General features: G+C 33.5%; 6 protein-coding genes across 6 annotated transcripts; 5 read left to right on the top strand and 1 right to left on the bottom strand.

Annotated features, from left to right (window-relative positions):
* The first annotated feature begins 5,578 nt into the window (after positions 1–5,578).
* On the top strand, positions 5,579–7,061 carry LOC134275167 (NAD-dependent protein deacylase-like). The gene has a single exon (XM_062757421.1). It carries the CDS (start codon positions 5,683–5,685, stop codon positions 6,619–6,621), a length of 939 nt encoding a protein of 312 aa, XP_062613405.1. The 5' UTR covers positions 5,579–5,682; the 3' UTR covers positions 6,622–7,061.
* Positions 7,062–11,693: 4,632 nt separating this feature from the next.
* Positions 11,694–12,830, bottom strand: LOC134274809 (neuronal acetylcholine receptor subunit beta-2-like). The gene has a single exon (XM_062757048.1). It carries the CDS (start codon positions 12,828–12,830, stop codon positions 11,694–11,696), a length of 1,137 nt encoding a protein of 378 aa, XP_062613032.1.
* A 3,193-nt stretch (positions 12,831–16,023) lies between these two features.
* Positions 16,024–17,220, top strand: LOC134274801 (acetylcholine receptor subunit beta-like). Its single transcript, XM_062757036.1, has one exon. The coding sequence runs from the start codon at positions 16,024–16,026 to the stop codon at positions 17,218–17,220; it is 1,197 nt and encodes a 398-aa protein (XP_062613020.1).
* A 7,210-nt stretch (positions 17,221–24,430) lies between these two features.
* LOC134274959 (elastase-like) lies at positions 24,431–26,849 on the top strand. The gene is made up of 2 exons (XM_062757202.1): positions 24,431–24,488; positions 24,810–26,849. The coding sequence occupies exons 1-2, from the start codon at positions 24,452–24,454 to the stop codon at positions 26,636–26,638; spliced, it is 1,866 nt and encodes a 621-aa protein (XP_062613186.1). The 5' UTR covers positions 24,431–24,451; the 3' UTR covers positions 26,639–26,849.
* Positions 26,850–27,997: 1,148 nt separating this feature from the next.
* LOC134274950 (uncharacterized) lies at positions 27,998–34,893 on the top strand. The gene is made up of 5 exons (XM_062757192.1): positions 27,998–28,765; positions 29,057–29,192; positions 32,767–32,968; positions 33,237–33,464; positions 34,567–34,893. The coding sequence occupies exons 1-5, from the start codon at positions 28,019–28,021 to the stop codon at positions 34,706–34,708; spliced, it is 1,455 nt and encodes a 484-aa protein (XP_062613176.1). The 5' UTR covers positions 27,998–28,018; the 3' UTR covers positions 34,709–34,893.
* A 10,160-nt stretch (positions 34,894–45,053) lies between these two features.
* Positions 45,054–52,245, top strand: LOC134275163 (putative amine oxidase [copper-containing]). The gene is made up of 3 exons (XM_062757407.1): positions 45,054–45,166; positions 47,744–49,809; positions 51,812–52,245. Exons 1-3 carry the CDS (start codon positions 45,163–45,165, stop codon positions 52,100–52,102), a joined length of 2,361 nt encoding a protein of 786 aa, XP_062613391.1. The 5' UTR covers positions 45,054–45,162; the 3' UTR covers positions 52,103–52,245.
* Positions 52,246–58,101: the final 5,856 nt, after the last annotated feature.

Genomic DNA, 58,101 nt, shown 5'->3' with positions numbered 1-58,101 from the left:
AATCTTTTGATGTTTACCTCCAAATCTCTCCGCCATGCAGGTGTTCTTTGCATAGCCTGCCTCTAGCTCTTACGTTTGCCTTGAGGATTCCTGGAAAGGCTTGCCTTGTGATGTTATTGTGGGCCTTGCGTAGAGTATGCCCTATCCACTTCCATCTTTGCATTATTTCTTCTTCTTTAGGGTCTCGGTTTGTTTTTTGCCACAATTTCTCCCCACTCCAACCAGGAGTAGGGGGTCTAATAGGCATAGGTATAGGGCAGGTAAAAGTAAAGGGAAAAGTTTCCCTTTAGTTTTTTCCCTAACCTATGTCTCCCTCTCCTAGCATATTTTCTCTCGCACCACTCACTCCCTCTTCCTTACCCTCTCTTTCCTTTTTTTTTTTTTTTTTTTTTTCATTTTTCTGCTAAACATTTCACAACGTATTTGTCGTAGAAAACCTTATATACAGGAATATTATTAAAAAGTAATAGTGTTTTAAGCCTAGCATTACTATCATAGCTAAAATTTACGGTAGTGGTTAGTTAGATTCAAACTTAATCACCACCAATAATTTTTAATTATGATTTTAAACATTATTGAAATCGATGTTGCTGATTTTGTCGGTCCATCTAATCTGGAGTATGCGTCTCAGACACGAGTTGATGAATGTCTGGATCCTGTTTGTTGTTGTGACAGTCATCCTCCATGTCTCCAACAGAACCACAGAAGAACACAACCTTACCGTTGCTATTAAAAAGCCTAACTTCGGTGCATGTTGTAATTCCCTTGGTCTTCCATATGTTTCTAAGTTGCAGGAATGCTACTCTCGCCTTTCCTATTTTTGCTTTTATGTCCGCTTCTGTTCCTCCTTGTTGGTCCATTATACTACCAAAGCAGGTGAAATGTTCTCCTTCCTTTCCTTCTATATAATAACCAATGATTTGTTTGTGATGGTGTGTTTGCTCTTAGGATCTTTTTGCAATATTGATGTTGAGTCCTATCTGTGCTTATGTTTCGAACACCTTTGTCATTTTCTCCTACATTTGTGCCTGAATGTGTGATAGGAGTGTCAGGTCATCCGCGAAGTCTAGATCATCTAACTATATGTGACTGTGGTGTCAAATAAATGAAATAAATATACTTTAGTATACAAGTAAAATTGATGCAAAGCATCAAATCGGCCGCTAACAAAATCTAGCATTTCAAAAAGTACTTTCACAATTTTATAAAAGTATCGATCCATGCAATGAAAGCACTGTCAAGATATTCAAAGCTGAGATAGCACCAGCACTTGATCATTTTTATTTCAGTCTGTCTTCAAAGCAATACAAATAAATAAATAAAAAAAAAATGAAAATTTTATTGCATTTGCTCATCAATTGGATTCATCGAGAAAAATGAACCACGTGCTGATACCAAGGATCTTTGTCACGTGATAATGCTTATATAGTTATGGTTTCTGCAGAGTAGATGTCAAATTTGATAAATACAACACAGATGCTGAAACATCAAAATAAAAGTAAAATACACAAAATCACTCCTTGACAAAACATTACATGCACCTGCATATAAAAGAATTTAAGCGTATATTTAGAAATCATTAATATTTATTATAAATGGCGTTAAAATTGAGTTTGGAGACTTTGAATGAAAATCATATAAAATTGGTATTTCTAGTGGCCAACAGCAATTACGTAAAGGAGAAAGTCCGAAAACTGTCCATTCTGTGAGAGAAAGAACTGTTCGATAGTTTTTTTCTCTCATAGATTGGACAGTTTGAGGACTTTATCCTACTTAAAACATTTTCTTTATTGTTAACTTAATAAACTGTCCCAGGTGATGGTGATGTATTTGCAATGATTACGGCATACACTTGATAGTCCATAGATAAGAGGGGTGAAAACAATATAGCTGTATTGTTTAACTTAATGGACAGTGCCAGGTAAATTTAGATTTAAATGATAGCTCACTTGATTTCTGACTACTTCCTATGTAAAGCTTCATGAAAGACGATGTCCTCATCGGATGGAGAAAGTAATGCATACTTCTCCAAAATACAGGAAAAGGTTAGTAAATACTCGAAAGTAGGTACATGTAGACACAAGCAAAGGCCTGTAGGTATGTAGAATCTGAAGTTAGTGTTCAAGTTTTGACAAAAAATATCGCAATGTTTGTGAACAATCAGGATTTAAGGGACACTATACGAAACATATTCTTTGAGAACAACACCGGCGACCCGCTTGTATGAAGCCGAGATTGAGGAGCAGCTAATAAAAGAGAAAACGGGCCACAAATCTATTACAGTTTTATCCTACATTTGAACCAACAATGAATAGTAGCAGAGAGTAAATGAAATAATCCATGGGAATATGGGGATTCAGAGAATGGCAAGTGTATGAAAAAGATGAAAATTTGTGATCCCTGTCCCAAAAATGATTCCTCCTGCAGTGCATCTAGTGAGGTTATCATTTCATCAGGAAACATGCCTTAATTCTCTTTTTAAAATTTAAATTGTTGTTGAATATATTTTTAAACATTCATGGAATGGATCTACTACGTCCAGCATTCATTTACAACTGTTGTGAAGAGGATGAGACGTTTGTTTATTATTAAAAAAAACTTCTGGATGTGGATGTTCTAAAATCATTATCCATCAGGATATCACTTTTTGCATTGGATTTGTCATTTCCAAAGAGAATATACTGTTGAAGATTTCTTATACAAATGTTTGATATTTATGCGTAATTGTGTATTGCATTAAAAATATTATTTTCCTGTTTTCATTACTAAATTAAGTTCAGAAAATGTTTTGCATTTTATGTATTGTTTTCAACATTTAAAACCTGTACATTAAGTTACCTGTAACCGTACATTAAGTTGACAAAAAGCTGTATAGATTAAGTTAAGAATTGAGAGTTTTGCCAACTTAATGTACAGTTACAGGTGACTTAATGTACAGGTTTTAAATATCCCAATATATTATGCTGTATAATGTACTAAAACACAAAGGATTACATAACAAAAATGTTTTAATACTGAATATGATTCAGCCATAAATTGTTATTTGAAATTTGTTATATATATATATATATATCAAGGATTTTTTGAGAAACTGTATATTTTGGATGAGCATACTCATATAGGGTGACTCAAAATCGCAGAGAAAATAGGATATGGGCCAGTGTGCATCTTTTACTTAGCCAGTCCAGTCCAATACGAAAAATCGTAATGTTACGAAATATCGTAATATTATTCTTATATTACTATTTTTCGTAATATAGTTAAATTACGGAAACTCGTAATACAGCAAGTTGAGAGAGAATATATTACGAATTTTCGTAATGCAAGACAAAATTAAGCATTGAAAGAAACTGAATGATGTTTAGGGAAGTATGACGTCAGAAATACATTATGCCCCAATGGTACTAGTATCACGTGGTCATCTTGGTCAGTGACGTCTATCGAAAAGTATGGAAATGCAAGAAGAAAGTAACAATGGTAATGGGTGAGTGAACATTTTGTTTTATGATTCTTATATAAGAATTTTCCCAAGAATGCGAACAATTTTCCATAAAATTTCAATGTATCTTCAAACTTGTCACAATGGTCTATAATACCCGAATTCCCTATATTTTTCCCGAAGTCTACCCTGCAGACCCTCATCTCAAATAACAAGATTTACGAGAGATATTGTAAGACTCTCACTAGGCTCTGAATCTTTGCACTTGGATCAAATGCACCAAAACAAAGAAAATCCACTAATCGTACATATCCATGATATCATAATGATGAAACCATAGACATATAATCTCTGATGGAACATAACAAAGAGATTGTATCAGAAAAAAGGGAAGTAACTCTTAGAAGAGTTAGAAATTGCTTATATTACGAATTTTAGTAATATTACGATTTTTCGTATTGGACTGGACTGCTTAGCTACGGTACAATTAAGTTAATCTTTTTGTACTTAAATTTTAACTCTTATTTAAATCACACTTTCACCTTTATCATAGTATACCAGAATTGCATGTACCAATGGCAATAATTATACTCTTATTTTACCTGAAATAGTTTTAATAATATTTATCATCGAACAAATATTGCAAATTAATATTCGTAAATTATTGTATGAACTTTTTGCACTAAAAAGTTACATATTATTTGGGGTATTGAAAATCTAAACAGATAGTTTTCGATAGGCCTGAATTTAGCGAAAGTTACCTCCCGTTGGTCGCCATATTGGAGGTCGACTCAGTGATTTCCCTCTTTGTCTTACCAAGTTTAAGAGGTTGTAGCAGAAATATTTGGTGGAAAATCTTTAATAAATAATTTTTTTTAGATAAAGGAGGCTTCCAAAAATTTATATACTTCAGAAAAATAATGATTTCTAATTCAAAATAGCAAATATAAAAAAATTAATTTGGTTGAACAATGAAGGAATATTATGAGCATTTGGACTTCCAGTATGGCGGCCAACGGGAAGTAACTCCATCTTCGCTAGCCAAGGGTTTCTGATATGCTCCTCTCCTCATAAACCCTTGGCCTACGGTGTTCATGGAAATCGGGATTTTTTTCCAGAGTTCTGATTGGATTTCAGTACACCCAGGTCGACCAATCAGCAATTGTTTTTTGTAAATGACGATATTTGCGTTCGGGATACATCTTCAGTAATTCTTCACTCTTTAATCTCGGAAATGAAAAACGCAAGAAAACAACGATCCGTAAGATAACATTCAATTCTATGAATAGCCATGGTGTCATCCAATATCTTCTTAATCAAAATTTAGATACGTCATAAAATTTAATTATAATAAATAGTAGGGCTGGGTATTGGCCCGAGATTTCGTATTGCGATATATTGCGATATTTTTAACTGTATTGCGATATGTATTGCAATATTTTTAATGTAATAAAAATGGCATTTTCTTACTAAATTTACATGAAATTACATGCAGAATGTACATAACTGTGATAAGTAACCAACACAGAAAAAAATCTTGTTGATTTCATTTAAGTAATGCTCTAAAATTTTCCCACCAAACAACTTATGACTTACTGTTTGGCTTAATAACAAACTTTCATCAGTCCATTTTGATATTTAATGACAAAATTCCTTAATCTAAGCATATTGCCAATATATCGATATTACAAAATCGTATTGCGATACGATATATTTTGTCATTGTATTGCAATATATTGAAATATCGATATTATTGCCCAGCCCTAATAAATAGTTTAGAATTAATATGTTCTGCTGAAATTTTCTTTTAAAAAACCCGAAGAATGACATATACCTTTAAATAGAAAAAAAAGATTGACACAAAGTAATGTCAAATCAAAATGTCCATTAGAGCGAAACACTCTGCATTGAATTAATTTTAAACCACTTTTATCATGTTTATAATATAGACAGGTGACTATGAATACACTTGTAAACAAGTTTAACTTGTTTTCGGTGGCGGTGTAATATGGCACGGTGCATCGATCTAGTGAATTATATTATCATCATATCGATGCTTCATATTTATCGCACCATCCCCATCATCAGGAACCATGGTAATAAATGTAAAAAATAAAACAAGATATGAGAAAAGACCAGAGAAAATCCTAACTGATTTATTGAATGTCACCAGGGTTACGGCATGAATGGACCGCCGTACCTTACTTTGCATATTATGAAAATAGGAATGCCTATTAATAATAATGATTTGTTCGTCTGGATTGCGGAAGTTTGTTCCACGGACAACACGGGTAGGACTGTTCAATAATCCAAGTTTTCTTTCCAATACGACACCGTTATTAACACAGACTATGGCGAGTTCGGACTTTAATGGTTTTCGTGAGGAGTTTGGTAAGGCTAAAAACATCGTAGTACTCACTGGTGCCGGAGTAAGCGCGGAGAGCGGAGTGCCCACATTTCGGGGTGCTGGTGGCTTATGGAGGAAATTTGCAGCCCAGGATTTGGCAGACCCTAGCGCATTTCGCATGAATCCTTCACTTGTTTGGGAATTTTATCATTACCGACGCGAAGTTATGGCTTCCAAAGATCCCAACCCGGCTCATATTGCTATTGCTGAATGCGAAAAAAGACTAAAACCTCAAGGGCGTGATGTTACCGTTATTACGCAGAATATTGATGAGTTACACCAACGTGCTGGATCTACGAATGTCATAGAGCTGCACGGAAACCTTTTCAAAACGAGGTGCACAAAATGCCAGGACGTCCAGTTTAATCGCAATAGCCCCATCTGCGAAGCGTTGGCGGGAAAAGGAGAACCAGATCCAAACGCTGACGATGCCCGAATCCCTGAAGAGCAACTTCCACGGTGTACAAAAGAAAATTGTGGTGGACTGCTTCGCCCGGGTGTTGTTTGGTTTAACGAATGTTTGAATGACTCTGTTCTGAAGGCAGCACACGACAAACTGGATGAATGTGACTTGTGTCTTGTGGTTGGAACGTCATCTGTTGTGTATCCCGCGTGCTTGTTTGCCCCCGAGGTGGCCTCTAGGGGGGTTCCTGTGGCCGAGTTTAACGTAGAGGCTACAGGTGTCACCGACAGTCTTGGATTCCATTTCCGAGGCCCCGCTGGGGAATGGCTTCCTAAAGCTTTGGCTCCCCACCCTAATGAGAAGACGAATTAGTGCAACCTGGCACACAATATGTACTTGACAGTTCCACTTATAGACTTTTCAGCGTTAAGTATATTACATTCATTGTAAAAGAAAGTGAATACTGAATTATAGATTTTTGCTGGGAGTGATAAAGATATCTGATTTTTTGATGTACGAATTTTTATTTATTATTAAGTTTTTTGCTTTGCGGTTCTTCTGCTTCTTTTAAAAAGATGTTACTGTTTTTTTTTTGACTGCATTCATGCATGAAATGTTTTATGATGAAGAAGATCAGATCGATTATGCTCTTGAAAACGCTTAACTTCAAGTGAGCAGCAATCACATATCACAACATCTAACCGCACTTTTGTTACAGAAATATTCATGATATTCATTATATTGCTGGCAGTTTTTACATCTTACAATTTGTTTAGTTTGGGATCAATAAAATGTCTTTCAGTGTTTTGCTATTTACTAGCCATCTTTAGGAAATCGGTCAGTCACCTAAAATTAGTTACTCAGTAATCTTTCAATCACATTTACTTAGATATTCAGTTATCTTTCAGTCATCAATTCAGTTTTAATAATAAATGGCTGCGTTGCATCCTGTTAATCATTATGAATCTGCAGATAGGTTCTTTGAAGTTAATTTAAGACGATAAAGTTCTACGCAGTGTTTGACTCCAAACTGTTAGAATTTATATTCAAGGGCACTATATTTTTTTTTAATTTTTGCAGGCATGCAGACCTTTTAATATTACTTTGACTTTCAATTCGGCATTCAGATTCAATCATGCATATGACAAACTTAATTCAGAACAAAGTGGGTTGTACTATGTTATTTCAATAAGTATATAAGTTATGTGATAATAATTTAAAACAGCTATATAAAAATAAATTCATTTTAAAATGGTCCCATTTTTTACACGTCTATATCCCGTTGATTTTCCATAGTAGGCCTTAACAGTGCTGCGTATCGATCTTAAAGTCAATTTTATAAAGAAACATGTACGAGAAAATGTTGATGCTGTCAGTCTTTTACATAGGCGTATCTATGCTGCAGATCGATTTTACGTAACTCATTTAGACCTTCCTTGCATGCATTTGAAATTTACGGAAACAGGTAACCGTCTTGTTGAACGTATCACTCGACCGTGCCATGATGAACAGATAGCCCGCGTGGCGCAGTGGTTAAAGCGTTCCAAGTTACCATGAATCCTAAGGATTCCTGATCCTTACGTCGCGGGTTGAATCCAGGCTGTGTGTGGATGCTAAATCTGTAAAAGACCGTTTAAAGCGTGGCCCTGTATCGCAGTTAAAGTTTTTGAAAAAGTTTCATTTCCAAATGGCCCTAAGTGCCGAGTACAGAACACAATTTGTAGCTCATCCTCGGCAAGTGGCTGCGTCTCAATATGAGTGAAACATTCTCGAGAGGGACGTTAAACAACATACAACCAATCACAATGAACATTTTTTTCTAACTAGGAGAAAAAATTAACGATGCTTGCTCGCTGATACAGTGTCTTTAGACGAATAAGAAAGAGGAGACGAAACATATGTATTTGTCACATACTAAGTACATTGTAATGTTGACATATGATTAACAATCTTGCATGTAAAATTAAACAACAAAACATAGACTACACCTTCTATCCAATTGTAAAATTCCAGGTTTTTGCCTCTAAAAGTTATGGGTGCATGGAAAGGAGGTGTTACCAAGAAACTGACTTATATAAACAGATTTTAAACTGATACAGACTATTAACAAACAACTTGACACGATATGGAATTTAACAGTTAGTCTTTTTGAGAGAACCACTTTGAAAATTTTTATATAGTCTTATAGTGATGGATCAAATCAAAATTGCATTAATTTTGCATTTTTTGGATGTACACTTTCTGTTGGTTAGAATGTATATATCCTACAAATCAAAATAACATTTCACATTGATCCCGATGCAAATTACGTATGTTTCCTTTACCACAGCCTTTTAAAATTCCTTTGACTTTCAATTCGGCATTCAGATTCAAACACACACGATTGCATTTAAATTTGTTCTCCCTTTTTTGCGATTCTTAATTTCAATTCAACATTTAGATACATGAACGTTTTTTTTTTAATTTCAATAATAATTTTAATTCGTACCCGGCATAATTGTCGACTCCATAAGTCCCAGTGAAATCTGAATGAAATACACCAAAGAGTCTAGTGGTTTTTTTTGCAAATTCCCTCTTCCAAAGTCAATTTTACAAAGAAACATGCATATAAGAGAAAATGTTGATGAAGTTAGTCTTTTACATGGGCGTATCTATGCTGCAAATCGATTTTACATAACTCGTTGAAGGAAATCACTGATATAAAACATAATAAAACTTGTTGAACGGATCAATATTCAGTATATAATGAACATGTTTTTTAAAGGAGCAAAAATTAACGACACTTGCTGATATCAGACCTTTACGTGAATCAGATGATTGATTGTATGCTGTTCAACGTCCCTCCTACCTATATAGAGCGAACTTAACGGTGTAGAGTTTACAAATTTTATCCCAATAACCTGGCACAACGTAGGCTGACCAGTGGGGAAACTTTTACAACTTTTATCGTCCAGCACACACCGCGACACGGGACTTCGGTTCCTCCCATCCTATTTCAACACACAAATCAAATGGTGTAGCCAAACCCGCGCAACGTAAGGTAGGCACAACGGCAACCTGTAACTCCTGCGATACATGTACGGGCTATTAGGTGAATGTTAAGATAAGCAAGATCAAATTGTGTCACATATGATTATATATGATACCACAATGAACAAACTTGCATGAAGATTAAACAACGAAAGACACCTTTATCAATTTAAAATTTCCTTTTGTACTGTCATATTGTGATTTTGCCTCTAAACCAAATCGAATGAAAGAAACGTATTCAGAGAACAAACATATTTTAAATTGATGCAGACTATTAACAAAGAACTTGACATAATATGGATTTCAATGGTCTTTATGAAAGACACACTTTGACACACAATATATGTGTCAGTTATAAAAATGAACAAGAGATTTGGAGCATATATCCTCTCTTCGTAATATATCTGGACTCAAAACTTCACTCACAATCGGTTTCATAAGGCCACAAGGAGTTCCCCTGAAATATTACATACAATCAGATTGACCATATTTGCACCAGCAACACACACGAGAAATGGAATGATGTATTTTGTGCGAGGAAATCATTTCATTAGACCTGCAAGACGTGTAATGCTGGATGGTAACTTCCTAAGGGTGTGTCCAATCTTGTCCCACTTCTTCCCTTCAGGATTTTAATGAGATTCATATAATAATGTACTCTTCTGGCTTCTCTCTTCAATAAAGTTTTCAAAATGTGGTTCTTTTTGATCAAGGCTATGATTCACTTATAAAACAAAATAAAACTGTTATTTGAAGTTAATTTAAGAAAGAAAACTACGCAGTCAATTGACACCTTGCAATTGTTTGAATGATTATATTCAAGGGCAACAATTTTTATCAAAAAAAACTAAGTTACAGAAGACCTTTAATATTCCTTTGACTTTCAATTCGATATTTAGATACTAGTAATTAATGTATATGGATGACATTCTTATAGTTTGTAATCTGAGCTCCACTTTGCATTCCTACAACATTCAATTCAATGGCTCTATTTGTATGTTAAAGATGAAAAACAGCACAAGGTTAATTTTGTATTTCTCCATGTATGTCTCTGTCCTTTACAATAAGACAGAATTTTTATCTGAGCTGAGCATCGGTTTGGTAGCAAAGTAAAGGATTTTTGAGACCCAGATATTCTAAATCATTGTAACACAGCTTTTGCCATGCCAGTTGTGTAACCTGATGTCACGGATAATGTTCAGTCATAGTTAAGATAAGCAAGATCACACTCCCCAAATAGATGAAGGACTTAACTTCTCTTATGGGGTCACTACTAATTGCAAATTTTGGGCAATTGTGTTGATTTTCATATTATGATTCCTTCAAGTTTATCTTGAGTCCTGTTCCTGCTGATGGTGCTGCAAGGCGTGTTTGTTTTGAAATGCAGTTAACTGTTTGTGCGAAAAGAGAGATAGGTCATTAACAAAGTCTTGATCGTCAAGATGGGTCAGATGGAAGTATCCACTGTATACTACGGTATTGTTCCTGCATGTTAATTGTATTCCTCATGATCCAGTCAATTACTAAGAGGAAGAGGAATGGTGACAGCAAATATCCTTGTTGACCTCAAAATGTACCAAGTGGACACATTAGGATATATTCTGCTTTTATAACTTGTATTTAATGTTTGATTTAGGTTGTTTTTATGTATTCACTATGAAAGACAAAAATTGGAATTAATGAGCACTCTTTTTTAAAAAAAAAGTCGTCAACAGTATGGTGGAAAACCGAACGTCGAGATATCTTTTGGAGACAATACATGAACATTAAACTTTCTCTAAATACTGGTGATTTACATTTAAACTTTTTTATGCTTTAGAGGATTATCAAAACAACAAAGAATAAAAAATTCATAAATAAAAGAATCAAAATACATTTTGTTTACATGTCTTCAATTTAATTTCTGTCAATGAGAATTAGAATTTTAGAAAAATAACATCAATTATACTTAATAGGTACAGTAAGTGAATAGCAGATTTTGTGCTAAAATGGGAGAATACAAAAAAGTAACTACATGTATACGTACAGTTTTTCTTTATGATGTCCTCTTCAGGTCAAAATATAACAATTTCGCCTACATGTATGTACTGAAACTGTTTAACAAGATGTAAGGAGGTAAGCGTAGTAAGATACATCGGTCTTACAATAACCAAACATTAACTATGTATCCTAAATTCAATCATTCCACTTATAACAAATGGGCGAGTTCAATGCTAACAAATATTCTGACAACGTTAAAAAAAATGTAACATTCTTTCTCACAAGAGTCCAGTCATTCAATTCGATCAAGTTGTTTGAACCTTTTTCATTCACAATATATAGTATAATAATTTATATCATCGGGATTGGAGACAATTTCCAAAATCTTAAGTGATCTTTTTGAAAGCAACTTGTTTATCTTTGAAAAGTCAAAACTAAAGAATGTCTATACTTAAAACATAAACTGAAGCAATATTTACGCAAATGATGCACGCCATGAAGACTTTTTCTACTCTCATAGCTGTGTCTTTACTGCAGGAAGTGGTAGGTTTCAGACGTCCTCCTGGACTAGTTAATGTTTTATGGCTTTCCATCACCTTGTAGACAGTCTTACAATGAAGTTGTTGTACATTTTCTTTTTTCTCGGGATCGGGATCTCCATGATAGATACGAAGAACAATGGTTTCCAGAATCACAACCATAGCACTCAGAATAACCTGTGTAGTAACATAAATGCTGAACCACGAGATGTTCTCTGAGGATGAAGGCATTGTGTCGCTTAGAATGCTGGCAAACACAGCAAAGGTTAGAAATAAAGCCATAGACATGCCAATTTTCTCCCCGGCTTCTATTGGCAAAACAAAGCAGAATATGTTCATGGTTGAAAGCACCACTATCGGTATCACAAATGTTAAAATGGCCATGGTTGGACGTCGTTGTATCTTCACGACAAAATCGAGTCTAATATCTATGGAATCATTTCCTCTTCCGTACATTATTTTTTTAATTTCCTTTTCTATAGAAATTAGGTTCCACTCTCCATTAGCTGTTAGGGTTGATAAGTCAATTGAACATATTTTGTCATCAATTTTTATTTCATGAATATTTGATAATAAAGACTGGAATGCATAAGTGCATTTCTGTTCGTCAAACGGATATTTCTCCATATTAATTTCACATTGAATCGTGCTCTTCACCGTATCGTATAAAATTACTGCCCCATAAGGTAAAATAAAAACTTCATTGTTTTTTACGGAATTAAAACTGATACATTTCTTGTCAATTTCTAGTTCATTCAAATTACAAACGGCTGGAATCCAGACTTTTTGGGCAGGAATCCTTAGACCTTTGACATCATATTCTGAGATATTCCAGCGGAGATATTCATCTCTCCAATTATAAGCCAACCAGACAATTGATGAAAACGTTTGTGACTTCTCGTTAACATGTTCTATACTATGAAGCGAAATGGACACACCAAATGGAACATAGTGAGTTCTGTTTAAGACAGGCTTACGAAAGCGATTGTATCCATCAAAGAGCGCATTTTGGAGAGATGTTTCGGGGTCCATTTCCCCAAGGGCTTGACCAAGAGAAAAAAACAACGCAAGGAAAAATACAACACACTTGGACATATTGCGAAACATGTTCAGTGACAATTTAATAGAGGAGGTTACAACATGGACATTGCAAAAGCATGATTTATACTTTTATTTTTATCAGTCAATAATTATGCTTTTTATTAACAAAGCAGAACCTCGTATGAATAGTTTTAATTTTTATTGACTTAACGAGAACTGTAATGTTTCACGCCATTATCATGTTGGAAACCATTTATATAATTATTGATATTGATATGGAACAATTAAACTGAATTAGTGAAGATCAATATTTTAATCTTGTATATATTTATTAGTTACAATGTCTTAGCTATGTCCCAAACATTATTTGCATTGATGAATGAGCTATACAAAGAACAATTCTGAATTTCGGACAAAGACTGATTTCAGGAAGCACAGTCTGATAGAAGGTTGTCTTTCTCGTTTTTTTGGATGTTCTGCTTAACTATAGCTATAATCTGAAAAAAAACGATACATATATATTATTATAACAGTAACTTGATCAGAAGGGTCGTATCACGTCGAGTTGACAGGCGCTGATCATCAGATCAAACGAGACGCGAAGCGTCGAGTTTGATCTGATGATCCGCGCCTTTCAACGGACCTCCTTAACGGACCGAATAAATGCTGCCTGCAGGAAAGGTAAAAACTCCTTTTATACTCTCACAGACATTGGATATCCCTACCTTAATCCACTAACCTTAGTCCATCTGTACAAATCGGTCATCCTGCCTTCTGTATTGTACGGCTGCGAACTGTGGAATAACTTGTCAGCAACAGATTCTCAACGCCTTCATGACATTCTATATGCAAGTCCTCACAGAACCTTCCACGCCAAACTACATCCGATATCTGTGAAACCCTCTTTCACGTCCTTCCAATAAGTGTTGAGATAGACTAAGGAAACTCGTGTTCTTTGGACGTCTGTGTCGTATGAACTGCAATATTTTACCAAAGAAAATATTTTTAGTCCTTCTGTTTTCCTTCTTTGCTAACCTGAGCAACTGTCAACAAGGATTTGTTCCAGATGCCATTAACCTACTGTGTGCATATGATCTTCTTCAATTCTTATACGAATGGGTAGCTGACGGCGTCTTCCCTTCCAAATTAAGTTGGAGAAACATTGTAAGATCTACAACCAGCAGAAAACAGAAGGATTTAAGACAATGTCGTATGGCGAACAACACTGATTTCTCTAGGTTTCATGCAGTCTTCTGTGATAACGACCCATCTTCCTTCTGGCGAACACCAAAGAATTGCTATGAAATTCGCTTATACAAATTCATATGCAAACTCCTTTCTGACCCGCCGCGTGACTCAGTGGATATCTGTCGCTTCTGTGGGACTGCATTCCGTGATCTGTTTGTCCATGTTAGTTGTTCATGCCTTATCACTTCGAACATCCGGAACAACTGGTGCAGTGACATCACAAACACCTTCTGTATTGAACTTTCAGCTGAGGTATGTGCACTCACCGATGAAGAACTGTATGTCATACTCCTTGGTCGCGCTCTAAACACCAGGATAGCAGAACAGAACGTTGTAGATTTCCAAGTAAAGAACTTCCGACTTATACGGGATGCATCAGCACATTACTACAGGGTGATGTATCAACATATGCCAGTGGGGGACAGTTAACAAATTCCCTCTTGTATGAAGTGATACGTTGTATATATCCATTAACTATTTTCACTTTCGTTTTCTTCTGTTTGATTATTTTCTTTTCCTAACTTTGTACAATGAATAGTTGATTTTGTTCTGATTGTGTTAAATAATCTCATATTATGAGGAAATAAAGAATGAATGAATTATAACTGGCTAAATATGTTAAAATAAACCTTTAGAGATAAATTGGATAATATTAATCCATTAAACAAAGCATAATAACAAGGGACTTTTTAACGCGCAAGAAAAATAACGTCATATTTCTGCGTACTACGTCATCAGTTTCAGAGAGTGGTGATATGGATTCAAAAAACAACATGTTGGTGATCCGGAAAATCGGATCACGACGTCATGTGGTAGCGTAAATTCAACAGTAAAATTGGATGATACACATTAGGTATATAATAAAAGATAATACTGATGGCTCATTAGTTCAGTAACTGTCCATGATTGAATCATTATTCGTTGAATATCAGTTTGAATATTCCTCAAAAAGGGTCAATTAGGTCTGCAGGATAGAACACCGTCATTTCGTAACTCAAAAGTGATTGGAAGATTACTGATAGTTTAATAAAAGGTTACTTAATTACAAACCTATATATGCTACTTAGGGACCTTTAAAGCTTTCTATATCACTGAGGTGACTGAAATGTGCAGATTCGTTATTTGAATATTTGTGCATTACAATGTTGTATCAATCCACAAAGTCTGGTACCTACATAATTATTATCAATATCTTTATATATACTTAAAACGACTTTAAAAAACGTGCACAGGGTGTGAATAGCCAGGGCTAATATCAGTTGAACTATTCTTAACTAAAAATATTATATATGTGTTTTTTTTCGGGGAGGGAGGGGGGTTAAATTTAAATTTCGATCCTATGACAGGGTGCCTTAAAATATTTTGAATTATTCCTTACATCACATCCTACTCAAATATCTCAATGTTATTTAGGGGCAAGCCTGCCCTGAGGACTTCTATGCCAAAATCCATGCACAAATTGAAGCACATAATGCTGTTTTGGCCAACTTTGAAGGATTTTTGTAAGTTGTAAATCAATTTTTCTTTCAGATTGCGCTCTCTAAAAACAGACTTTGTCTGAAATCTAGTCTAAAAATAGATCTGTACAATGAAATCATCAATGCTAATTCTTCTTATGTTGAGAAGGAAATGTGATTTTCATTTGAGACCCAGTCATTAACTAACAAAATACACGCATTAAAATATTGATTTTCACTAATTCAGATTAATTGTTCTCTATCAAATTCAATAACTCTGCAAATGGGTTTCCAACATGACAGTCGTGAAACATTAAAACTGCTGTTATTTCAACAGAATTGAAAAGACTCTTTTCTCATACTTGATATTACTATGTAAATAAATCGCATTGATTGGTAAATATAAACGTATACATTTGACTTTGGTAATGTCTATCTTGTAGCATATTCCTTTAATGTCACTGAACATGTTTCGTATTATGTCCAAGTGTGTTCCATTTTTCTTTGCGTCCCTTTTTTCTCTTGGTCAAGCCCTCGGGGAAATGGACCCAGAAACATCTCTCCAAAATGCACTCTTTGATGGATACAATCGATTTCGTAAACCTGTCCTTAACAGAACTAACTATGTTAAATTTGGTGTGTCCATTGCGCTTCATAGTATAGAACATGTTAACGAGAAGTCACAAACGTTTTCATCAATTGTCTGGTTGGCTTATTCGTGGATAGATGAATATCTCCGCTGGAATATCTCAGAATATAATGTTAAAAGTTTGAGGATTCCTGCCGAAAAAGTCTGGATTCCAGCCGTTTGTAATATGAATGAACTAGAAATTGACAAGAAATGTATCAGTTTTAATTCCGTTAAATACAATGAAGTTTTTATTTTACCTTATGGGAGTGTTACTTTATACGATACGGTGAAGAGCACGATTCAGTGTGAAATTAATGTGGAGAGATACCCGTTTGACGAACAGAAATGCACTTATGCCTTTCAGCCTATATTATCAAACACTCATAAATTAGAAATTGAGAAGAAAATTTCCTTAATTGACACATCAAGCCTAACAACAAATGGAGAGTGGAACTTAATTTCTTTAGAAAGGGAAATTAAAAAAATAATGTACGGAAGAAATAATCCCATTGACACTAGACTCGATTTCGTCTTGAAGATACAACGACGTCCAGCCATGGCCATTTTAACCTCGGTGATACCAATAATGGTTCTCTCACTAATGAACATCTTCTGCTTTATTCTGCCAGTGGAAGCCGGGGAGAAAATTGGCATGTCTATGGCTTTATTTCTAACCTTTGCCGTGTTTGCCAGCATTCTAAGCGACACAATGCCTTCATCCTCAGAGAACATCTCGTGGTTCAGCATTTATGTTACTACACAGGTAATTCTGAGCGCGATGGTTGTGATTCTGGAAACCATTGTTCTCCGTATTTATCATGGAGATCCCGATCCCGAGAAAAAAGATAATGTACAACAGCTTCACTGTAATACTGTCTACAAGGTGATGGAAAGCGATAAAACATTAACTAGTCCAGAAGGACTTTTGAAACCTTCCACTTCCCGCAGTAAAGAAAAAGCCATGAGAGTAGAAAACATCTTTATGGTGTGCATCGTCAGCTTAAATATTGCTTCATTTTGTGTTTTATGCATTGAAATTCTTTAGTTTAGACCTTTAAAACAGAATCAATTTACTTTTTGCAAAAGATAGGCTATAATCTATTTAGAAATGTCTTTTAGATATATTTTGAACTCACGTGGATTCGTGTTGCGAATTGACGTTTAGAGATGAAAATAATTTTTGTCATTTGACAAAACGTCAGCAAAATATTGAATACAACAGTCAGAGTTTTTTTTTTAAAGGAGAATGTTTTATTTTGTAATTTTGAGTAGAATAAGAATCATTATGAATTTAAAAAAAATTGTTTTGTAGGTGAATATGATGTACTTTTGTATATCGAAGAAGTCATAGAATTTTACTTTTAAAAAAAGATGTGTTTTAAAATTGTCTAAAAGGTTTTTACGAGTTCTCATTCGATTTTGAACACTTTTAATGCAATTTCTGAAGAGTTGAGACAGGGTTTTCCAAGATTATTTGAAAGACCCTACAATGCATATTTTTAAAGTTGTTAATAATATTTTGGAATTAATCGTATAGGAGGAGAAATCCAGATTGAATTTGTTTGTATTAAGAAATTCTAATACAAAAAGTATGTACAATTAATTGGCATTTGGGTTTGAAGAATCTCTATCCTTGAAAGGAAATCAAGAGCATACTCTAGATATCAACAAGTTGCAGATTTGAATCCAAGTTCTAAAAAGCATTTTAATCGTTATTGTGTTCATATTTGTTTTGTCAACTAGAACTAGTAAATTTGGTTACTTTCTTTCTTATGGAAGAAAGAGAAATGGTTGGCAGTTTGCTATTAACCCTTTCTTTTTTCAGAATTACAATTTCTGTCTAAGAATCAATTCTACAAAAGTATCGTTGTCTTCTCATTTATCAATGATTCGTCTTGTGGTATCATTTTCGACAGAATTCATAATATATATTAGGATATTTTTGCAGATTGATAGATTGAAGTTCCCTGAACTCCAAACCTTCTAAATCAATGTCTTAAGTTCCTCATCGATATAACTACTCTTCCATGATCGTTAGTGACATGTCTACTAGAGTAGGACTACGGATGAAAAGGGAAGAATAAATTTTTGCTTTAGATGGTTTATTTCTATGCAATGTGAATATTTTATTTTTAATTCATACGTTTTAAAGCAATATCGAAAGGACATTTATAAGTAAGAAAAACAGAATGTGGACTGTGGAGAAAGAATGTTACAAATTATTACGGCGTCAAAAATTTTGTTAGGAAGTTTAAGTTTCAGGAACCACAGGGATTTTTCTCATTCATAACACGTTGTGGTTTACAAAGCTTGTCATGGGCAACGTACATAATTACAAATCCCATTCTGGATTCTGTTTTAGAAAAATTTAACTATCGATTTTCTCCGGGATTTTTATACGAGTATATAAATAAAGGCTGTATGACGGACAAAGGAACGAAGTAAAGTTTGGTGTGGAAGATAGATGCATTACCTAAGTGGAAATTAAATCAATCAAATGAGCCATCTTTAAAAAAAATAGCTAAAGTTGACCCGACTCATTTTTTTAACATTCCAGGACACTGATTTTTTTTTATTCCTTTTATCCCGTCACAAAGAAAAGATTTTCACACCTACTTACCCACCCGATACTTTTAAATTGAATCAGAAGAGGACACACAGATATTATTTTAAAGAGGGTCTGAGACCTCGTTAATATTTGGTTATTGTAAGACTGATATACCCGGATATTCTAACTTTGCTTTGTTTTTAAACCGTCTCACCACACAGGGACGTAGCAACCGGGGGGGGGGGGGGGGGGGGGGGGGCTGCCCCCCCCCCCACTTTTTTTGCCAACACTACTTTTACTATTGAAAATGCTCATTGAAAGGCTGGTTGGCCCCCACACTTTATACTAAAGTAAAGAAATATGAAGGAAATATAGTATTGTAAGCTTAAAAAAAATGGATATCGAAAGGAATTGGTAGTGAAGAAAGTTTGCCTCAACCCCCCCCCCCCCCTCCCCCCCACGAAATAGGATTTTCGACTTTGGGCAATTTTTTTTTTCTTGTCAACTTTTTCAGGTAAGTAAAAAAAAATTTCAGTGGCTGCCCCCCCCCCCCCCCCCACTTTCAAAACCGATGCTACGGTCCTGCCACATTCACATTATTACACTGTGACCTTTCTTTTGACGTTGTCATCGCAACCATTAAGAAAACTATACATTTATATGTTCATGTAGTTAAATTACATTTAATTGTTCTGTTTTCTGTTTAGCACTGTTTAACAGCTATTTGAAGCATTGTAATCAAATATTTTTTTCTAAAATTCTAATTCTCATTGGCTCATAGGTACCTTTTCTTTCAATCCGTCGATGACGCAATCTCTGATTTGATATCACGTGACTTTACGATCAGGACTTTTGACAGCACCATAGGCCGAGGGTTTGTGAGGAGATTAGTGGATCAGAAACCCTTGGCTAGCAAAGATGGCTTTGTACTGATTGATTAACAACGATGGTTTTCATATTAAGTACTTAAGATAATATTCAGGCGAAGTGAATTTATGGGAATGAATAGTGCAGCTGTTGCAGGAAAAATGCATAACCAAACGAAATTTTTCTACAATAACTGCAACCTTATTTAATTCCCAAACTATAACAATTAAAGAAATACATTTTACTGTTTATATTTATATCTTCGCGATTGATATATATATGATCATCGTATGTTTCATTGAATGAAGAGTTACTGTTCAAGAATTAATCTGCACATTAAATGGTTGTCAAGTTGTGTTTACTGACTGATAAATGATAATTATAAAAATAAAGAAATAAAGGAGAAAATAATCACTATTTGTAAACTTGTCCGATTAAATCGAAACATTGATTGATTGTATGTTGTTTAACGTCCCTCTTAAGAATTTTTCATTCACATCTACGTTCAGAATTTTTTTTAATGTTGATGTAAAAAGATTTCATTTTATTTCATAAATGTGCTTGATGAGATGTGAGATAAAACTAAATATTTACATTTCCAATGTCTTTGTCTGAGATAAAATTACCAAATGTAAATGTAATTGATTTCCTCATGAATGTCCTTTGGCGCGGTTCCAAAAAAACCACGTGCAGGGCCAACACCTAGAGAGAAGCAGGCTTGGAGCCATAATTTGTTTGGATTGGCAGAATCAAAGCATGTAAATCATAATATAATAATATAATTTTTCAAACATTCATGAAGATTGCACATCTATATCTTGAAATATAAAGAATTCAGAATTTTTTTAATATTGGTGTAAAAAGAATTTTATTTCATGTGCTTGATATGATGTGAGATAAAACTAATTTAATACGATTTTTAGTACTACATGCTGAATGATTTTCGTGTATAGAAATTATTTTTAAAATGAACAATTGAGGGTTACGAGGGTTGATCCAAAAGTTCGTGGAATTTCTTCATATTTTATTCATTTTTATGTGAAATTGGTTCAAAATTACAAATAAGAATATAGACACTTGTTGAATATTTTAAATTTAAAAAAAAAACATTTTAAATATTTATGATTGTATAATAGTAATAGATGTTGCCTAGGAAACGGTTGCTTGGAATTGCAGGGGAGACATTAACGCGTTTATTATCATTTTAATTCTTAATACGTGAAATAAGAATAAAACCACCCTACGTGGTATATAAAACAAAAATTATGTTATTATTACGATTGCTTGATCTTTTATAAACCTTTGTGTGAGAGTTATACTGATTTTACTTAATATTTAGTTAATTAGTTGGTGATTTATTGTTCATCTTTTTAAAAGTTGTTAGACAACGTTAAATTTCGGTCAAGTCATAAATTTTGTAAAAATCCCGGGATCACTCTATCTTTAACACGTATGTTATATTGACATAGGCTGGGGGGAAATGCATTTAGTTATTGGTTTTTCAGTGGTATAAGAAATTTAAGAAAAATAGAACTTCCATGCATGGACGCTGATTAAAGCTAGTGTGGCCGCCTTTTGGGGGCTCTGTTTCAAGTGTTTATCCCCCTAGACAAATTAAAATCGTTAATGGACCTTACCGGTGTAACGTTGATATTTGATCCGGGTTGAAAATTGACCCGGGGGTCATTTTTCAACATTGAATACTGAGACCAAGGTGTTGAATTTAGACCCAGGGTAGTCCTTTGAAAACTGAGCCGGGTCGTGGAATTTTGATCATGAAACCGGTTCTAAATTCAACAGCATAAAAACACATATGTATGACTTGGTTTTCACAGCTGTAATTTAATTTATAGGCGTTGGGTACGGGGGCGGGGAGCTAGGGATGCGTAGCCCCCCCCCCTCCACTTTAGAAAATTTTAAATCACAATTTTTTCAAAAGTCAGTAACATCAAAACGTACAACTTTTGTACACTCTAAACAAGCATTCCTCGCGACAAATTCTAAACTATATACATTTGTACATCATAGACAACTGCTTTCTCAATAAAAATGGAACTCGGAAATTTTCGTATCTTGTGATAGGTCATCAACAAAAATCACTTTGTTTAAAATCACCGTGATTCTATCAGTATTGTGAAGTTGATATTGAAATTTTTTGCAGTCTTCGGAGACCGGTTCTTACCTCAAAACTTAGAATTTCGATAGGCACCAATTGTGCTCCTTTATTGGCCGACCTGTTTTAATATTTCTATGAAGCAAAATCAGAATATATTTTTACAAACATTTACATGACAATAAGAATACACTTGCTGTGGAGTTCAACTCAACATTTAATTCAAGTAACAATAGTTACTATTAGTTACTTTAGTTCATATGTCGACTCGATATATCCCGGTGAACTTTAAATTAAAGTCACCACTGAATGTCCCACAACTGTTTCATGTTTTGAAGTTTTACTCACTATATGGAAGATGAAGGCCAACTTACTGTATAAGAAAAGAAATGATTTCTTCTTCATCTTTTCCAAAGTGAACATTCCGTATTTGTGAAGTAATATTCTGCTATCACCTGTTTATGGTATGGCGGGTAAAACGTTTCATTATTATACTTTTTTATTCTTATTAAAAAATTTGGGGTTTTTTCCTAAATCATGTCATACCTGTTTGATAAAATATGATTCCTATTTTAATTGTTATTCTTGTGCGAAAAAAAAAATCGATATTTCTGTTCGAGAATTCATCGCCTTTAAGTTGTTATTCTATTCGAAAATATGTGATTCCTATTCGATAATTTTGTCATTTCTATTCGATAATAAAATGATTTATATTCGATAATCATGTTAAACATGTTATTCCTATTTAACTGAGTTTACAACCAGTTCTAGTTTTGTCATATTTCCCAGAATGCAAGTACTGAAAAAAAATAAGAAAAACATCACATAGGAGAGATGAAATTATGCAACAAGATAAGAAGTTTATCAAATTGGAATTGTATTTTTTTCGAATAGAAATGGATGCTAGTTTGTTTTTGAACAAATTTATTGCATGTAAACCAAATCATTATCGAATAAGAAAGATAAAATATCGAATAGGAATGACAAAATTAGCGAATAGGAATCGCATGTTTTCAAATATGAATGACATCGAATAGGAAACGCGTTTTTTCGAAAAGAATGATATAAGTATTATGATATAGGAATCATATTGTCATATTTCCTCCAATGGGAATAGCAATTTATCGAATACAAATTATAAATTATCGAATAGGAATAACAACAAATCGAATACAAATCACATTGTATCGAATAAGAATGATTTGTTTTAGAATTAGAAAAATCTCATTCTCAAGGTTATGCTCCGAAAACGATACAATTTTTAAGCCGAGGCAGGCTAGCTATTGACAGATAAGTTTGTTAAAGGGATTTCACAAACCTTGTTTAAAGTCAACATTAACTTGCATGCTATGGTCGCCATATTGATCTTTTTCACAAATATAACCTATCATTGGATTCATTTTGGCCGATGTGTTTCATTCTAATTTTTAGGCTTTAAATTTTATTTTGTATTTTTATGTTCTGCCCACCTGAATTATCTCACTTTCTAGATACAAGATTTCCAGGATTTTTGTTTTATGCTCGTTTCATAGTTTTGTAGTTATTTATGGATGCTATGGATCTTAGAAAGTATTAACAAAAAATAAATAAGTTGTCATGCTTGAAGATAACTTAAATCGTGTAATTATAAAAATGTACATACATTTATATACGGGTTGATAGGTTTAATTCTATTATTCTTGAAAAGGGAAAAAATTGAAACCGAAATATAAATATAGATAATAATGATACTGATAAATCTCGTAACACAACTTCCAAGTTCAAAAAATATTCTAACTCTGTGGTGGGGTCAATATTCAACAGAGTCAATTTTCAACTTGCTAAGGTCATAAATCTGTTGAAAAATGTCCCCGGGTATAAATTCAACGATTTTAGTCTCAATTTCTAACGGATAAAAAACACCCCCGGTTCAGTATTCAACGTTGAAAAATGAATCCCGGGTCAATTTTCAACTCGGGTCAATACGCATATTCAACGTTACACCGGCTGACGTACTGTTCCTGACATTGCTTTGGAACATTTGGAGCTAGTTAAATTGACTTTAAGTTCATTTTCATTGGTCAATATTACCGGTATGATACATTAATTAATACAGTGCGGTATACTTCCACAACAACTAAAGTCATCGTGCTCGATGTAAATTTATACTATAAAAATATGGAAAGATGGGGAGTATTTTGAAATATGAGTGAAATAATGAAGATAAGTTCGTGCGAAAGGATACACAGGCTTTTCTTGAGAAAAAATGGAGAAAAGGGCAGCATTTTGTAGAATTACGTATTCGAATTGGACATTAGAGTGACATGCTTCTATAGCGTATCAAACTTGACGTAGCGTCGAAGTCGGGTTTCCCAACAATTCATTTTCAGAAAGCTCGTGTGACGTTATTGGTAATTGGAAAGTGGTGAAATTTTCAAATATTGTTGTATTATGATTCTATATTATAAATATGCCTGTTGTTTTCTTTCATTAAATGACGGTAAAATTTTTAAAAGAAATTCCACGAACTTTTGGATCAATCCTCGTATTTATTGATCTCATATTGTCCTTGTTTGAGCATTGCAATTATATATCACAATGAGTATGCAATCAGCATTATTTACAATTATTAAAGTAATAGCTGAATTACCGCCCTTGAAAGGTCAATAATGTAATATCACATCAAATTCAACTTTGGTATTTTACAACAAGTTAATATTTTCCGGAAATGCACTAAATTCTCATTGCAAAGCAATTGCTCTTGCTGTCATGGAGTCATTAAAGTTACTCACATTCCTAGGCATAAGTAAGTTTATGGTTCCATGGTATTATATTGTATTAAATTTTTTATTTTTTTATTAATTTATTTTTAAATTTCAAACTTTAAGGAATCAATTTTCTATCTTAATAACTAACAAAATGTTATAATTATTTTTTTGAGAGAAAGTACTAAATTTATTTTGCATATTAACAAAACATTATGAAATTTCACATTTGAAAATCATTTCTCTAAATGGCGTTCATGGTGTAACACAGATACATGTTGAGCGATGACATCTTGGATATTATCAAAGTTATTCATCTAATTACATGTATTATCACATTAAACTTTCACTCTCTTTTTCAGTTTATATTGTACAGATCTCAGGGCATCGCAGACTGGATGTACGCTTAAAGATAAATAAAATTCTGAACGAGAGAAGAAGAGACATCAGAAACAGCGAACAGCCGACAAACCGTATAGAGGAGCTGTTGATAGATAAATATAATGGCCTAAAAGCTGTGGACAAAGGAAAATCTATCGAGAGTACAAACATTGTCCGACTCCAGGAAACGTACAAAGGCGTTCCCATTTACAATGCTTACATCACGGAGGAAGTTGATTCCGACACGGGTCATTGGACAGGTCAAGTTTCCGGTTCATGGTACGACGATCTGGAGGAGGATATAAAAGAAGTTGTTCCACGTTTGAGTGAGGATCAAGCGTTATCGGTTGCTTTGCTCAATGAGGGATTAAATAATACGTCAATGATATATAAGAGTGAGACTCTCTTGATGATAATGCCAACTGATGACAGAGCAGTTCTGTGTTATGACGTCACAATGACAATTATTGCACCAGGAATAATGAAACGACCAGGATATGTCATTGATGCAAATTCTGGACAAATGCTTTACAGAACACAACGATTACAGAATTCTGGTATTAATGCTGTAGGTGGTAACAAGAAAACACAGAAAATTATTTACGGTGAAGATTTCCCGCCTCTAAAAGTCAAAATTGATCAAGCAAGGAAAAGATGTCAACTTAAATCCAAATACGTACGAGTGTTCGATTTACAAACTGCAACAACACCTTCATCAAAATCTAAGCCATATAAATTTCCTTGCAGCAAAGGCATAAAAGACAATGTAAACGGAGGATTTTCTCCAATGGCCGATGCTTTTTATATGTCAGAGAAAGTCTTCAAAATGTTTGAAGAATGGGCACACGCGCCTCTTGTATCCAAGCCTCCAGTTGATGTATGGGTACATTATGGAAAGTTACAATTTGAGGCTTCATACAATGGAGTAAGTTTAGTGTTTGGTGATGGTGGTAAGTATTATTATCCATTAGTTACGTACGATGTAGTTGGCCACGAGTTTGCTCACATTTTCACCGAGGGTCACTCACATCTCGTGTATGCCAATCAGTCTGGTGGTGTTAATGAGGCATATTCCGATTTAGCTGGCGAAGCCTTAGAATTTTACATCACTGGGACGTTTGATCTTCATATTGGTGCTAAGTCGGATAAAAATGATAATGAAGGGATCCGTGATATATGCAATCAAAATAAGGATGGAAGCTCTATAGTCCATGTGCAAGATTACCAGGATGGAATGGAAGTTCATGATTCCAGCGGAATATTCAACAAAGTGTCATGTACATTGATCAACGAACCCAGTTTGGGACTTAAGATAGTTTTTCAGATCTTTACTCATGCTAACCGGTTCTATTGGGCTCCTCATTCCAATTTTTCGGATGCAGCTTGTGGGGTCCTAAAGGCCACTTATGATCTAGGTCACGATTTAGAAATTATTCGAAAAGCATTCAAGGTAGTGGGAATCGATGTATGCAAAATAGAGTCATACATCCGAAAAATTTACGGGAAAACACACATCAAGAGTTTGACCGCAAAAGGAAAAGAAAATATTGTCTTTGGCTTTGATGGACATACATCTTCTGGTCGGTTTATTCGGATTTTTACAGAGGGTGGATCTGGTGACGTTGATTTATATGTAAATAATGATTTAGATCTGGACAAAACTTTGACAACATACAAATCTTCTTACGTAGGCAACACGGAGGTATTACAAATTCCATTTGAGCAATGTCTGGTGAAAATATGTTATATTCATCTTATTCCTAGAGCTGAAGGCTTTGAAGGAGTTTCTTTTCAGATTGATATTATTTGAGAAAGGAAAGATTTTTTTTACAAATCGAAATATAAAGAATCCATAGTCATCTAAAGACTGTATAGTTCATCTCATATATACATCTGTTAATTAAACATGGATAATGTTATATTGCTGTAGGAAAAGAATGTTGTAAAATTAATATTTATTTATTTTTAAGTTAATTACTTTTCATATTATTATCAGGCATGCTCATGTGACATTTTTTTCTAAAAATACATGTAAGCTATAGTTAGATAAAAATTATTCATGCATATGGTACTTGCGTTTACTTTGTACAGTATGTTCAGTACATGTATTAAATACTTTACATTACATCCATGTAAATTACGTTTTACTACATGGAAAACCCAATAGAAAATTTTTGGTTTGTGCTATCATCATTATATCAATACTGCATGTAGCATGCAGCCAAGGTTGACAATGGTTTTCGAGTGATGACAATTTTCAATGTTTCACTCAACTACAAGCAATATTTATTATATTTCACTAAATGTTTTATAGAAATACATATAACAGTGAACCGTGGGCGCATAAATTCTGCGCAGTCGCTATTTTTTGGAATATCACTGGCCGTACGTCAAGCAATGTTGACTGTTGCTACGCTGGAGGGCGTGGCTTCATTATTCAACGGGTAATAGTGTTTTTTAACAAAATGTTTCTCGAACAATCGGATTCAACTAATTTACCTGAAAGTATATTAATATTTAATAACAGATATAGAGACCATCTAATGAAATATTAATTTAAGGTTCATCGATACTCTGATAAGAGAGATAACTGTAAATGATGACAAATGTCTTTCATTCCTTTGTGGATTTGCCAAGTTTTCAAAGTGTTTTTTTTGTCCAATTTTGCCCCGCAAGCTATGCTATAATTGTTTGTTTTTTACTTATCAAATACATTTCTTTTGGAAAGTCATTAAGTTTCAAGCAACATTTTAGATGAGTTAGCAGAGCGTTTATGAATCTTAATATTCTAATCTCATGTACAAGTAAGAAAATATAATTATACTTGTAAATACAGTAAGTTCGATATAACCAAGGTTTCTACATATTGGAGGTAAATTACTTAATAATAAATAAAATTCATTTTGGTCGGGATTTTCAGATCACTTCTACTTATCCACGGTATTCGACATATCAGTTTTCGGGATGCAAAAGTTGAACAGTTACAGTACTATATTTCATGTTACCCCCGTCTCTATATTTTTAGTTCTAAAAAATTCTGAAAAAGACAATAAAAATATAATTTATTAATACCAATTTTATTAAAAAAACAAACAAACGCTGAACCCTGTGTTGTTTTCGACGATAATGTTATTATCTAGTACTGCTTGAAAAAAAAATGGAGCGAATTGTATGGTAACCGTCTATTTTAATGGGGTCATTGAAAATTGCGCGAATTATTGGATTTTGTTCCAGATACTGGCACCAGCAGAGTTACTTCTACAAAGCAGTTTTACGTATGTCTAACTGGACAAACGGGCGATTTACCATCGTGTTACCAGGACAAACAATTTCTTTAACAAGTATTTCTATAAAAGTAGATCCGCCTCCCCAAAGCCTCGACAGTGACCAAGAAAGTGGATTTCTGCTCGGTTTTGGATTTAAACAACTTAAACATGAGGGAGAAAAGGTAGATAGTTACTTAAACTCGGCCATCGCAACTTATGATGTAACCAGAGATCTAAATCTTGCAAACATTGATGGTTTGAACGTAGCTTACGTACTGTTTGGGGAAAGTGAAAGTAGGCCTAGATTTCCTGTCATTCGAGGTGTGGCCCTGTATTCGGGAAACTGGCCTAGTGCAGATATACCAAAATGGCAATTTAATCTGGATAAAGAAAAGACACCAGTGATAAAGGAAATATTTCAGAAATATGGAATAGATACATTATTTCGAATAAGTTGTTTTCCCAAAGAAAACGGAACAGATTGTAGGAATGAAAACAACATTGAAGTGCTGCGATATGACGGCGATCTGTCTCAATCAAGTACAGCTGTACAAAATGCAGAGTTTCAACGATGCGATTCAAATCCAGTCTCAACCTCCCCGGTGTTTGACAGGGAATTATATTGCCCCGTTTTCCACAGTCTAACGCGGACACGGTCCATTTTGGAAAAGGTACGTACATGTTTACAATATACAATGTAAATGATTAATAAACATAATTAGTCTTGTAAATTTATCATGATGGAGGGGGCGGGGGCACAATAGAGATTTTAGAAAATCTTGCAGGTAAAAAAAAATGCTCATTAGTAGTCAAATTGAATTGAAATTATTAGCTGCAGCAAAATGTATTCTTTGCTGCATATCATATTGACTCTGGGATTTTGTCTAAAACCTTAATATTCTACCATCAGGCCTAGAGATCTAGCATAATTAGGTATTCCATTAATTAAAAAATAATTTCAGTCCACAGTATGCATCAGAGAGGCAGAGGAACTCCTTCGAATTTATGATGCCACTGTCCCAACAGACTTTAGCCTCAAAGATCTGAAGAAAATGATGAAATTTCCATTTGTTGTGGTGGAGGGACTTGATGCTACTGGTAAGTTCAATACTGACTAAACCAAACATGATAATGATTTGCTTTTAGAAAAAAGTTATTAAGAGGTATATATAAGTATATGACAAGGGGATTTTTTTCAGATCTGATTATTTATGACTTTTATGGAAAAATTTTAATTCCTCTCTGTTATGGAGAACATCAGAGGCTCATACTTTATCACAAAAATTGCATGTGATGGGGGCGGGTGGGGGTGGGGGAGGGGGGTATTGATATTGACTACGGTCATTACAGCAAGTTCAAGGTGACTGGCAGAAAAAGTGTATTTGTTTCTAACTTTTATTAGGTCACCTGAGTAAACTCAGGTGACCTATTGCTATCCGTTTTCGTCGTCGGTCCGTCGTTCGTCGTCCGTCGTGTGTTAACATTTGAACATTTTCAGCTTCTTCTCTGCAACCACTGAACCAATTTCAACCAAATTTGGCACAAAGCATCTATGGGTGAAGGGGAACAAAAATTGTGAATTTCATGATCCCTGGCCCCCCTGGGGCCTGAGGGGTGGGGCCAAAACCACTAAAATTAATGCAATCTTTAAAAATCTTCTTCTTTACTCCTGGACATCAAGCAGTCAAACTGTTTGCATGATTGTAATCAGCATTGAGTCCTTTACCAAAATTGTGAAATTCATGGCCCTGGGGTCAGGGGTTCTAGTGCTAGGGCGGGGCTAAATAAGTATATAGTGAAAATGCATTATTTCTTTGGAAATCTTTTTCTCTACTCCTGGGTATTAAATAAACCAACTAAGTACATAGTTATGATGAGCAAGAGTGCCTCTACCAAAATTGTGAATTTTATGGCCCCAGGGTCAGGGGTTCTGGTGCTAGGGCGGGGCTCTATTGATTATATAGTGAAAATACATGATTTCTTTGAAAATCTTCTTCTCTGCCCCTGGGTATTAAATAAACTAACTAAGTGCATAGTTATGATGAGCATGAGTGCCTCTACCAAAATTGTGAATTTTATGGCCCCAGGGTCAGGGGTTCTGGTGCTAGGGCGGGGCTCTATTGATTATACGAGGGTTGTCCCATAAAATCGTGGACAAAACGTTTTTCTCGAAAAGTAATGGGCGCACTAAGTTGAAATTTTCAGTAAATGTTTATTTATCATATTCGAGTGCATGATAATTTTTTTGATAAAATATAGGCAAAAATAAAGATTTTATTATGCTTGAATGAGCACGGGGTATTGTCCTACGGCGCACGGTCAAAAATCCAAGGTTTTATTAAAGAATACACAAGTTTGAATTCAAAATAAAAGTTTTAAATACATGTGATTTGGATTAAAATTATCCTAATTACATTCCACAATCAATTTTGTAGTCTTTGTAAAAATTTCAAAACATTTGGTTAATTTTTGGCAGTTTCTCGAGCATTCGAAATGGGAAAGTGGTAAACACAACACACGAAAAATGGCGACGTTTTATGACGTTACGGCGCACCGGAGAGCAGTTGAGTTTTATTTCGATGACACCTTAAGAGACTTGAAATGACCATAAAAGAAAAAAGATTATAAAAATATCCCCGTTTCTTAAGTATACAAATGAAATGGGAGTTTTCTTAGTAAAGTCTTGTCTTTTTTTGATCAAGTCCCTGGGGAGTACAAAACATACGGACAAACTCCTATTGTTATAGCAAAAGACGCTGTCACAGTACGTGGACCGCCGATATGAGATTTTCTATTAGTTGAATGATGGTGAGAATATTGTCCGTAACTTACTAATAAATCTTCAGAAGATGGAATGATGGTGCCAATATTGGTTCTTCGACTGTTTATGGAGACTAAAGAATGAGTATCAATGAATTCCTAAATTTAAGTCGGACTCATCCAACTTCATTTTCAACAAAGATAAAACGTGACGCTGTTTTAGACACTCTGACGTTATAATCCATGCGCCGTAAAGTGATACAATACCTGACATAAAATCTCATAATTTCTTTATTTATGCATATATTTATCTGAAATTTGCTGTGTATATTACTAAAAAATGTACTAAATAATAGTGAAAACTTCAGAGCGCAGTGATGTTTATTTTTCACACTAGACAACTTGTCCACGATTTTACGGGACAACCCTCGTATATAGTGAAAATACATGATTTCTTTGAAAATCTTCTTCTCTGCCCCTGGGTATTAAATAAACTAACTAAGTGCATAGTTATGATGAGCATGATTGCCTCTACCAAAATTGTGAATTTTATGGCCCCAGGGTCAGGGGTTCTATCATTAGGGTGGGGCTCTATTGATTATATAGTGAAAATACATGATTTCTTTGAAAATCTTCTTCTCTGCCCCTGGGTATTAAATATACTAACTAAGTGCATAGTTATGATGAGCATAAGTGCCTCTACCAAAATTGTGAATTTTATGGCCCCAGAGTCAAGGGTTCTGGTGTTAGAGGGGGGGGGCTCTATTGATTATATAGTGAAAATACATGAATTCTTTGAAAATCTTCTACTCTGCTCCTAGGTATTAAATAAACCAACTAAGTGCATAGTTATGATGAGTAAGAGTGCCTCAACCAAAATTGTGAATTTTATGGCTCAAGGGTTCTGGTGTTAGGGCGGGGCTCTATAGATTATATATAGTAAAAATACATGAATTCTTTGAAAATCTTCTTCTCTGCTCCTAGGTATTAAATAAACTAACTAAGTGCATAGTTATGATGAGCATGAGTGCCTCTACCAAAATTGTGAATTTTATGGTCCCAGGGTCAGGGGTTCTGGTGTTACTGGGCAGGGCTCTATTGATTATATATTGAAAATACATGAATTCTTTGAAAATCTTCTTCTCTGCTCCTAGGAATTAAATAAACTAAGTACATAGTTATGATGAGCAAGAATGCCTCTTTTAAAATTGTGAATTTTATGGCTTTAGGGTCAGGGGTTCTGGTGTTAGGGGGGCGGGGCTCAATTGATTATATAATGAAAATACATTAAATCTTTGAAATTTTTTTCTTTGTCTCTGGGTATAAAGCAGATGAACTACCTTTATAGTTATGATGAGCAAGGGCCCTAATCTTGCAGAATTGTGAATTTCAAAGCCCCAGGGTCAGGGGTGGGGTGGGGGCTCTACTTATATACTGAAAATGAATTTTTTGTTTGAAATCTGCTCTTTTGTATTTATAAAACATTTATTTTTTTATATTAAGGGTGCCTTTTTGAAATTTGTGCAATGTGTGGACCTAGGGTCAGGGGTTTATGTCACAGTGTTAGGGGCACTACTGGTTAGTTGGAATGCATTTTTGTTCCCCTACCCTGCATATGGGTATTCAGTAACCAAGCTAAGCAACTGCTAAGTGTATTGTTATGATGATCAATGGTGCCTCTTTCAAAATTGTGAATGTCATATAGCATCTGGCTTAAAACATGAATCAAATTCAATAACTGGAAAATTGTTGCATAATGCTCAGGTGACCTATAAGGCCCGTGGGCCTCTTGTTTATCAAATAGAGACTAACTGGAAGTTGATTCTTGACAAACAATAAATTTGGCAATTACAAATCTTATTTTTTTTTATAAACCACAGTTGATGTAACTGAAAAAAATTGTTTTAAATAGGGAAGACCACCTTGACTGAAACACTGGAGAAGAAAATGGCTGCATGTAGATATTTTACACCTCCTCCCCCAATACAGCATCTGAGGAAACGTTTTGATGACCTTCCAGAAATCGTCAGAAGGGCCTACTATTCCATTGGCAACTATATTGTTTCCATAGCAATACTAAAAACGTGTCAGGAAAAACCTGTTATCATGGACAGGTTAGTGCAGACATGAAATCAGAGAAAGTTTTGATGTGAAATAATTAAAAAACATGTATACATCAAAAGAGCAGGAAAAACTCATTCAGATATCATGTCTCAGAAAATGTTCTTATATTTTATGCTGGTGATTGAAATAGAAAGGCAGATGTGTAGTGTTTGAGGCAAATTTATAATTGTTTAAGCAAACTTGAATTATTGTTAATCCCAAAATTGTTAATTGCAGAATTGTTAATCCCTAAATAACAGTTTTCCCCTTCTGCTCTAGATTCTGGCACAGTACTGCAGCTTATGGTATAGCCAATGAAACAAGCAATGAAGACATTCCATTGGAAGGCCACTGGGTGTATAAGTGGCCCAGTGACCTTTTAACCCCAGACATTGTCCTCTTTCTGACAGTCAGTGAGGAGATCAGAAAGCAGAGGATGCTGTTAAGAGGAGGGGAGAAAACTCAAGAAGAAAAACATCTAGATAAAGATAGACTGTTTAGAGAAAGGTAAAATCTTCAAACAGTCAGGGTTCTCCATGAGCTGTTTTACTGTGTTGCTCCTGACACAGCAAAATTTTCTCTGACACAGTAACAATTCAAATTTTATGCGTGCAACACAGTAAAAATTTTGCCGACACAGTAAGATCTGTGATATTTAGAAAATCCAAACATATAAATCCTCTCTAACTGGAGCTTTAATCAAACAATTCTTCCATCCTTCAGTTCTAAAATGTAGAGCACTTATATGTAATTAGTAGGGCTTCACCTTGCATAATCAGTTATCTCCTAGACCCTCGCCTTCACACTTCCATGTCATGGTTAATTGGTATTGGCATTAAAATAGATTGTACTTTTAAAAATATTTGAATATGTCTTTTCTATAGAGCCACGGATGTAAAGTATTATGTTAGCACTGTAAGTCAAACATAAAATCGTACCGAAGTCATTTAATTGATGTAAATAAATTGCTGAAAATTTTCAACATGTTCAAGGAACTCTTAAAAGTAATTTTTTATTCTAAAGTTTCTTTTTCTGTAATTCGGTAATTCAATCAAGAAAACTGACAAATAAACAAAATTACTTTAAAAAATGTTTCATGTAAGTACAACTGTATCGAACAGAATTTCCTCTGCTTTTCAGTACATGTGCTTTTACTTTTATCAATATGTACGACCATTCCATTTGTGTAACGAATTAGCGATTTTTAAATAAGTGTAAGAATGTATTCTTTTGTAATTATAATGAATAGTGATTCAGTTGCAAATTTGATCGTGAAAATACTACGAAATTTCAGTGTTTTGCGTAAACTTTGCAACACAGTAAAATTTTAAACGATGGAGAACCCTGAAACAGTTGAATGTACAACTGATTGAAATTTTACACATTCTTGATAATCTAAGTTTAATTTCATGCTTTTGCTAAATATGAAAGTGAGGAATCATTTAACACAGTCAAATAAAGGAAGTTTTAAAAAATTTTAATGACACTTTACTCAAAAAAAAAAACCGTGTACCCTTGTGCAAAGGAAGTAAAAATAGTGATCAAGTCAAAATTCAATAATATTGCGTATATTTTTTGGATACTCTTAATTAGTCTGTAATTGCTGTAGATTATACCTAGCCTACAAGAGAATGGAGGAGCCTAGCTGTATAGAAATAGATGCCAGTGGGTCCATAGAGACAGTTCTGGAGGCAGCAGAAAAGGAGTTGGCAAAGCACGGGGTCTATCTAGACCAGAATGAAGCTAAATGATGCATAATGCATATCTAAAGAAATCCACAAAATACATGTACACACAGTATAATTTGTTAAAACCCATAATCTGTGTTCTCAGGAATTTTGGAAATTTCAGGGTGACAGCTAAACAGTATTATTCCAATGTACTTCCTGAAAAAATTGATTTAATAAGAAATTGCATACAGTATTATCTGGTTAACACATTTAATATCTTGGTTCTCAGGAATTTAGGCAATTTCAACTTTTAAAGTTCTAATATAAATCAGATATGTACTTCCTTAAAATATGTTTTTTTTAATATTTGGTGTTGTCCAGACACTTCCTGTTATGTATTACAAAGGCCCTATTGGTCCCAACTGCTTCATAATTATTGGTTATTATTTTCTCTAGTCTGAACTCACACTAATTGTACCTTATTGTCACTTCAATGTAATTAACAACTTTCAAGATATATGTTTAATTAACAACTGTTATGATAAATGTGTTTTTACATAAGTGTCACAAGATGAATGACCTGGTAGTGCCACATCCCTTTTTAGAAAAAATATTATAAGGTAAAGTTACAAGTGAAATAAATATTGCTTTTAATAACTTTGAAACATACAGTTGCATGTAATATCAAGGACAGTGTACAAATGCACTTTTTTTACAAATCAAAATATAAATTAGGATCAAAACTCAGTCTTTGTTATATTTGAAATGGCACCTAGCATCAGTGGGATGACTGAAATATTTACATAGAAATTTTAATGACAGTTAAAGTGTAATCTTATTTTAAAGATGTCTGTTTATTGTTAAGTTTGAATGCTTTTTTTGAACTGAAAACTTTCTTTTATACAAAGTACAGATTTTGAAATTCAAGTTAAAATGTGAACCCTTGAACTTTGTGAACAAATAAGAAAAATTGACAAAACATCATGTCAGAGTGTATTCTTGAACAATTTCTGAACTTAAAATATGAAATGATCTTATCATTAATCATATTTTGCCATCAAATGCATTGTACTTGTAAAAAAAACAATGGAAATAAATTTCAAATATTTTCAGCCAACTTAAGTGGAACTGGTTTTATTTCGTTGGAAAAACTATACTGTGTGAACCATATTTTCTGAATAGAAAACTAAATTTGGAAGTAGTACTAGTGTATAGTTTTAAGAATATTTTCAGTATGTTATATAATTATTAAGAAATTAAGGTCAAAGGGGTGATGTCTAATTCGCTGCTGGTTATGTTAAAGTTCTTACAAAATGCATACTTTTAATTTGATTCAAACATACATTTAAAACTGTTCAAATTGAGCTATTTTTATTTTTAGATGTAATATGCATTTCTACCTTTATTTAAAAAATAAGATGATGTGTTTGTGAAACACTGACCCCCATATGGCAACACAGTGAATTTCAAGGTTAAACTTTCTCAAATGCAAATCAAATATCTTGGTACCCAAAGTTAGGCCTTCTCACAAAAACTACAATTGTGAAATTTTGAAGCCCTAGCACCACCTGTTCAAAATTATGGCCAAGGTTAAAGTTTTTAAAAGATTGTCAAACTTCAAGGTCAAAGTGTTTAAGTTGGTTTCTAATGAAAGGATTACAAATGTGAAGTATGAAAGCACACCCTAGCCATTCAAAAGTTATGGCCAAGGTAAACGTTTTTAAAAATAGGTCAATCTCCAAGGTCAAAAGATCAAAGTTGATATCCAATGGAAGGTCTCATCACAAGTATGTAAGCCCTAGCACAAAATGCATTACAAATGTTAAAGCCAAAGTAAAAGTATGTTTTTTTTTCTATGTAAAAGCATGTCAAACTCCAATGCCAAAAGGTCAAATTTGGTGGTAACCAAAGAAAGATCTTGTCACAAGAAAAACACTTGTGAAATATGATAGCCATAGCTCTACTCAGTCAAAAGTTATGGGCAATGCTAAAGTTTTTGCAAACAAACAGACAGTTTTTGCAAACAAAAAGACTAACTGACGACAGGGCAAAAACTGTACCACAGGGGCATATTTTTTTTAGTTTTATACTCTTGGACTTTTCCATTTTAACATCTGCTTTTCATCAGAGGCATTAATGTCACACAGCTTATTATACCCCCGCAAACGAAGTTTAGGGGGGTATATTGGAATCACCATGTCCGTCTGTCTGTCTGTCTGTAGACAAGATTTTGTCCGGACCGTTTCTCAGAAACTATTGGATGGATTTGTCTGAAAGTTTGTACACTTATTATTCACCATATGAAGGTGTGCACCTGGTATTTTCATCATGATTGGATGATTTTTCTGCATTTTACAGGCATTTTTTCGTTTTAAATTTATTTTGTTGTTTTGTTTGGCTCATAACTAGAAAACTATTAGACTTACAATCATCAAACTTGGCCAATTTATGCATCTTGGGTAGAAGGTGTGCCATGACCTATTTCAAGGTCACTGTGACCTTTAATTAAAGTGAAATTTAAAAAAATAACTGTCTTTCACTATTGAATTAAACAATCCAAAAAATGTAAGAATGTTGCAGTATCCCTATTTAAAACATGTTAAATTAAGAAAAAAAATTTTTTTTATTATATACTTTACAGCAATCCATAACAAATGTTATTTTATAAGAGAAAATCTACCTCTCCCAAGGGTATAATTATGAAGCACTGGTCAAGGAGAATTTTGATAACATAAAATTGCATGTCAAATTAGAGAGAAATTAATTAGTTTAGTGTAAGGAGCTAACTTGAAGAACATTTCTGATCAAGAACTTGTTATCTGTCTCTTGGGAACTGGGCTAAGGAATCAGCCCTAAATAGTTTTAGTGACTAGCCTAACTTATTGAATGAATTTGAGAAAAAGCAACTTCAATCTAATTTGATATTGTATAATAAACTAATTTGAAATTGTATAAAAAACTTAATTGATATTGTATAATATAATTAAAACTAATTATATTGTGTGTGTATGTGGGGGTGGGGTGGGGGGATTTGAATCAGCATGCTCATTCTCCACATTAATTTCAGATTGAAACTTTCAGTATGATATAAAATCCAAATAAATCAAGTATTTAAAAAAAACCAGTAAATTTTGTTAGATAGTCCCTACAAATCTTAAGAATCATGCAAGAACCTTATTCAAAATGATGCATCAAGATTACACAATTTTTTTTTCAGCATAAATCTTTGTAACAAATTTATACAAAATCTTTGTTTTCAAATTTAATTTCAGAATGACACATGCAATAATGCATTTTGCAATAATGCATTTTGTTTGCACTACAAAGGAAAACTTAAGATCCATTCATCCCTTGATAGCAATTAGTGGGCATGCATCCAGTAAAAGATTAATTAATGAGTTCTATGTAGGGAAGCTTAAGCTGTCTCAATCATTTCTGTTAGAGCATATCTCTGATCAAGGAGCTTTTATCTGTGTCCTTTGGGAATTAGACAAAAGAACTGCTGGTCAGTTTAAATAGCATTTGTCATTTGATGGCCAGTCTCCTATTTCTAAAATCAATTTGGTATAGATCAAGTTTTTAAGCTATAATGCAACCAGTTGATGATTATTTGTTATAATTAAAGCTTGCACCACAGGAGATGTTTAAACAATTGTTATAAGGAATGGAAAAATTACGCAAATCCCTTTAAAGGTTGACATAATTTTCTTGCACTCTAAACTGTTTATAATAATTGAATGAACAATATTTGATGGGAGTATCATGCTGAGGCTGACTGCACTTTATTATTTTTAAAATGAATTTGATATAAATTTATATAGATTAATTTGATTCTGTATAATGTTTTTTCAACAATCAATTTGCAGAGTATCATGACAAATAGTTGCAATTTATTTTTTCAGTGAAATAAAAAACTGTTACAATGTGTTAGTATTGATGTTTTATTTGGTTGCACCTCAGTTTCATTAATTAAAAAAATATATATATAATGAGCTCTCAAATTGTTTCTGAGAAAATAGTGAACACCTCTTAATAGATCCATAAATATTTGTGAATTTGCACCTACTCTGAAAAACTCAGCGGGGGTATTTGTCCCTATTGGACAGTTCTAGTTTTTTTCAGTGAATGTCTCTGGAAATATTTGCATTTGTATATACTAATTACATATATATTAATTACAGTAAACTTTCCTTTGCTTTGTTTCTATTAAATCGAAATCCATTTCCTGCATTTATAATAAGATTGTGATATTTTGACTAAAAAAACTTAAAATATATTCTGCTAATCTTTTTTAGTTTCTTACGTATACATGGCTGTAGTTTCATAATATCAAAAAGAAAGTTTGTATCACCTGTCCTAATAGTTTATTCTGAGGTAAATGAACAGTAGCAGATCAAAGATAGGTCACCTCGATACAATACTACAATAGAAAGAATAGCATGTTCTATTTTTTTTGTTCCACTGGTCAGATGATAGAAGAGTCTATGCCATACTTAGTTTTTCACCCGTCTGTAAACTCTTTTTTTCCAAAACGCTACTCTTCCTACAGTTTTGGTTCAATTTTAATACAACTTGGCACACAAGTAGACTGAAGCAGGGTACACAGTGAACTCTGTATTATAAATATTGTTTTTTTCAATTTGGACCATTGCTTGTCAGAAGGATACACTTGCAAGAAATGAAAGCAATATATCAAACTGATCAAATAGTTATGAGCTTGATTAAAGTTATTATGAACAAACAGAGAGCTAATCGGCTATATAAAAACGGACAGGGCAAAGCAAAAAAAGTATGCCCCGGATTCCTTGATTATACATGTACTTTCATGTTAATTAGTTGAATCTGATTCGTCGAGCTCGAGAACCATTTGTTAAAAACACTTTAACCCGCTGAGTAATGTAGTAGGAAAACGTTAAAGAATTTTCTTTTAATATTTACAATTTATTATGTTGAAAAATGTACAATACTTTATTATCGTATCCTTTTCTTGATTTCTTTATGCAATTTTGTCATTATTCGGCGCAGCATTTTGACAAAACCAAGACAAGTATGGAAAATGTGCAAAGTACCTAGAAAAATACTCATCTGTAAGAAGTCAATTTAAAAATTTCAACCAAACAGTATCAAAGAAAGTTCGATTAATTAATTTGTAAATAACTATGATAGAATCATACAAATTTAATATCTTACAATTTATAAATAAATTTCCTTTTAGAAAATTGACCTCACAAACTTAAGATAATGGTTTTAGAGAATATGCACCTTTAACGTGAAAGATTTAATAATATAATGGATATGTCTCGCACTGAAACTTGATAATTTTAAGCTGTATTGCAAGAAAAATGTGATCTTAATTTGTGCGAAAAACCATGTGAGTTTAAACAGTGTGTTGAGCTGTATTTATTAAAAAAATTCGTACAATTATTAACAGAAAAAAATATTGCAATCAAAGGGTTTGTTTAAATTTCAATGAAACTGTGTTTGCAAGCTTGCTTTAAATTCCTTCCAGAATTTTCACTCATATAAGGAAATTACCAATTGTTAGTGGAGGATTGCAAATTTGGACCAGTGCTTGAGACTTTTATATGTTTTTATTTTGGTAATCGAGGGGAGGAAAAACTTTATCGTGTTAGGAGATATTTCGACATGTGATCTTGCTTTATATGGTCTCGTCCAAAGAACTAGTACTGCACTGGATTTATTCACGGGTGATGAAGATCAACGCCTTTTGGAAGCAAAAGATATGGCAAGCCATTTTACTAATTATTAGTATATAATAAAAAAGATTCTTTCAATAAGAAAGATATCTCTTTAGCATAAAGAGATATCTCTTTGACTAATAGAGATATCTCTTTGACTACAAGATATATCTCTTTAACTTAAAGAGATATCTCTTTGACTAATAGAGAGACATCTCTTTAAACAAGAGATATCTCTTTTACATGTTTTACTTAGAGAGATATTTTATTGTCTAGAGATATATCTCTTTAAGCGAGAGGGATTAATCTTTTAAAGTTAGAGAGATATCTCTTCAACAAGGTTAAAAGAGATATCTTTCTTAAATAGATAGATATCTCTTTTAGTATGAGATATCTCTGTAAGTTTAAGAGAAATCTCCTACTCATAAAGATATCTCTTTAAAATGAGAGATATCTCTGTAATTTTACGATAAATTTTATTTTCCAAATATATAGCAAAATAGCTTGCCATAAGAGAATGTTGGGGAACCATGGGAAAAACACGCCTCCCGTATGTTTTTTGAATGTTTTGTTGAATATTAATCTATACGTTCTATGTTCGTTGACTTGCCTATCCCCATGTATTTTGCAAGTTCCTTTTTTTAAGCAAAATCTTCATCGCAAACAACGGAAGTCAAATAAACAGGAAGAGACTGAGGCAATGACGTCATATCTTGACAAATGTATCAAATTAAGTTATGATTACAACCAGAAACATTTATCACATACAAGTACTATCCATAAAACTAAAGTACAGTTTTAATTGAAAATATGAAGAAAAAATGTCATTTAATAGTTTGACGATAAATATCCATTTATCAAATAATACTATCTTTTCAGCAAATAAATTGAAATTTGATCTTTGAGAAACACGTATGTTTCAATTAAAAAAAAAACCTGAAACCCTGACAGAAGTATTGACTACACAGAAATCAGCATAGTTGATTTTATCATAATTCGACTTCAAAAATCGGAGACTATATAAGTTATCGGGATGCCAACACTTCTGTTCGTCTGTATATCCATCTGTTGCACTTTTGGGTACCAATATCTTATCCGCAACTCTTTAATGAAATTTAATGATACTTTCACAGAATCTTTGTTAGAAAGTGTCATTGTGCCATTCCTATTTTATTTTCTGATTGGACACATATTTATGGTTTGCCAATAGCAAAAGATAGACACTGACATCCTTTTCTATAATACTGAGGGTATCCACGTCCCATGTGTTAATTCAATGTAAAATGAAAAAGTCCAATCTCTTCTCATTTAAATATATGACCAAGGTTATTTTTTTGTGACAGACGGACTGTCGGACGGACGGACGGACAGACAAACGATATTTAATGTCCCCTCGCTTTAGCGAAAGCGGGGGACAATAATCCCAGGTGATTTCTTATGTTGCCCTCTTGTTTTTTCAATAACATACTCAAAATTAAAGGGAAATGACTCTTGAAATTTAAGAAGCGTATAACAGACAGACAGACGGACGGACAAACGTTAATATAGTGTCTGATCAATTAAATTAATTTAAAATGTCGTGTGAATGGGAATCTTCATATATATATATTTTTTTTACACTTTTATAGAGGTGTTAATTGACACGTTTGCAAATATATTTCCGTTATTTTCCGATCAGGATAAGGAGCACACGGCGGGTGTGACCGGTCGAAAGGGGATGCTTATTCCTCCATTGCACTTAATCCCACCTCTGATGTTTCGGAGGTCCGTATTTGCTTTGCTCCTATTTTGTATTGTTTAATGGACTTTTGAGCTTGAATTCTGATTGTTATCTCCACATACATGTACATGTATTTCATGCAAGTCACAGCTTCGAAATGTAAAGAATAGCTGGTATAATAAAAAAGAAATTCCCTATCTCTGAAAACCTTGAAGTCATCGAAATGAGAACGACCTAAATCTGGTGATTAATAAATTTATATTTCCCTTTTCCTTATGTTATTTGAATCTATAATTATAAACAATCAAACAAGTAGAATTTGTATTTGTTTATCTATACTTGGTATTTTTAAAGTTGCTCAAAACGGACCTTTGTTGGTAAATGTTAACTGCTTTTATTAAAATGCTTAACACGTGCACAATTATGATAAAAAAATTTAAACGTTAACATCCACACGATATATATAATTAGCGGTCAGACAATTTTCCTCTAGATAAAAAAATTTAGATATAACTCGATCAGTATGTACTTTTCCCAGCTGTCAAAGATGGTGGCTAGTAACATCTTCTTTAAATGTTTGTTAAGCTCAAAATTTTAATTGTATTTAATTTAATTTTTTTAATATTGGGATAACGAACAGTAATCAAGCTTATAGAAGTCCATATCTATAAATGATTAGAATTGGAAGCAGAGCAAACAAGGACCTTCAAAAACCTCACATATGGGATCAGGCGCTCTTGGGGATTAAGCTTCCCGTGACGAGCTGTCACACACGTTCTGTGCTTTTTGTCATGTTCTGGTAAACAAGAAATCGTAACCAATTCAGCGTGTAAATAATTGCCTTACGTTAAGTATATAAAAAAGTCAGCATTCCCACGATGGTAGATTGTATTTTCGCTAAGGTCATAGTTAGATAGTTCTTGCAAAATGATAACATTAAACAAGGCGGTTGATATCCTTGTTTCATCAACTTGTTTGTCAATAGCTTGTGTCGCTTATTGTTCATCCACAGAGTTTGATTTTGCATATCGAATAACCTGGAAGACAAAACCCCATGTACAGGTGATCGGGGTATAAATATGGTTGTATGAAATACACATACTCTAAGAGTTCAATGTGGTTTCCTCGAATAATCCTCCGGGATTTTAAATGCACGTCATATGTGCAATACTCAGATGGAAAGTTAAGACTCTAATAGAGATATAATTGACTCAGAGGGTTCCTTTACCAACTGTAAATCCAGCGAGGATTTGATTATACAGGGTGTTATTTTACGATAAATTCATGATCACATGAAAAAAGTTTTATTTTGTAATAATCCTTGGAAAATCTGAAAAAATCAAAATTATACATTATTGATAGTAATGATTGTAACTTATGTCTACGTTATGTACATCACTTTGTTTCTTACAGAAGATTCCAAAAGTAAATTATATAGATTTACAAAATAATTTTTCGTTGGGATGTTTAATTGTGGATAAAGTGTAACCATGAAATCCACTAAAAATATATAGTAACGCAAGAACATTGATGTTGATTGCACTGTATATTAAGTGAGTGTATCACAACACGTGTCTAATAATCACGTGTTTAGCCAATACTTGTTAAGCAGACATTAATCGATTATTGCATTTTCATAATACATGTACAGGTATTTTGATAATTATCTACTTATCAAGCTGTGTTGTGTATGCCATTGGAAGAAGCTCCATTGTCGCAGACAGATGGGTTTTCCATGTCTCCTTTCCCTAATAAATTGTCTCTTTTTATTGTTCCATACGTTTTTATTTTAACTTTGGGTTTTTATTACTTTTTTACAAAAACAAATATTTAATTTATATATCTTTTGACCAGGTAGATTTAAAAAAAATTCTGATAATAATTTCTTAATGGTTGCTGAAAAGGCTTTCACATTTCACTTTTATTTTCTTGTGACACGAGATTCATTTTCATTTTCCCACCATCTTTGTTATTCCCCTGACCTAAGAGTTCGACCAACGTTTAAAAAATAACCTTGGCCATATGTATTGAAGAGTTTAGCATTTCATTTCCTTAACTTAGTTGGAAAGAATTAAACTGAGAGCTGAATGGACACAGCCATTATTTAAAAAATAAACTAAAATTCAGGTTAAAATTACTCATTTCTGATCTGCAACTTTTATTTTACAACTAAATAAAATTTAAGTTAAGGAAAGATAGTATTACAACAAACTTTCTTCATGTGTCATTTCATCTTTTTATCTAGTTTTTCACAAAAATGTTTTCGATATAAAGATAAAAGCACTAATTAAAATAATATTGATAATAATATAATTATTATCATGAGAGCAAAGAAGTTTTTTGAACATCATAGAAAATAAATAATTTTGTTTTACTATAAGAATTTAATTTTTGGATTATGTTAAGAACCCTTGAATGTCCAAAATTATATGTATATAAATCCAGGCTTCAACTTTATTGTTTATCTGTTTATATCATCTGATTTTAATGCAGCTTTTAAAGACTCTTGATTGTAAAGCGCAATTGTGAACCTTCTATTTTATATTCTAATGGTACAGATAATTGAGTCTAACCAATTTAATATTGCATGAATTTTTTTGCTCAAGTCACTTCTCCTTTTTATCAATATGTACTACATGTACACATATATTGCCACACAACGTAATTCGCTATTGCATGTTTCCTTACTGGGTGAACCCAAGAATATACAGGTATATACATGAATTAGGGTGCATGCTTAAACCAACGTAAGTTAAATTGTTAATAAAAAAAAGTCTTTTTCTGTCAAGTTAAGAGTAAACGACATCTTTATCATCCTCACAATGTCAAGGGTTTGTGATTTCTCGAACTGGAGTTCGAGAAATCACAAATCTTTGACATTGTGAGTATGCATCTTTATATGATGCTTCACTAACCGTAACGTTTCTTTATTTACAACACCTTGTTTACCCTAACATTTTAACAAGCTTCAGCAATTTTTGAATGTGGCATAAATTCGATGAACTCGATGAAGCATGTTTACAGTGCACACGAGGCGGTGTATGCAGCACAAAGAGAATAGTTTATCAGTACAGCACATACTGCAGCAACGTTGAGATTGAAGCTTAATTAGAAACATGTGTAAGTAATGCATCTATGTTGTTTCATATTTTTTAAATTTATTTTTGCTCGTTTCTCCGGTTGTGTTTTATGCCTTGTTTTTGTCGAGAACTTTATATTCAGAAGACTTTTTTAAAGTTTCACCATTCAGCCATTAGCATTTTCTTTATTTTTTCACTGCACATGCTGCATGAAGTGAAAAATATCAGAATAAATTGAGAATGGATTATTGAACTAAGCATTTTAAAATAATAAAGTTCAAGGTAACTCTAAGAATAAGACATTCAACAATTGAGGTACATCAATACTCTGATAAGAGAGATAACTCTAAATGATATGAATGTCTATTATTCCTTTATAGATTTGCCATGTTGAAGTGCTTTTTTTTGTCCAATTTTGCCCCGCAAGCAATGCTATAATTGTTTGTATTTTACTTATAAAATACATTTCTTTTGGAAAATCATTAAGGTTCAAGCAACATATTATATGAGTGAGCAGAGGATTTATGAACCTTAAATAAAGACTGCTGTCTTTGTGTGTAAGTACAAACCGAAGCATATGGAAATAACGAATAGTATTCAAGATCAAAAGTCTATAAAAAATACATAATAGGAGCAGAATACGGACTTCTAAAACATTGGAGGTGGGACGAGAACAGCTGATTATTTTTCTAAGGTGGTGTTGAGACGTTCATGTAACCTTAAGAATTAAAAACTTAGAAAAAAATGCAATAAAAATAAGAAATTATACAATTCAAATACCGGGGGTAGAAAATATAAAATTCAAATGAAAAGCTAGAGGTACTGTGAGCACTGAGCTCACAAAATGATACTCCCAGCCTCCCGTATGGTTATAATGGCAAAGTTCATGTTCTGCTTTAGATCTGGAAGACCCGAAATAAGTGTCAGATCAAAACGTAAAATAGAGGGTGCATAATGGCATTATGTAATAAAGAATCTGTGAAAGTATCATTAAATTTTATTTATTGGTATGAAACGAGTTGCGGATAAGGGATGGGTACCCTTAAATATTATAGAAAGAACGGTCATGTTCATGTTTTTCTATGGAAACCAGAAATAAGTGTCCGATCAAAAAGTAAAATCGGAGGTGCATAGTGACACTATATAAAACAAGGATTCAGTGAAAAACTCATCAAGTTTCATTCAGTGGTATAAGAGGAGTTGCGGATAGAGATAGGTACCCCAAAAGCGCAATAGACCGAAAGACGGAAAAAATTATATGTCTTCTGTGTTGTTTTCTCGTTATTTAAATGTAAGAAGATACCTCACAAAAATGAAAATTGAAAATTTTCATCATCTTCAATGTCTTCTTCGCCTGTCTGTCACAGCTTTGATTCTTATTTGCATTGAGTTCATGAGTTCATCAGTGTATTAATTCTTCAAATAAGGATAATATTCAACCCTTTTTACAAGGCAGCCCTTAGTTGAAAAAGCCAGCTAGGGCATTTCGAACCCTTTCATCTACAGAGTCCCACAAATGTTCACTGAGAAAAAATGGACTTTATGAGGTCCAATCAAGTGAGTTAATGTGGTTGTATGCGAAAAAATCTTAACAAATCGTGGCTACATTGATCCAGTTTTTGTAATGTTCGAATGTTACCCTGCGTTTCGTTTTCCTATGAGTATAATTTAGATTTTTTAGCTTGACGGAAAAAAAGATATGCAAATTGTTTCACGCACCAATTGTAAATGTAATTGAAATTTTCTTGCATTGTTAAAAACATTATAGGCGTGATGTTTCGTTATAAGAATATCTTCTTTCATCTTTCATCCTAAATCCATGCAGAAAAAAATCCTTACCTGTTAACAGTTTATCTGACCGATAAATTTTGATCATATTTTTTAAGTCTATGTTTCTCTTTTTAGCGTACATTTTCTAAATTATCCCAGTTTTCTGTTATCATGCAGATACACAAAGCTTTTGCATTAACATTTCCTGGGAAATTTTCATGCATTCCTGTAGTAAAAAATTAAAAGTTAAAAAAATATATATGAGAAGGTTTATTTAGAATCATGATTGTTACATTTAGTCCAGAAAATATAATACTAACCAATACGGTATCTTATACATGTACCTATACATTTTTTTAATGCACAGCTTGTTCATGTGACGGAAAACAACCTAGCATGTTACTTAAAAGACACATGCCCAAGATAAATGTTCTAAACTCCAATACAGGATAATTACATTAATTGTTTTTCTTTAAATATATTTCAATGGCTAATTAGGAAATTTAAATTGTGTAAAATCCTGTCCTTTTCAGGAATGATTTTTTGAAATATTTCTGAAACTTTTCAAGAAATATCATATTAAACATTATAGTTTCATTTTCCAATTTTTGTCACCAAATTTTGTGGCTTTTACACAAATAAAATTGTTTAAATGCTTGAATTAAAACGGCTTTCGCATTTTATTTAGAGAGGCGCCTTTTCAAATAAGATTGTTGAATTTTGGAGGGAGAAAAATCAATTGTTTTATTTTGTTATTTTGGGCTTGAAAGATTTCAATATGTGAAGGCAATTTCACCAAAGACTTGAATCAATTATCAAATTTGAAGAAGTACTTTTTTCTTTTCAGCAAGGGACGGTTATACAATAGGGGAAAAATCTACTAGTAAAACAACAGATCCAAGGTTCTGGCAATGTTTAGCATTAGTCTTAGGAGTTATAGCCCTTGTCCTTTTGATAGTTGTAATTGTCCTGGCAGCAAACAAAGAAAAGGAAGATACCAACATCCCAGAATGCAAACGACTTCCGGTTTCCGGTGTTATTGATATCACTGAACCTGAAAAACCTCCAATATTTCACGATCTTACCAGAGGAGAAATAAGAATTATATTTGACTTTATGCTTTCACAAAAGTCTTTAAATTTATCACAGCCAAGTAAAGCTGTACTTGCTTCTAACTACATATATGCAATGGAACTCATTCTTCCAGAGAAGAAATTCGTTCTACAGTCGACTCAACAAAGTCCACCAATAAGGAAAGCGTTAGTTACAGTTTTTTGTGGCGGGAAAGCCGAGCCAAATGTCGAGGAATATTGTGTAGAGTTAACACAGCAACTAAGTTTCTGTGGTGGGCCAAGGTCCATTCCCTTTTCTTTTAGGCCATTTACAATACCAGAGTATATGTCGGCGCTGAATGTAGTAACCGAAGATGCCAATAGAATTGTTGGTGATATACTTCTTGAAAGTTTTAAGGGATCTTTTTTTCAGTGTGGAGGGAACTGTTTGGGCGTAGAAAATATAACTCCTTATGCCGCCATGATCGCAGAAGTTGAGGGAAAGGGATACCGAGGATTATGGTTTCCATTCCTTCAGCTGATGGAACCAAAAAACTTGCACCCCGTAGATTTTGCCGTTCTTGTAACTTTTAATGGAAGTGCTGTTCCAGAAACAGCCGATGTTTGGTACAACGGCCAATCATTTGCCTCACTCCAAGATTTTAAGGACAAGTGGGACAAAGGAGAAGTTAGTAAACTGATCTTAGATTTTCCTCAGATGCGTACGCATGATAAAAAATTTCCAGAAAATATGCAGAGACCGCCTATTGAAATCGAACCCGATGGTAGACGTTATTACATCAAAGATCAAACAGTCACCTATATGAACTGGATGTTTCATTACGGAATATCCCCATCTCACGGTCCTCAGCTTTACAACATCAGATTTAAGAATGAAATGATTGTCTATGAATTAGGTTTACAAGAAATCTGTGTTTTCTACTCTTCCTCGGAACCTGCTGGAAGATTTACAAATTATTTTGATTCTGTTGTAATGATTGGTCTTTATATGAAAACTTTAGTGCCTGGCATTGATTGTCCCTCACACGCAACTTTCCTAGACGCCACGCATATGTTTGAAACTTCGGATTCCCCAGTCACTAACAAAAGAGCGATATGTGTATTTGAACACAATACCGGAAGTCCTTTGAGGCGCCATCATGCAGCCAGTGAAACACCTTCCGGTTACTATGAGGGTGCCCCTAATGTTGTACTTATACTAAGAATGATTGGAACTCTTGTAAATTATGACTACATATTTGATTTTATTTTCTATCAGAATGGTGTTATGGAAACCAAGGTCACTGCTTCCGGAATAATTATCTCCTCATTCAAATCTACAGATAAAAAATACGGATTTCAGTTAACCGACCAAGCATTGGGAACCCTGCATTACCATTTCTTTAATTTTAAAGTAGATCTTGATATTGGAGGTTCTAATAATAGCTATTCAACTTACGAAGTAGAAGCAGATGAAGTGCCAAATCCTTTTTCTAAAGCATCCAATCCTTCAAACTGGCACCAAGAAAAAGTTGTCAAGGTTGACTATGCCACAGAAAGAGAAGCAGCATACAAGTTTAATTTCAGTTCGCCTAAATATCACGTATTTTACAATGAAAACAATAAGGACAAATATGGCAACCCTAAAGCCTACAGGATACTTCAGAAAAGTATGGCCAAAAACGTTCGAACACAGGGAGCAGGAAATGAACCTGGGTCACCTTGGACACGATACCAAATGGTTGTCACAAAACGCAAAGAAACAGAGCCCCATAGCTCATCAAAATACGCCACATACGACGGCGAGAATAGAACAGTGGATTTTGAAGATTTTATTGGGGAAGAAAATATAAATGGCGAGGTTTGTATAACACCTTAACATCTAATATTAACTGTACGAGGGTTGATCCAAAAGTTCGTGGAATTTCTTTCTAAAATATAATCGTGATATGACGAAAGCCAACAGCAGGCATATTTATAATATAGAGTCATAATGAAACAATATTGCAAAATTTAGCCACTTTCCAATCACCAATAAGGTCACACCAGCTTTCTGAAAATGGATTGTTGTGAAACCCGGGGGACACTTTGACGTTACGTCAAGTTTGATATGTCACGCCACGTTATAGAAGCATCTCACCCTAATGTTCCATTCGAAAACGCAATTCTGCAAAATACTGCCCTTTTTCTCCATTTTTTATTCTCAAGAAAAGCCTGGGTGTCCTCTTGTCTTCATTTTTAACTCATATTTCAAAATACTCCTAATCTTTCCACATGATTTTCCAATTTCAGTAGCAAATGTCAAAAGCAGTACGTTAGCCGACAACGTCCATTAACGTTTTTAATTTGTCTAGGGGGATAAACACTTAAAACAGAGCCTCCAAAAGGCCGCCACACCTTTAATCAATGTCCTAGGACGTTCTATTTTTCTTAAATTTCTTATGCTGCTGGAAAACTAGTAACTAAATACATTTTTCCCCAGCCTATGTCAATAATGTATGCGTTCAAGATAAGGTGATCCCGGTATTTTCACAAATATTATGATTTGCCTGAAATTTGGCGTTTTCTAACAACTTAAAGATGAACAATAAATCATCAACTATTAAATTAAATATCCAATAAAATCAGTAAAACCCTCACACAAACGTTTGTAAAAGATCAAGCATTTGTAATAATGACATAATTTTCGTTTTATATACCACATAGGGCTGTTTTATTCTAATATCACGTATTAAGAATTGAAATGAAAATAAACGCGTTAATGTCTCCCCCGCATTTCCAAACAACCGTTTCTATGGCAACTGCCATAGAGCTGCTTTCATAAATATTTAAAATGTTTTTTAATTTAGAATATTCAACAATTGTCTATATTCTCATTTGTAATTTTCAAACAATTTCACTTAAAAATGAATAAAATGTAAAGAAATTCCACGAACTTTTGGATCAACCCTCGTATATTTACACTTAAAGTTGTTTTCCGTCTCTCAAACCAAAATTCTGCAATATAACACAGTAGTCATATTGCTGATTTCCTTTGTAAAGCAAAATTTCTCGACCAGAAAATCGTACAGATGAATGGCTTTATTATTTTTTTTCCTATTAGGTAACATAATTGTGAATTCAGTTTTTGGAATATTTTCTGTTTTTATATTTCAACAGATGGGGATTTCTTTTAGGTCAGCTGAGACGCCCAGGTTACCTATTGCTATCTGATTTATCTGTCATTTAAAGTTTTTTGTCGGTTGTTAACTTTTGAAAATCTTCAGCTTCTCAAAGTCTGCTAATCTAGTTAAAACTAATTTTGGTGCAGGGTATTTCAGGGCAGAGTCACAAAGCAGGACAAATTTCATAGTTACACTTTAACAAACTATGGCTCTTAATCAAATTGTGAAATCATTGCCCCATGGTCAGGAATATTGATGTTAGGGTGGTGCTCTTGGGCTTATATAGTGAGAATATTAAATACATGAAATCTTTTAAGATCTTTTCTCCTCCTGTATCGTAAGAGCAGAATTACAGTTCAAGTTAGATTAACTCATGATAACTTATGAATTTCTCTCCAGGATAAATTTTTAAGGATATATCACAAAATCTGGAGTTAGAGTTGCTACAAATTATAACAATATCTTTTTAAAGAGTGTAGGATATGAGGCTTTCAACTGACCAGTACTTTCCGATTTCTTTTAAATACATATATTGCTTTGAAAGAAAATGAAAAATAGCATTGCTTTGAAAATTTAAATGATATTGCAAAGCTTTTCATTAGGTCATTACCTCTGATCTGTTCACTACTTCACACTTTTTTATTTAGAAATTGTGAAAATGTGATGAATAAATTTTGAATGACTCTATATTTTTTTCAGGATCTTGTTGCCTGGGTTACAATGGGTGTGCATCATATTCCACACTCCGAAGATTTACCCATAATGCCAACTCCCGGAACTGATCTCAGCTTCCTGTTGCTTCCTTTTAATTACTTCCCTGAAGATCCAAGTGTCGGATTCAACGATAATGTACGCATACAATACGACACTCCTACAGGCCCACTAAAGATAAAAAAAGCAAAAACATCAGAACTGAATTGTCTTCCCCCCAAAACGTATTCTGTTGAAGATTTAATGGGCCATCCTGAAGATTTTATAAATCGTCCGTGAAAAAAAGTATACAACAATTGATAAAAGTAGTTGTGAGAGGCGAAAGGTAATATTTTGATATTTGGAATTAACCGACAAAAGATGCAGCAAACTATTTTTATGAAACCGAGATACTTTAGTGTAATTTTTGGATAAAGGAATGCATTTCCTTTTAGGTATCTTACACTGAATAAAAAACAAAAGAATGAATATTTTATTAAGATAGTTTTAGGTCACCGAATCACTCACGTGACCTACACGGTATTGCTATTTGATTTCGTCCGTCGTCGAACGTCGTCAATTGGTCGTTTACTTTTGAACATTTTTAGGTTCTTCTCTGGAACCACATAATCGATTTTGTCATGAGCGTCCATGGGTGAAAGGGGGTAAAAATTGTAAAGTTCATCGCCCCTGCTCGTCTTGGACCTGAAGAGGTTTGACTAAAACTATTAAAATTATTGCAATCTTTAAAAAACCACCTTTACATCACGTAGATTAATTAAAATAAGCACTGATCGATATTAAAATCCTCTCCTATGCCCCTTTTTATTTTATATATTGCCTAGAAAATCACGTAGTTAAACTGATTGTAATAAGCACATGACACCGATTTTGACAAATTCTCTCCTATATTTTCATAGCTATATTCACCAAGGCAAAGTAAACAAAACTAAAAATACATTGTACATAAATAATACTTTAGATTTCTTTATATCTTACGGATTAATTATTCATGTTATTTCCGATATCAATCCATGATTTTTTTTTGTATATTGTTTAACGTTCCTCTCGAGCATTTTTCACTCATATGGACACGTCACCGAATGCCGGTGAAGGGCTTCAAATTAAAAATTATAACTTGGCTCTCAAAATTGGCCATTGAGCAGTGAAGACAACGGCCGATGAAATGACGTGCCAACGTTTTTGCTAAAACCCGTCGTGATGTGACGGGGTTTACATTGTACATAATTATGATGAGATTGTTTTTATATTGTTTAACGTCATATCCGATATGTCACCGTATGCCGGTGACTTTTTAGACACCTCTCCCATTGAGCAGTAAGCCGAGCGCTTGCCGAAGGAACAGTCACTTACCTATGTTTACGTCTTAGGTATGACGCGGCGCCGTGAACGAGAATCGAACCCGGGCCTTCCGATCACGAAGCGAACGCTCTACCACTAGGCTACCGTGACCAGTAATTATGATGAGAAAGGGTGCTGCCAAAAGTGTGAATTTCATAGCCCTTTGGGTCAGGGGTGCTGGGTTTGGGTGGTGCTTTATTCACAGATTTAAAATAGCAAAAATGCATGCTATGAAAATCTTCTCTGTCATTAAGTACTAAGCTAACTAAATACAATTATGCAATGTAAATGTATTTGATATAATTATAAGTAAACTTTAAACGTGTATTTTCTTGGGCATTTAGGAGGCAAACAAAGTGCACAATTGTAATAAAAAAACAAATAAAAGTAACTCCCCTTTGCTACATTGTGTTAATCAATAAATCATTTGTATATGTTAAAATTAATTAACAGGGTTTTGATTTAATGAAAATAGAAAAAAAGAATGTTATATATATAGAAACAATATAAAATGAATGTTTGGTTTAATGAGCAAAGCATGCTCTTACTCAGATTCTTAACTGGAAAGCAATATATTCATCATTTATTTTATATATTTAACAAAAGTTGTAGTTAATTGTACACATTATATTGGCAATATATATTTACACTGTTTAATAGTTGATGAGATATTTTTCAGGTAAAGTCTTTGTTGACAAGAGCCTGCATAAAGTTATAATATACCTTTATAAAAGACTCACAGAGAACTAGGGTGATTTGTGATTTTATTTTGGTCAATGTATTTAATTGTATTATAAAACTTTTTAAAAATTGATGAGAACTCCATATTTTAATTTTTTTCTCTTCATATTTTGGCATATTTTGCAAAGACGATAACTCTTCCCAGTTGGTGTTTTACATGCAGAAAAAGCAAAATTTCTTTAAGCATATGTCTATTTGAAGAACTATTTCAACTCTTAAAAATTGATTAAAGAACTTTAAAAAATCATAGAAAAACATTCTTGAATTAAACTCATTATTAAAGTATTCTCTTTTTTATCCCATGTTTAACCCTTTATTCCGTTGATATAGCTCATGTGACATCGTTTTCGTATCACACAGTTGTGACGTCACAATTGATTTTGCGTTAGAGTGATGAAGTAAAATGAAGTGGAGTCCTATATAAAAACAGTGCTAAACATTGTTTGTGGTATAAAAAACATGGGATAAAAAGAATCTCACATGATTTGTAGTTAGATACGTTTTTTATCCAACTCGTTGTGTGTTTTTATTCCCTCGCCAAGGCTCGGGGATAAAATCCACACAACTCGTTGGATAAAAATCATATTCAACTACAAATCATGTGAGATCCCATATTATCATACTGTTAAATTATTGATTTTTCTCAGAGGGTTTGAATAACTTTGAACAATGCATCACAACTGCATCAAAGCAAAAATTAAGAGAATGTGATGACGGCGCAGCTTGTATCCAGATAACTGTGGTTGAGAGGCAAATATTTTAAAAATTGTTAGTGATTTATTAGAAAAAAGAAGCTACATTATAATCAGATATACTGATTTTATAGCCGTGTGTTTTTCTTTACTGAGGTGGAGACAAGGATCCCTGTCCTTATGTTAGCCAGGATTTCCTCTGATGTTCTCGACAACATCAAATAATTCAAATATAAGTAATAAACAACGATTATTAAGTGAACATGGCATTATGAATATCAATAGCGCTAGCAAGCATCATGGAATATGCCAGCAGAGCAATTGCTATTCATAACGCCATATTCATTGAATAACGTTGTTTGTTTCTTAATAGGATCCCGCATGATTTGAAGTTAGATATGTTTTTTATCCAACGACTTTAATGGGTTTTTTTTATCACCGATCCATGGCGAGCTGATAAAACACACAACGAATTTGATAAAATCATATCCAAGAACAAATCAAGAGAGATTCTTTTTATATAAAAAGAAATATCCAAGTTATATCAACAGGATACCGGTATAGCAGTAAACATAGGACAAATTTGTATATTTTGCATTCATTATCATCCCTTTCAGATTTTGGAAAACCACATATGATCCCTAGGAGATCTCTTGGGTCTAGCATGTTGTAATAAGCAATTTTTCCCCAGGTTTTTGGAATTCTCGAGCAGTTTTGCTTCGTCGCGAATGTCTTTAAATTAAGCTTGTCTTATATCTCTATGAATTGTTTTACAATGTTTTATAATTTTAGGCTTTTTTTGTCTCTTGTATTCAACTTCTTGTCGAAATTGTTAAATTCTAATTTTCTGTACAAACTACTGGCTCAATTGTGTCCAAACAAATTAATCCGAATAAATATTTTAAAAATCATCCTATTTAAATTCAATATATCAGTTAGGCATAGATTTCTACACGAATGCCATGGAGGAGTGAGTTTTCTCTGCCGACCATGGCCAGACACATCCGCCATGTGCTCCTGGTCATGATCAGGAAATAATGGAAGAACCGTCGACAAGTCAGCGTGTGAATAAAATCCTAGAAAATAGCATACAAAATGTCAGTCAGCATTCGACTTTATGATATATTGTACTTGCTGACATGTTTATTGTACCGATCATAGAACTTACGAAAAAGAAGACTTTAAACAAGACTCCTGATATTCTTGTTTCATCAACTTGTTTTTCAATTACTTACCTCGTTTTAAAAATTGCTCCTACGTAGAGATATTGTATTTGCTGACATGTTCATTGAATCGATCATAGAACTTACGAAAAATAAGACTTTAAACAAGACTCCTGATAATCTTGTTTCATAAACTTGTTTGTCAATTACTTACCCCGTTTTAGAAATTGTTCCTACGTAGAGATTGCCCTTGCATATCAAATCAGCTGAGAAAGTTACACCTTACATGACATAAACGCATTTCTATCGAATGAACTGAGGTATATAAACCCCACATGCAGGCGATAAATTTACATTGCTGCATACTTAAGTGAGGATGACGATTGAGAAGTTAAAGTCATCACGTTGAATTTACAGCTTAATTGTTATATTACCATAAACGTCTTTTTTTCTAGTAAAAATCCAAATATGAAACAGATGTGCATGACTTTATGGTATCTTAATTATAATTCAAGTTCAACGAGATATACTGTGTCGACATAAGAATGGAAATAACCATTCTAAATTGACAATCCGTCGTCGATATATATCTAAATGCCGAATTGAAGGACACAGCAAAATTAATTATGATTCATGAGGTTCAGACTCTTATTATATATGGTAATTTTCAGTCATTTCGTCATAGTCTGGTCCTGATTTTTAAAAAGAAGGCTAGAAATAACTTCTAACGGCAAATAATTATTATTTGGTCCAGCATAGTTTTTTTAACCTATTTCGAGTATGCTGAATCCGAAAAAATATGCTGGCCTTCATGAAAATAGCGTTAAAGAGGTCAAAATGGCGATTCAAAATGTCAAAATGGCGGACATCCAATTTTTCTAATTTTCTCTTAATGTCTTTCAAAATGGTGAATTAATGAGTGAATATCTAACTGAGTATTAGTTAAAACTATAAAAATTACAATAGGATGCTAACATTATTAGTTAAACTCAGAAAATTTAGTCGTTTCTACACTTAATTCGAATTTTCTCTGATTGTTTTGTCTATTGTTTCTATATTCTTCTTTGTTCAGGATTTACATTTGCAAATATCCATACACTGCAGATTTGTATTTTTCCCTCTACGTCCCACTATTCTACAATTGAATGATAGTGCAGCTGTAAGTTAAAAGTCAAAATAACGATTCAAAATGGTGGATATTCATCTTTTTCTTCAAATTATTTAATTCTTAATGTTGTTTACATAGGAGAAAGGATTCGTAAATATTTTACTGAGAATAGTACAACTATGTGAAATGACAATAGAACACTAATTTTATCACTTTAAATAGGAAAATTTAGTCGTTAAATTTGAAATGTGTTAATTACTTAGCTCAAATGGCAATTTAAATGACGTCTTATACACTCGAATTTCGAAAAATACCCAAACTGCGTAATTCTGGTTCGTTTTGCAGAAAATGAATTACAGTTTTTATTTTTATTCATGAAATAATGTTCAAATATGCAATGAGAGTTGGGGGATATTTTTGTTAATGACTTAGGAATTTTATAACACGGATTTTTGTTTAATTACTTCTATTGTTAAGATAAATTTTTGACTACAATTCCGATGACATTTTACCTTTTACGTGTCTCACCATGCTTCTTCATATAAAATGTTAATAACATCATACAATAATTGCTGTTTTGAGGACAATATAAAAATTAAGCTACTCCAAGAGCAGTATCCCCAGAGCATTAAGGCGAGTGAACATTCAGTTGTTGGAAATTCTTGATCTATTTTTAGTCCAGTACTAGTGTAGAAAAAAAATAAATGTTTATGTTCATGTGGAAGGTCTAGTGCAACATAACTTAGCATGATTTTTAAAATGATTGACCACGACCAATTATAGGGCTAGTAATTGTTACTACTCCCATACCACTGAATGAAATTAGATGAAACTTTCACAGAATCTTTATTGCATATTGCCATTGTGACCTTCTATTTTGATCCGACACATATTTTGGGTTTCCCATAGCAAAACATGGACACTGTCATAATATTCATATGGGAGACCGGGGTATCATTTAGTGAGCTATTTGCTCACAGTATCAATACTTCATTTTACATAAGGTTTTGGAAAACAAAATAGACTTTTCACATTTGAACATAAATGTGTTGTTCCTTGAGTGTTGGTTGATTGATTGTATATTGTTTAACGCCGATCGAGTCGGCAATTTTTCAGCTATGTTTCGGCGGACTATCAGTTTAAATAATCGGTTTTTGAAGGATTTTGGTTTCCCTGGCGGCCCCCAGTGAGCTTACTCTTTTTCGAACCCCAGAGAAACGATCTTTTACATGC

The sequence above is a fragment of the Saccostrea cucullata genome, unplaced genomic scaffold (genome assembly GCF_032062105.1).
Source record: "Saccostrea cucullata isolate Sc308-1 unplaced genomic scaffold, CSIRO_AGI_Scuc_v1 ctg72, whole genome shotgun sequence".
Classification (NCBI taxonomy): Eukaryota; Metazoa; Mollusca; class Bivalvia; order Ostreida; family Ostreidae; genus Saccostrea; species Saccostrea cuccullata.
Note: the sequence above shows the minus strand (reverse complement) of the source record. Positions and strands in the feature narration are given on the sequence as shown.

Bases quoted from the DNA above. Each gene is read 5' to 3' on its own strand.
- LOC134275167 (XM_062757421.1), top strand. From the start codon at position 5,683: ATGATTTGTTCGTCTGGATTGCGGAAGTTTGTTCCACGGACAACACGG.
- LOC134274809 (XM_062757048.1), bottom strand. From the start codon at position 12,830: ATGGACCCCGAAACATCTCTCCAAAATGCGCTCTTTGATGGATACAAT.
- LOC134274801 (XM_062757036.1), top strand. From the start codon at position 16,024: ATGTCCAAGTGTGTTCCATTTTTCTTTGCGTCCCTTTTTTCTCTTGGT.
- LOC134274959 (XM_062757202.1), top strand. From the start codon at position 24,452: ATGGAGTCATTAAAGTTACTCACATTCCTAGGCATAA. The intron at 24,489-24,809 runs GTAAGTTTATGG...TCTCTTTTTCAG, and splicing joins ACTCACATTCCTAGGCATAA to TTTATATTGTACAGATCTCA.
- LOC134274950 (XM_062757192.1), top strand. From the start codon at position 28,019: ATGGGGTCATTGAAAATTGCGCGAATTATTGGATTTTGTTCCAGATAC. The intron at 28,766-29,056 runs GTACGTACATGT...AAATAATTTCAG, and splicing joins CACGGTCCATTTTGGAAAAG to TCCACAGTATGCATCAGAGA. The intron at 29,193-32,766 runs GTAAGTTCAATA...TGTTTTAAATAG, and splicing joins GGAGGGACTTGATGCTACTG to GGAAGACCACCTTGACTGAA.
- LOC134275163 (XM_062757407.1), top strand. The intron at 49,810-51,811 runs GTTTGTATAACA...TATTTTTTTCAG, and splicing joins AAGAAAATATAAATGGCGAG to GATCTTGTTGCCTGGGTTAC.